Source organism: Ictalurus furcatus, chromosome 2, assembly GCF_023375685.1.
Source record: "Ictalurus furcatus strain D&B chromosome 2, Billie_1.0, whole genome shotgun sequence".
Classification (NCBI taxonomy): domain Eukaryota; kingdom Metazoa; phylum Chordata; class Actinopteri; order Siluriformes; family Ictaluridae; genus Ictalurus; species Ictalurus furcatus.
In genome coordinates this window covers 12744700-12815729 of record NC_071256.1, presented here as the reverse complement: position 1 = coordinate 12815729, position 71030 = coordinate 12744700, and the positions used below count along the sequence as shown (strand labels likewise).

At 39.9% G+C, this 71030-nt stretch overlaps 4 protein-coding genes across 4 annotated transcripts in view; 2 read left to right on the top strand and 2 right to left on the bottom strand.

Annotated features, from left to right (window-relative positions):
* The window catches only part of gna13b (guanine nucleotide binding protein (G protein), alpha 13b), a 29745-nt gene extending 15705 nt beyond the window's left edge, over positions 1 to 14040 (bottom strand). Inside the window, exon 1 of the mRNA XM_053648609.1 lies at positions 13755 to 14040. Within this exon, the coding sequence (XP_053504584.1) occupies positions 13755 to 14037 (283 nt within the window). The 5' untranslated portion in view covers positions 14038 to 14040. The remainder of the gene's footprint in view (positions 1 to 13754) is intronic.
* A 2696-nt stretch (positions 14041 to 16736) lies between these two features.
* Positions 16737 to 42233, top strand: rgs9a (regulator of G protein signaling 9a). Its single transcript, XM_053639569.1, is given in 17 exon segments — positions 16737 to 17056; positions 22651 to 22747; positions 25364 to 25414; positions 25497 to 25603; positions 26161 to 26212; positions 26603 to 26661; positions 26757 to 26833; positions 29063 to 29144; positions 29887 to 29949; positions 34173 to 34202; positions 34288 to 34349; positions 36513 to 36626; positions 38401 to 38516; positions 38607 to 38694; positions 39698 to 39836; positions 40170 to 40252; positions 42023 to 42233. Coding segments are annotated over 17 exon segments (1497 nt in total). The 5' UTR covers positions 16737 to 16990.
* A 1907-nt stretch (positions 42234 to 44140) lies between these two features.
* cog1 (component of oligomeric golgi complex 1) lies at positions 44141 to 63556 on the bottom strand. The gene is made up of 14 exons (XM_053648597.1): positions 62963 to 63556; positions 60666 to 60910; positions 58754 to 58935; positions 57254 to 57412; positions 56685 to 56841; positions 55605 to 55815; positions 54557 to 55273; positions 54127 to 54273; positions 53602 to 53763; positions 53340 to 53464; positions 53091 to 53199; positions 50960 to 51069; positions 50775 to 50856; positions 44141 to 45296 (listed from the first exon to the last, which is right to left on the bottom strand). Exons 1-14 carry the CDS (start codon positions 63266 to 63268, stop codon positions 45159 to 45161), a joined length of 2850 nt encoding a protein of 949 aa, XP_053504572.1. The 5' UTR covers positions 63269 to 63556; the 3' UTR covers positions 44141 to 45158.
* A 141-nt stretch (positions 63557 to 63697) lies between these two features.
* Positions 63698 to 69599, top strand: smim22 (small integral membrane protein 22). Its single transcript, XM_053648634.1, has 5 exons — positions 63698 to 63742; positions 64090 to 64261; positions 66610 to 66744; positions 68460 to 68527; positions 68647 to 69599. The coding sequence occupies exons 3-5, from the start codon at positions 66615 to 66617 to the stop codon at positions 68692 to 68694; spliced, it is 246 nt and encodes an 81-aa protein (XP_053504609.1). The 5' UTR covers positions 63698 to 63742; positions 64090 to 64261; positions 66610 to 66614; the 3' UTR covers positions 68695 to 69599.
* The last annotated feature ends 1431 nt before the right edge of the window (positions 69600 to 71030 follow it).

The window sequence follows — 71030 nt, the reverse complement described above, 5'->3', positions numbered from 1 at the left end:
GTACCACACTGAGAAAAAAAAGTTCCAGACTATTTCTACTCCATACAATCACACACGATAATCCAGTCACACTGTCCGCAGCTGCACTCACTAGGCCTGCGAGATCGTGTGCGATATTCCATCATCCTATCATGCCCACTAACAATTCATGACTGGTGATCGAGTCTCCTGTGGCTTTAGAAGTGTGTAGGCAGCCAGCGTGTGTGAGCAAGGTATTCATGCAGCAATGCCAAGGATGGAAAAAGAAGGGGGCGTGGCCAGACATACATAAAGCGGATACAAAAAAAAAAAAAAAAAAAAAAAAAAAAAAAAAAACACGAAGTAGGTTACTAGTCAGCTGTAGCTGCACTCGCTAGTGTTCGGTTTTATTACGTCACAACAAGAGGAAGAATACTTGCACCTAAGGCCTTATTTGCTGTAACTAAGTTACAACTCATAAGCTATAACTCAATCAAATAAGTTTTATAGAAACTATGCGTGTATGTGCTCTGTGGTAAACAGCAGAGAAACACAATTCTTGTGGTACAAAGTAGCATTGACTCGTTTTCTTAATATCTCAGCAGCTCTCTGATGAACAGTTTCAGAGGTTGAATTGGTTCGGTCACTGAACGTGAATACCCGTGCGCTCTCCTTCGGAAAAGTGATGTGATGTGGTTTCTGGCACCAAGACGTTAGCAGCAAATCCATTAAGACCTGTAAGTTACGAGGTTCTGATCCATGGATCAGACTTGTTTGTCCAGCACATCCCAGGCAGATGCTCGATCGGATTGAGATTTGAGGAATTTGGAGTCCAGGTCAACACCTTGAACTCTTCGTCATGTTCCTCAAGTCCTGAACAATTTTTGCAGTGTGGCCGTGCGCATTATCCTGCTGAAAGAGGCCACTGCAATTAGGGAATACTGTTACCATGAAGGAGTGTACTTGGTCTGCAACAATGTTTAGGTAGGTGCTACGTGTCAAACTAACATCCACATGAATGCCAGGACCCAAGGTTTCCCAGCAGAACATTGACCAGAGTGTTACACTTCCTCCGCTGGCTTGCCTTCTTCCCATAGTGCATCCTGGAGCCATCTCTTCCCCAGGTAAGCAACTCACGCACCCAGATGTCCACATGATGTAAAAGAAAACGTGATTCATCAGACCAGGCCACATTCTTCCATTGGTCCATGGTCCAGATCTGATGCTCACATGGTGGACAGGGGTCAGCATGGGTACTCTGACCGGTCTGCAGCTCTGCAGCCCCATACGCAGCAAGCTGCAATGCACGGTGTGTTCTGACACCTTTCTATCATAGCCAGCATAGCTAGCATTAACCGGTCGTCCTTCATTGGAGCACTTTTTTGGTAGGTACCAACCAATGCATAATAGAAACACTCCAAAAGACCTGCCCTTTTGGAGATGCTCTGACCCAGTCGTCTAGCCATCACAATTTTGGCCCTTGTCAAAGTCCTTATGCTTGCCCATTTTTCCTGCTTCCAACACATCAACTTCAAGAGCTGACTGTTCACTTGCTGCCGAATCCAGTGGATGACGCTGTAAATCCCACTCCTTGACAGGTGCCATTGTAATGTGACAATATTATAAAATGTTATTCCTGCCAAACTGACTGGTGTATACAAGATTATTAGCTGTAATCAGGTACAAGAAGTCATTTGCATCGGTGCCATTAAATAAATACATCCACGGTAATTTTCCTTTACAAACATTTGCCCTGGTTCACATCAACTCGGGAGCTGAATCGGTCAAAACTGCCTGTACCTATTTGCACAAACACACAACACAAAATACCGGTAGTGTTACTTCTATGATGTACCCGTCTGTGACGGTGTCGATTAAAACGTGTGCAAAGAAGCTGCACCAAACTGAAAGGTCGTCTTTTTTTTTTTTTTTTTTTTTTTAGAACAGTAGGAAGTTTCAGCAAACAAGGTGAACACATTAGTAAACAGGAAGTCACAGACATTTGTATGAATAAAACACAAGCATGCTTTGGTGGAGAATACACAGGCGAGTAGGGTTGTCAAAAGTACCGGTACTTCGGTACCAAGTAGGTACTAAAAAGAAAAAAGTTGACGGTACCAGACTTTCATAAGTACCGGTAGTACCGGGTCAACCCGTTACTCACACGCTGCCTGACAGGTGGTCAGTCTGGAACTTTTCATGGGTGCACCGTGCACCAAGAAGAGCCAAAGCAGCAGTAGCTCCACCAGTTACCATGGCTGCGTCCAAAATGGCATACTTACCTACTACATAGTAGGCGAAATACATGTATTTCTCTCGGAAGCTCGTTTTCCGCTTTCGCTACTATTACCGCCAAGTGTGTAAAAGCCACGCGCCTAAAATTTCAGTGCGGAAAGATTAACCGTGCTTTCAGGAGGAGCGGCTGCTTACCTGCAGTATTTATTCAAGCAGGTGAGTTTAAAATGATGGTCGCGGTTGCATTATGAATGTTGTAGCACAGTTTAATTGGAGTGTATTATTGCAAGAAAACATCCGCATTTTTGCTTACTTAATGTTAGCATACGTGCGTTTAATGCTAATACGGTCAGGAGTCCTTATTAACCATTTATTGCTTTAACTTTTATTGGGGTAAAATGAATGGGAGGACATGATGGGGTTTAGTAATTACACACACCAGGATTTTTGATGAGCGATATATCTGAAATTGATATATTAGAAAAGAATAGATGTGTGGCTAGCACTGTTTGTCTTTATCAGTCAGAAAAACATTTCTCCTCTTGCCTGGATAACTCTAGTAGCTTTAATAATGATATACATGAAGTACAGTATGTCATTTTTAAAAATACCTTTTATATTAATATTTCACTTTGTTAATAAAATAGTGTGTTGTTTAATTAGCATGTTTTTGTGTTTTGGTACCGAAATTGGTACCAAGCACCGTGGAATTTGCCTCTCGCACAGCGGTGGAGTCGAAACTAACAGCAATTTTGTGCCTCTTCATACGTCACTCCGGGCAAATTGCTGCAGATACGAGTGGCGGTGATTTGAAAGCGGAAGACCGGCCTTCCCGTCCAGAGAGAAGGTCTGATTATGATCTTTTAAATTCCTGGCTACAGACAAGTGTGGAGGAAAGCAAAAAAAAACTGGGTTGAGGACAAAAATATATCAAGAAAAGACTTGTAGAAAACAAGATGCACATCATGAATCTGTTCTCTGGTTACGTGAACGCTGTAGGGACGACACCGTTAATTAACAGGCTTGGTGAAACAAGTCATTTGGGTGAGAGGGTTTTTTAACGAGTTAGTGACCCTTTCCCATTTTTTTTTTTTGATTTTTTTTTTTAACAATGACTGTTCAATTGCAACAGAGAACTTGTACACTTAATTGCATTATTTATTTATTTTTTAATCTTTCTCCAGAGTCCTGTGTGTGCAGGCCTGCTTTGCCCTCAGGAACATTCCCAAATCTTGAACACACACTTGGTTCAAGTGCAAAATCCGCAGTGGGAGGACGAGCCTGTGCGTGTTTACCCATGTGCAAACAAATGTTTAACCCTTTAACATCGTGTTTTGGGGGGGGGGGGGGGGGGGGCCTTAAAGTAACATTTTGTTCCTTTGGGGTGTACATTATAGAAACATTCTCAGCGGCCAAAACCTAAATCATTCTGTATGACTATACACTAGGTAACTAGTACCTGAATGTCTATAGGGTGCAAACCATTCGAGCACGCTTTGTGTTGAACTGAAATGGCTTTGCTTCTGCGGTATAGCTGCTGGCCAAAAATCATAGCGTACTTTAAATTATACCGCTATCAATAAAGAAATCGCAATGTACTTTAAATTATACTGCTATCAGTATAGAAATCACAATGTACTTTAAATTATACCGGTATCAGTCTATAAATCAGTGTACTTTAAATTATACCGGTATCAGTCTATAAATCAGTGTACTTTAAATTATACCGGTATCAGTCTATAAATCAGTGCACTTTAAATTATACCGGTATCAGTACAGAAATCACAGTGCACTTTAAATTATACCGGTATCAGTATAGAAATCACAGTGCACTTTAAATTATACCGGTATCAGTCTATAAGTCACAGTATAATGGGAGGTTCCTTCAACAAAACATGGACCACATTTTAAAAACGTTTAGCCCATTTTCACGCTGCTTCTACCTTCATCTCGGAGGATATGATGCGGATACACACTGCTGAATTTTACCTACAAACGCTCCTCCCTCCAGAATGTTTCGTTTTCGCGACAAGAAAACTGGTTTGTTGTCAAAAGTGGAATGCTAGTCATGCCTTGCACTGATAAATGTTACTATGGCAACCTGCAGTAGAAACACGGACTGGATACTTAGTAGTAGAGCGACTGGCGACTTGCAGAGATAAATCACTGTATGAGTGAGCGAACATTTACCCTCTCTTGAACTCATGGCCACAGACAGCTGCAGAGTCACGATCCCTCAAGAACAGAAAGAACAGCGTTCGGTTCAACCACTTGCGAACACAAAAGGACCACACTTGCTGATAAATTTGGTTTTCTTCGGTTCCCTTTTGAACAAACGTCAAAAACCAAACTTCACCTTTAAGGCGGATTTATACTTACTGTTAACTAAACACTCCCGCAAGATGGCCACCGTGCGTATTCTGTGGTCGTTCAGCACATCACTTGTGTACGTCCAATGTAAACAGTAGTGGCAGTATAGCGCCATGCAACAATGTGTGCTCAACTGAATAAACAAACTAGCATGTCTTAAATTGCATACTAATGTACTAAAAACCAGCAGTGCTATGAGAAACTATTCGCCCCATACTGATTTCTTCTGTTTTTTTGTGTCTCTCATACTAAATATCTTTAGATCTTCAAAACAAAACACAACATAAAAAAGGCAACCTGATGCAGTTTTTATTGAAAAACAAAAACAAACCTATCCAACACCCATCACTCATGTGAAAAACATAACTGCCCCTTAAACTTAAAATCTGGTTGTTCCACTTTTAGCAGCAATAACTGCAACCAAACACTTCCGATAACTGGAGATCAGACTTTCACTTACTTGTAGGACTAGGACTTGCTCCTATGCTTTGGATCATTGTTTTGCTGCATTATCCTGTTGTGCTTCAGTTTGAGCTAACGGACTGAAGACCGGACATTCTCCTTAAGGATTTTCTGGTACAGAGCAGAATTCATGTTTCCCTCAATTATTGCAAGTTGCCCAGACCCTGAAGCAGCAAAGTATCCCACACGATCACACTCCCACCACCATGCTTGACCGTAGGTATGATGTTCTTTTTGTGGAATTCTGTGTTTGGTTTATGCCAGATGCAACAGGATCCCTGTCTTCCAACCAGTTCCACTTTCGACTCCTCAGTCCACAGAACATTCTCCCAAAAGGTTTGAGGATCATCAAGTTGTGTTTTGGCAAAATTCAGATGAGCCTTAATGTAATTCTGGGTTAGCAGTAGTTTTCACCTCACCAATCTTCCATGGACACCATTTTACGCAGTGTCTTTCTGATAGTGGAGTCATGAACAGTGACCTTATTGATGCAAGAGAGGCCTGTAGGTCCTTGGCTCTTTTGTGACTTGCTGGATGAGTCGTTGCTGTGCTCTTGGAGGAATTTTGGAAGGTTGGCCACTCCTGGGAAGGTTCACTACTGTGCCAAGTTTTTTCCATTTGGAGATAATGACTCTCACTGTGGTTCTTTGGAGTCCCAGAACCTTTGAAATAGCTTTATAACCCTTCCCAGACTGATGTATTTCAAATCACCTTCTTCCTCATAATTTCTGGAATCTCTTTCAACTTTGGCATAGTGTGTTACTGGGTAAGACCTTTTAACCAACTTCATGCTGTAGAAAAAGTTCTATTTAAGTGTTGATTTGATTGAACAGTGTTTGCAGTAATCAGGCCTGGTTGTGTCTAGTCCAGCTGAACCCCATTATGAATGCAGTTTCAAAGATTTGGGGAATTAGTACCTACGGGGGCAAATACATTTTCACACAGGCCTAGTTGGTATTGGATAACTTTCTTTCCTTCAACAAATAACATCATTTTGTGTTTACTAGGGTTGCCTTTGTTTTAATTTCTGCAACAAAAAGTATGAGCATTGTATTAAACTTACCCAAAGGTCTGTTTTGAGTACCAGTCTTGTGGATTATCTAGATTAGTAAATATTTTTGAATGTATGACGAGGGCTTTCGTTTTGAGCTCCAGATCATGACAATGATCATGACCACTACAGCTCGACTGCGAAACCCGACGGACAGGATAGACCTGATGATGCTGCTCCGCCGTGTCAAGTGGACACCGCTTTTAATCCTCTAGATGTACATAAGATACACAAGCCAGAACGTGAACAATACCTCTCACGTCGCTTCTCTGTGCGTGCATGAAAGTGAAGTACACTTGCACCTTTATATTGTCTTTACTTCCAGTGTCTAGTAAGTTCTTTTGGAATATGCAAAAAAAAATCACCTATTAAAAAAAAAAGACTAACCAAGAATAATCATGCCTTTATAAAAATAAAAAATAAAAAGGGCACAAACTCCAACATCTGAGCCAATCACAACACAGTGGGCAGCACAAGGCTGGAAAATTCTCATTTCGGAATGAAAAAGAGCATCTTGGCTAAGTTCATAGTTACAGACTTAGGTTTATAAAATAATTAAAATAAAATAAAATAAAATAAAATAAAAATTTAAACACAGATGCTGAAACGTCTTTAGCTTTTCCCATCATAACAGACATTGTGACGATATTTCCGTCTCTAACACACGATTAGTGACCGATAGACGAAAGCAGAAGTGAAAAGTCACTGAAATAGAGATGACTGATCTTTCCGCTGATGTTTGAAGTCGTTCCATGTCCGTTAGCTCGCAACCGAACGTGTCACGTTCTGCACGGATTACATGCAATGTGTTTTGCAAAATCTTACACCACCAAATACAAACTGTAGCTACCTATTAGTCTTCTAGTTTGGGGGTGTGGCCAAACGTAGCCGCTGCTTTGGTGGAATCCGCTGTAACGAACGGGTATCACAGACTTCATTTGAATTTGAAATTGTTGCAAGGAAAGAAGAAGAGGGAAGAAAGAAAAAACACGCACAAGTAAACATTTTCCCACTGCTGTCACATCTGCTGACTATTACTAACACCGTCACATCTGCTGACTATCACGAAGCCATCTCTAGAACCTTATGTTAAAGAGCTTAAACAACAAATTAGAGCATGAATCAACCCGTGTTACCAGGAAGTGTTCACATTAGAATAAACAAACCCATGTTGAACCATGGTGGAGATACAGTACAAACACAGCTAAAGTGACATATACTGTAAATATACCAGTTGTGGGGAGAAATAAACATTATGGAAAACTGAAACTTGCGTCATCTCAGCTTGGACCCAGCGTTCACCAGGCAAGCCGCAGGGACAATCCGTTTTCTGTGTAGCACAAAGACGTGCCAGGAGCGCCTTCAGCATATTTGCATAAAGTTAAAGATTTGAATAATGCTCGTCATTATGGCTGGAATCATGGCTCTGAGTTACAAACGTACACAAGAGGGAGGAAAAAATAAATAGATAGATTAGTCAGGTTGGGAGGCTTCAGCAAAACTCCCAAAAATCAACTAGTCATGATGCTCGCCCAAACAGTTCAGGCACAGGAGTCTTTACCCGCGTGAACTTGGCCCCCCACCCAACACAAAACGTCAGCAAAAGAGTCTCAATCGTTTGTGCCACTAAAAGTTTCGTTTGTGCTGCTTCCGTTTTTTTAATATTAGACATTAAGGTTCTAGGCGATGACGTCACCAGCCCCCCACGCGCTCCAAATTCACCCCAAATTATCTCATTCGTTTGTGCCGATAAAAGCTTCGTTTTTGCGACGGTCTTCTTTTTTAATAATACAGCTGATATAACAAGGTAAAATCCAAAAAGCAAAACAAATCGCATTAAATAGTCGCATTCACTTAATTGTTACCTATCCACTGTGCGTTTTCAAATTTTAAGGGACACAGCGGATCACAGGATAAGAGCTCCAAGGTAAGTGTTTTTACTTCTTACTGTATATGTCATGTGAATAACAGCAGTAATATTAACATTGTCATAAATAAATACACGCACCATAATCTGTTTGCTGTAGCTCTGTGTTTATACATACATAGGCCGTGTGTGTGTGTGTGTGTGTATATACACCACAATTCAAGGTCTAGTATTTTAAAAACGGAAGCAGCACAAGTGAAACTTTTATCGGCACAAACCAGCACAAACTATTGAGCCCATTTGGGGTGAATCTAGAGCATGTGGGGGGGCTGAGTGACCTCAGAATGACCTAAAAATATTCTTTAAATATCTCCAAAACCGAAGCACAAACAAAAATTTTTATGGCACAAACCAGCACAACCGATCGAGACTCTTTTGCTGATGTTTTTGTGTTGGGTGAGGGGCCAAGTTCACGCAGGTGGAGTCTTTTCAGGGAAACAGAATGCGTGTTATACATGGACAGCATCTGTGGACCAGAAATAATACCATGTTTTGTACAAACAAAAGAAATACGCTTTTGTACTATATTGAGCCGTCGCTCCGTATACATATATGTCTTTTATTAAACCAAAGAAAATATTTATTTAAAAAAAATAAATAAAACATTAGTAATTGGCTCATGTCATCAACCTTATCCTAAAGAAGAGTTTCCCAATTTGGGGAAGCCATCACTGCGATGACTCGGTCACATTAGATAGATGGATAAGCTTGCCACGGTGCCTGATTCAGGAGTTGATTTAAACCAGGGGTGTCCAATCTGATCCGGAAAGGGCCGGTGTGGGTGCAGGTTTTCATTCCAACCAAGCAGAAGCCACACCCGAGTCTATTGAAATTCAACCGATTAAACATGTGGAATCAGGTGAGACTCCTGCTTGGTTGGAATGAAAACCTGCACCCACACCGGCCCTTGGACACCCCTGCTTTAAAGTTACGGATATTTGCGTGCTAAACTGATCTAAATGCAGATACCGCCTCTGCAGCCTCGACACCCCCTGATGTTACACACCGACGCTGTGATCCGGCTAACGATAGAGCGGTTTTCAGTAGGCTGCTTAATCAGCATACAAACACAGCTCTTTACAACTGTCCCGCTTAATGCACCGTCACCTCCGAGGCATTTATGATCGAGGTTTTAAAATCGAGACCTCGAAGCGTACCTTTTATGCGAGGGCGCTGAAACGTGCCGAATTGCTCGTCGAGGGTGCGAACGTGACGTGCTGTGGTAAAAACTGACCGTAGAGGATAACTGTCATACGACTGTTCGTTTCTCTTCGTTGGTATTAAAACCACTTAACTAGCTCGTCGTATGTCTTAACGTTATGCTAGCTACCACGCTTAAAAAAATAAAAATCGATGACTCTGGTACTGTGTTACCATGACGACAATAGGCGAAATCGATTCCGACTAGACCTGTATTTACAAATTGGTTTACCTGACAGATAACCTGATACGGCGCATGATGCTGAATGGAACGATTGATCTCGTGCAGACAAACAAGAGCGACAGGGCAAGATCTTGCCCTTGGAGACGTAACCATAGCAACAATCATAACAGTTTCCTGATGAAACCTTTGCCCTTAAGGTATGTTTAGGGGGAGTTTAAAGTTGTGCTAACAACACTAGGCCTGTGCTGATAACACATACATCTTTCGTGGACGCAAGATATGGCGCCTCACGCTCCTTTTGAACCATTTCAATAAAATTGTGACTTCGAGTTTGGATTTGCTTGAAATAAATTCTTTTTTTTTTTGTTGCTGGGGTGGAGCGGTTTGCTATTACCGCAGTGATTTGGTTAACAGTCACCGGGCACATTTTTACTCAAGGCAAACAGATCGATGGGTTAACAACCACCACATTGGTTAGGACGGTAAATTTATCACACTGTTGCATGTCAATCTCGGCAAGAAAATCGTTACAGTAATAAGGTGACTTGGAAATCCCCTAAAAGAGCAGCAACCACAACTACTCATTAGCTGTATGTTGTATAAAAATCACCGCTGATTATTCATCACATCCGCTCTTTGAGGAAACTAATGAGTAAACATGGCCTGAGGATGTATATTTATTACACACCCCGCTGTTGGACGCTTTTAGCATTCTCGATTTAAATACATGGCTCAGCTCTACATATTAACCATCCTCCTACATGCAAGTCGTCGCCAAATCCATCCCCTGAGTGAGTCGTTCTGTAACGTGCTGAAGCACCTGTGCTGAATCTGATCACTCTTCTTTCCCCAGACGCCACGAGAGCGGAGACGGAAAGCGTGGTTGGCCGTGCTCTCCGCGTGGGTGTGGTCGACGTTATACTTTCTCTCCACTGACAAAATCACAGCTAATACCACGGGCGTCTACGAGCTTATGTATTCGGAAGAAGGCAGACAGCGCTGTCCTCTGTATTCCTTCTCATGCTTATCGTTACAATCATCGATAACATCGTCAAACGTCTCCAACTTTCACTGGAAACCAGCACACACACACACACACTATAGAAGCTCTAAAAACAGCTGGTCATCAGAACCCTACTCTACAGAGAAGTGTGCTGTGCTAAGAATACTGGTTTCTATGCGGGGGGGGGGGACGACATAGATTCCTGGTTTTCGGTAGGGTCCCGATTGACGTTAACAGTGATTTACACGCTGTGTTTCTGTAATCGATTCTGATTTTATGTTGAAGTGCGTTATCTATGGCCAAGTCTGAACCTCCTGGCAGAGGCAGACAGGTTTTGGGCTGAAATATCCTGGTACTTAGTAGAACTCATGATGACAATGATCTTCACACCCCTGCTGGGAAAAAAAAAAGCAACAGAAACCATCACGATTTCAGAAACCGAAACAGAAACCATCACGATTATATATTTAAACCAGGTATTGAGCTTCTTATTCTCCATTTAAATTAACTAAAAAGAACTGGATGTAGCTGCTTATATTCCTTATGAGTGAAGTAACTGTCCAATCGACAGGGAGGCATTCGAGACTGAGCCTGCTACTCATTATACCATATGAAATCATTACAACACTATGTAATAATGGACTATAGGTCCAACAGGGAACAATCTGACATCCATATCCCTACTCTGTCAGTGCAGTATCTACAGCATAACAGGTTCTACAGTCTACGAAGTCAACCATATGGTGAATAGGAAGTCATTTGTAATTATATGCGCTGCAATAACGGGTTCAGCAACCTAGTCTGTTCAATAAGGACCCATTTAGGATAGAAATACTGCCTATCCTATTATCTGAGCACAAATTCATACTCCATTAATTTCCACCCACTGTGGTGCATTATATGGCCAACAGGGAGCCATTTGTGACCAAGAGCCGTACTCTCTACATCATCTGTAATGTAAAAATCTATAAAGCGTGCTATATTTCCAATAAGTGAACAAATAACTTGCATTCATCCACAAATAAGGGTAAAATGAATGTTTCAGTGTAACGCATGACGTGGAAAAAAACAGCATATGGCAGTGGTGTTTTTACATTATTAAAAGTACCGAAATCACGTACTTACCTGATATATAGTAGGAGAAATACATGTATACATGGTAAGTATGTGGTTTGGGACGCAGCCCACGGCTTCAAGCAGTCATCTATTTGTACGTACAGCATGACAAATAATTAACTGCACTTGAAGCTTTCGTAAAATTAAAAATGAAAACACCCAAAACTGCATACGGTCCCATAACGAAGACGAACTGAATGTCGATACGTGAAGTTCTGGAGGAACATCGGACGGCGTGGCGGCGTAATGACGTGTGCCGTTAATCGATCTGTGTTCTATAACGTGTAAAACAGGACCATGAAAGGAATAATCTAAAAGCGACTCATGTAAACACCTTAATCACAACATTGTCTTAATCAGAGTAAGCTCAATAATTACATTACTGCTGTCCATGTAAACGTAATCAATGATCTAATTATGGACCTTTTTCTGAATAAGACGATATTCTGCCTGAAGCCACAGGCCACTCCCGAAACCACTATATATTAGCCGAAATACGTATATTTCTCCTGCTATACAGTAGGTAAATACGCGATTTCGGACGCAGCCGTGCTCTCTTGTTCACCGTCAAACGGTTGAGCTCTGCTGTGTGTACGTGTCCTGTTGCAAAATGCGGTGAAAACTCCCACACGACGTTAATAGTGTGATTAAGGTGTGTACATGTCTGTAATACACGTCTATAATGCGACTAAAACAGGAATACTCCACATGTCTTAATTCGATTTGTGTTTACTTCGAGTATGACTTTAATCCGATTAAGGTCATCAATAATTGCTGTTTACATGCTAGTATTAATATCGGATAATTGTCGTCCGTGTAAACGTACTGCCCGACATGGTGACGTTTTCCACGAGGAGACGCTCCAAAAAAAAATTTATGATGAAGTTTTCCAAAATGATAAACAGTCTTCATGGCGGTTTCTGTGTAACATAAAAATCTGCCGCCCTTCTGCCTGCCCCCCCCCACAACCCCGTTAACTTCAAGACACCGGTACAGGAAGGGCTGTTAACATAAGCAATAAAAGGAATGAGGGTTGTTTAGACATGCGCCACGAGATTAAACGCAACAATTGGATGCTTTTAAGTATGAAATCATTTGTTAATTGTATAAGAGCGTTAATCTACGCCTAAGAATGATAATCTGATTAAGACAATGTGTTTGTTATTAATTAATAAATTGAATCGTACAACCATTCAGATGGTGAAGTAAAAAGACCTAGGCTAAATTGCTGTAGTATACGTGGAATAGACAGACAGACAGATAGACAGATAAAAGAAAATGACAGGAAAATAATCCCCACTGGGAAACCAAGATATGACCTGACCAAGGTGTGGATTATTTTCAGTCAGAAGTGTGTTATAACTCTTACACAGTGAAATTATCTGATAATTCAAGGCTTCATCACGCACAAATGAATGATGTTATAAATATTGAAGTGAATTCCATGTAGCTGGTTAATTTACTCCCAGACAAACATTAGTTATGAGTGGATGTGAGGAGTTTCAGGCCTGACTTTCTCTGACCAAACATACTTTTCCTTTTTTTTTTTTTTCTCCCCCACGACGTGTTCATTTGTCAGGTGATGTTTAGTAACGGGAACACTTAGTCATTTGAAATGAAATTAAATAAATAAGTATAGAGATTTTTTTAAAGTATATAAAGAATAAACTAACCAAAATGGCAAGAAAAAATCAAGTTGGTGTAAAATAAATATCTTAATTTGAGCTGTTTGGGTTGTTAGCATTTCACACGCTAGCCGAACCAGACTCCGTGTTACTTCTCAAAAATATATATATGTGAGTGTGTATGTTTTTATCGAGATAAATATTCTTTTCACGTTTAATTCACATGCCAATTATGTGAAAGCCGAATAATAATTGTTTATCTCTTATTTTGTTGTTTGTTCAAGTCGCAACGGTTCAAAATAAACATGGGCGTTTCTTCCACTTTTCGTTTGGGACACACCAAAATGAGCCAGTTAGCTTAGCTAGCTTTGGTACAAGACTAAACCGCTTAGCGTTGAGCGAGTAAGTGCACTAGGTAGTGCGCGCGATGCGTTAAAGCACAACACACTACGCGACAGTTATGTAGGGAACAGGGCGGCGTTTGGAATACGGACTAGAACAACTTCCACGACACTAATACACAACTCAAGAGGGTTAGAAACGAAACAAAGGCTAATTGTAAAAAATAAAATATTAATAATAATGATGATAAAAAGGCTCAGCGAGTGCTAACTCGCACCCACCTTTGATAACGTTGCTGTAGATGGTCGCTCGGAACTCCTCTCTTGCTAGCTGGTCGAAATCCTGCCCGTGGATGATGCGCATCTGCTTGAGGAAAGTGGACTTGCCGCTCTCGCCGGCGCCGAGCAAAAGTATCTTCACTAGCCGCTTCACGTATGTTTTGTCTTTCGAAATACATCTGTCGATCTCTTTAGATATCCTCAGCTGTTCTGCCTCGCTGGTGTTGAGTAGACATTTAGGAAAACAGATGGATAGAAAGGACCGGGACGGCAGGAAATCCGCCATCTTTGTAACACAAACTTTCATCGATACAAGTAAGGAGGGGTTAAGCCGAGCCGAGCTGAGCCGAGCTCCCCCGCGCGCGCGCACACACACGCAGCAAAAAGTATGGAACGCCAAATGGGTCATTATTCTCCTGCATCGTGTTTTCTAAGTTAGCGTCACACGCCACACATCACTTAATAGGCGCATCAATTTACTCATTACAAAGCAAAGAGAAGGAACTTTGTTTTACACATTTGTTTTACCTCGCTATTATTGGTGTTTTGAATGTGTTGTGTGTTGAATGAACGAATCTATGGCAAATCGGATCATTCAATCGACAAAACAGCAACAGCGGATTAAATAGGTACGGATTTTGTCCATGAATATTAATCATTATTAATAATGAGCGAAGGGCATCAGGTCTGGGATTATCAGACAACAGAAGTCTGGTGCAGTCGTTTATTGTCTGTTTGCATTGTAAAACAAAGTTCCTTCTCGCCATTGTTGATGTTTTGCCGATTGAATGATTTGACTAGCCGTAGATTTGTTAAACACAGTAGATGAGGAGCTTTGTAATGAGTAAATTAATGTGCCTATTAAGCGATGTGTGACATTAACGTTATGCCGATCAGCGTGTGATGCTAATTCACGCCTGGAGGCGCTCGGCGTTTATTTAACACCTATCGGCATTATCTTAATGCCTGGCGGCGATTAGAAAACAGCATTTTTAAACTTAAATCCTCTGGTATTCTTTGTTTTTTTTTTTTTTTTTACACGTATGCTAGCGTATGCACACAGTCGTACGCATAGCTTTTTAAAGTATGCTCCATTTGACATGTACGCGTACACAGACAGTCGATGCATGCACATTACAACAACTTGCACTACCCTTCCTGGCCTAGAGTCAGTACAGAGCAGTAAAGCAGGTCTTCTGGTGTGAAGGACGACAACGAAGAAGAATCACAACAACACAAAGAACAATGGTTGCGCAATCTCTGGCCACAATTAGCACCCATATACAAATCCTTATACTCTTTAAGGCTAGAATTATACAAATGCGGGTACTTTCTAACCTGCAATCGTTTCCGTTTATTCCGTTTTTTCTTCGACTACCTTGAGAATCAACGGCCCTGGGTCACTGTTGCCACCTTGTGGAAGGACTAAATAGAGCAAAAGAATAAAATGTGCATTTGCGACCTGAAAAATTAGAACAATCTAGTGGTGCGCGTACAGTACACGCGTACTCTGCTGATGCTGAAATTTGCGTCACGCATACTGTACGCTGTTTCTAGCATGCGTGTAAAAAGTGAAGCATACATTCCGATGCAAGTGAATAATGACTCATTTGGCTTTCCACTTCTGCTGGAACGCGGGCGGGGCGCCAAAGCCTGATGAAAAAGCGCATGCACAACTTTGATTACATTCACACTAGGTGTGACACTAGAGTGCCTTTTCAAACAAGGACATGGAGTCCAATTGACATTAGTGGCAATAATAATAATAATAATAATAATAAAAATTATTATTATTATTATTATTATTATTATTATTATTATTATCGTTTTATTATCAATAATAAAATTCAACGTGTACTATGTCTAACTATGTCTAGGAGAAGCCAGCTTGTATGGGCTTTGGAGACAGAAAGTGAAGAGGAGTGGAGAAGAGGTGTGGTCACTCATGGGCTACAGAAGATTGCATCAGTTCCATCTCCTCTCAGCCAAAAACAGGAAGATCAGAAAGATTGAGTCGAAGATGAGAAAAACGTTGCCTGCGCTAACAAATCTTGATGCAGATGTTGGGGGCAGAATTTAGCATCAGCAGCATGAATCCATGGATCGAACCTGCCTTGTCTGAACAGTTCAGGCTGGTATTGATGTTGGTGGTAATGATGTGGGGAATGTTTTCATGGCACACATTGGGTCCCTTAATACCAATTGAGCATCCTTTGTATGCCAAAGCTTATCTGAGTATTGTTGACCACTTTGATACCTTTATGGTACCCATCTTACAATATCTACCTACTTTTAGCATAACACTGTCACAAAGCACGAGCCATCTCGGACTGCTTCCACGAACATGACAATGAGTTAAGTGTATTTCAGTCGCCTCGTCGGTCACCAGATCTGAATCCAGATCAGAGCACTTTGGGGATGTGATTCGCAGCATGAATTGTGCAGTAGTTATTATTATATGACGCAATCATGTCAGCATGGACCATAATCTCAAAGGAAAGTTTTCAACACCTTGTGCAAACCATGCCAGTACGCTATTCCTAATCAAGTGGTACATTACTTAAGGTTCAGGTTTAGACTATGATCAAAACGCAATGCATTTTCATGAAGTCTCTGATTTGGCATGTCTTACAACATCAGGTCATTTCGTTTTAGGCTTTCACTTCTTCAAACCTTTCCACCAGCAGTGAAACAGTTTTCACATGATCCCATTGTTGACCACTAGAGGCCTCTTGTGGACGATTGAAGCTTCGAGAAATTAACCATATTTTCAACACCCGTGACTGGAAAGCTTTAACACTTCACGAAGCTTTGTCACTATTTATTTATTTATTTGTTTGTTTGTTTCACACGTTATATCCGTAACTTTCATGACAGTCACGTGATTAATTACACACATGATCCTTGTATTTTTGCTTTTTGAGTGAAATAAAAGTTTTATTTATTTATTATTCACACGTTTAAATTATTACAAACGGTCGAAAAGAAGAACACGAACACAACTTGTGTAGATTTTAAAGCAAATACATCGAAATATTGTCTGTGGGATATCTTTACACTGTTGAAGGTAGATGACGTATACAGGTTGGCTGTGGAGATTTAAATGCTGCGCTGTGATTGGTGGACAAAGCTTTGCTTTTCACGCGCACAGCTCAGGGTCTTTGCACGTCTGGTGAGAGCTGCAGCTCTGCTTGTACGAGTTCATTCTTTAGGGCCTGCAGAAAAGAAAGAAAGAAAAAATGACGATTAAATTAATCCGTGACCATGGACAGCATTATAGACCTCGAATGGCCTGTCTGAAGAAGGTAGGTGTACATTCACTCCTAACCAGTTTTGGTGGTTGTTAAACATGATTATTATTATTTTAATATATATATATATATATATATATATATATATATATATATATATATATATATATATATATTATTGTAATGAATATTAATTATTACAATTTCCATTTTAATATTTCAAGCATCATGCATTAAGTATAAGATTATAAATCTGTTGCTATGCTGTGCACATCAGGTGAACATCAGAACCTCCAGTAGGGGTCAATCAAGCAGGCTTTTATTATCATGGGTGCTCCAGAATTATGGTGGCACAATTAACATGGGACAATGTGTCAGATAAGAGTGACAGACAGTGCAACCCTGCTGGAAAAACAAACAAACAATACCATCCATCACAGAAATTCTAATGGTTAAAACCATTACAGGTCCTCAAAGGTATCCACTAGACATAACATGCCACCAATAGAAGGCAACAAATTACCAGTAGAGCCCCACAGGGACCATTACAATTTCCATTAAAGCCAATGCAAATCATATTGTTTGTTTCAGCAGGGGAAAGGCAATAGACTATAGCCTACGTCACAGGATCCTAACCTTGGGCTCTGGAGTGACCCCTGTCCTGCACGTTATATTTTTTTGTGCCCCGCTCCCAACGTACCTGACTCAACTAATCATCTAATTAACAGCCCTTCCTGAATTGAATTGGGTGTGTTTGAGCAGGGTTGGGACAGGGAACAGGGTTGGGAATCTGTGGCCACATTATACAGTAGACAACACGGTAAACAAACTATACGGTAAACATTAAGCACTAAAGATCTAAGGGTCACGCTTAGTTTACCAATGGGGTCGCTTCTTTTTGTTTTATTTATTTACTTTACAAATGAATATAAGAATTATCACGCTGACTGAAGACGGATTTTGTGTGGTACTTATTTTGTTTTGGTAATGTTACTGGGAGACCGGTTCGGACGAGTCGCATTTAAATTAAAAGCGTACTGCACATTAGTCTTTTTACTGTACTGACACGTACAGTAGCACTAGCATAGTTCAGCAAAAAATAATTGACATTTTTGGCAAAAATCTCTCTCTGCTAAACAAACTAACGTTGCACCTCATCACATACTTCACTACTAGTCTAGACCATTATTGAGTGCTAACACACACTAACAATTTTTTTTCTATTATAGTTAGTGTGTAAATTTAAAAAACCTTACATGTGGCCTTCAAACCTACCAAAAGCTTTGTTTTCTGAACCAGTCTTTTGGACATTCTAGGTGAGTAAATACTTTTGAATGTAAGGTCAGAGTTTTAGATTTGATAATAAACTCATTATAATAGCCCCAATCATGTTGACGGCAGAAAATAGGTTTGAGAGAAGCTCGTCAGTGCATTTGGTAGAACCCATTGCTGTACATGAAATTGCTAAACATTTTACAGTTTGACTTGGAAACCTGACAGACAGGGATGATTTGGCTCTGACGTGCCAGCTATAGTGAAGGTCACTTTCAGCTATAGTGGATATCTCATTGTATACATAGGGAACGTGTTAACAATGGCGCTCGCTTTGCCGTTGCTTCTGCACACACACACACACACAAAATCATGTAACAGTAACATTTTGAATAACCTTACATGAATGAATTATACTTGCACAACTAAAGTAGTACGCCAGGATAGACAGGGTATTTTTTAAAAACATTTTGTTTTTACACTTTTAGCTCTTCTTTGCTGGTATCTTGGTTGTTATTTTTGTAGTGTCAATCTCACGATTTTCCACTTCCTTTCAACTTTCTAAGTGGGGGAAAAAAAACACCTTTTGATCCACATGGAGACTTGGTCTACAGCCTTAAGTGGTTAGAAAAAATGTGTTCTTTTGAATGCCACTTTGCTACATAGGATCGCAAAAAGTAATCAGGCTAAATAATATAAGAATTACTGCATATTTGACTGACTCCACGTTTAGGAGAGGCCACAGGGGCTTTGACCCCTTCCCAGAACCACCTGTGCCAAATAACCAACAACAATTGTGAACAAAAGTCAGCCTAAAGAGAAGTGCACCAGTGTACTAGGTGTACACTAGTTAACCAATAGAACCTTTATGTCATGGCTTCCCAGGGGTAGTTGGACCACCAGAGTTCCCCGTGTCGAACTTCTTCCTCTGTTATCCCTCTCATTTTTTCGTGTAACCATGTTCATGTATTTGTTATTTTCCCTGATTGATTAGTCTCCTATTTAAGTTGCTTGTATTTCTTCCTTAGTCTTCGGAGCATTAATTCAATTCCAGTCATATTTGTGTTTGGTTCTATTATATTTGTTATAGCTTTTGCTTATGTGCTGTGTTTTGATAATTCAGTACTTTTTCTTAGGGTTTATTTTTTAGTCTTACTAAGTTTCCGATAGTCCTCGTACCTAGTGTTTTTTTATTCCTCGTGTTTGTTCCCTGAGCTTGATTCCTTGAGTCTGTTCCCTGTGTCTGTCTGTAATAAAGAAAGTTCTGCATGTGCATCTGCCTTTCTGAGTTCTCCCCTTGTGGCACTTTAAGCCCTTAGTGACTTTTAAATCACCTGATGGAAGACATATCACCCATCCCCACCCCCATCTTCTTTCTTATTTAGTCTTGGCCCACCAATCAGCTCTCCTCTATCATACACCAGCTACTACTCACGTGAACCCAGCCAACCACATCTTTTCGAAATGCCACTAATCCTGGGATGTCATAAAACACTTGAAGGAAAATGCTTTCTGCCTCTTTCTGTGTGCATGAGCTCACAGACACCCATGATTGGCTAGTGTCCCTGTGATTGATCGGAGTGAGGGGGTATGCCATCCCTCCAACCCAGACAGCATGGCCAATTTTGCTGTCTTGAACTCCTGGCCATGGCTGGCCCTGGCATTGCCGTAACTCTGTCCATGTCCATATCCAGACAATAGGGCAAATGCTTTTCTGTTTTGCCACTTGGGAACCCCAGATTAGACATGTCTTTTTGGATAATGCATGTTTCCCAAACCTGCTAGCTCTCTACAAAATTGCCAAAAACAATGGATTATCTTTCAAATTACCCAAAGATAAGACGATATTTCACAAGGGGAAAAAGTTTCACTTGAATATAAAGTAGTTATGCATTAATTATAATAAAAAAGTAAGTTGTAACCATGAAGTAGATTTATTTAACTTTTATTGACTACTTTTAAAAGGTGGAAGGAATGAGCCGGAGTGAAGCAATTACCTTAAGGTTTCACTGGTTGTCCTTCTAGAGGACCCCTTAAAGGTTCTATGTATAAACCCACCAACACTGTTCCCCAGTCTTCAGAAGGTGTTCCACCCTAGAACCCTTCAAGGGAGCTATAAAAACCCTGAACTATGCAAAGAAACCTAATGAAGAACCATATTTGCAAGAGTGTACCTGATAATGGGGACAATATTTGTAGCTAAATTCATATGTATCTAATAATTAACCAGTATCGCACTCACAAGAATACTGATACTGAATTTCGGCATGGCTGTAATTCCGCCTAGGTACGAAGACGCAGGGCAAGTGCGGTAGCTAATCACAGCTGTGATCATATTTTAAGTCAAAAGTTATATAAAGTAATAATGAAACTGTATTGTTTGCCATGTCTACTGATGATGTTGCTAACCGTACTGTATAAATCGTTTTAAACTAGGAAGTGGGATTTTACGTGGCGAACACAGACAAGGGGAGTGATACGAACAGTGAAACGTCCCAGTTATACTAAATATAAGCACTCTTGGAATGCCGCTCGACCAATCAAATTAGTAGATCAGAACTAACTCTTGCATGTTTGCTACAATTCAACATTATGTATAATTACAAACAAGGAAAATCACACACCCCCAGCCACCATTTTGGAAATCAAGCTCTGTATTTCCTTAGAAACCACATTTATGGCTTTAGATCAATATACAGTGGGGGAAATAAATATTGAACATTTTTTTCAGTAAATATATTTCCAATGAGGTTATTCACATGAAATCTTCAGCAGAGTTTGGAACTCAAGAAATCCACACATTAAAGTCCATAAATAAAGTTATGTGTAATAAAGTGGAATGACACAGGAAAAAAGTATTGAACACACTAACTGAAATTTATTTAATACTTAGTGGAGAAGCCTTTGTTTGTAATGACAGCTTCAAGACACTTCCTATATGAAGAAATGCATCGGCAGCAGTATTCAGGTGTGATTTTGGCCAATTCTTCTAAACATATTGTCTTTAAATCTTCTTCAATTGGATTCAACTCAGGTGATTGACTGGGCCATTCTAACACCTTGATTTTTTTTCCCTCTGAAACCAATTGAGAGTTTCCTTTGCTATATGCTTTGGATCGTTGTCCTGCTGGAAGGTCCACCCACGCCTCATCTTCATCATCCTGGTGGATGGCAGCAGATTCTTCTTAAGGATCTCCTGGTAAAGGGCTCCATTCATTGTTCCTTCAATTATATGAAATCTGCCACTACCATGTGATGAAAAACATCCCCACACCATGATGCTTCATCCTCCAAACTTCACTGTTGGTATAGTGTTTTTAGGGAGATGTGCAGTGCCATTTCTTCTCCAAACATGGTGTGTAGTATGACAGCCAAAAAGTTCAATTTTGCTCTCGTCTGACCAGACTACACTCTCCCAGTATTTCATAGGCTTGTCCAAATGAGTTGTAGCAAACTTTAAACGAGCTCCGACATGCCTTTTCTTTAGTAATGGAGTCTTGTGGGGTGAGCGTGCATAGAGTCCAAGGCAATGGAGTGCATTGTTTTCTCTGTGACGATGATACCTGCTGCCTCCAAGTGTTTCTGGAGCTCTTTCCGAGTGGTCCTTGGCTCTTGGACTACTCTTCTGACTATTCCTCTGACTCCCTGGTCAGAAATCTTGCAAGGAACTCCTGTGCCTGTCCGGTTGATGACAGAGTGATGTTGCTTCCACTTGCAGATAATGGCCCCAATGGTGCTTACTGGAGGATTCAGAAGTTTTGAAATACGTCTGTATCCGATTCCATCAATATGTTTTACAACAATAAGGTTCTGAAGGTCTTGGGAGAGTTCTTTGCTTTTACTCATCATGGGATGTTTCTTGTGTGACATCTTGGTAACAAAAAGCCTTTTTATAGACCATCAATTTACTAATCCAGCTGATATTAATTTGCACAGATGGGGGTATAATTACTTAGGGATTTCAGCTGGTTCCTTGCCTTACCTTGCCTTGGAGAACTGCTGTTTCTTGGCATGTTCAATACTTTTTTCCCGTGTCATTCCACTTTATTACACATAACTTTATTTATGGACTTTAATGTTGTGAGTTCTTTATATTTCCGGATTTCTTGAGTTAATACTGATGTCTGGTGAAAATTTCATGTGAATAGCCTCATTGAAAATATATTTACTGAAAAAAAATGTTGCCGCGTTCAATATTTCCCCCACTATATCTTTAATATCATGGAAGACAAATGAGTGATGTCTTAATATATGCTTTTGAGATCTGCATGGTTCCTTTGATCAATTCACAAACACCCTATGATGCAGTCTGTATGCGTTTATAGATGTGTTCGTTAGTGCGTGCAAACCCTCTGCTAATGTTAACCCTCTCTCAGCTCGAGGCCTTGGTGCTGGCAATGCAGGACACAAAATCCGGGGTAAAATCATCTGAGCAAAAACTGAACACCACTTCCATTCCACATGTCATCGCAGGTGAGCTGAAAAGAAATAGCACAAATCTCTGTATTATTAATACATTGACATGACTGTCTCTTGTCCCCATACTCACATCTCTCTTACTCAGCGGTCAGTTGGACTCCTGGAACTGACAGTACCACTTAAAATGTTTATTTCTAATTTCCTCTTTGTTTGCATTGTTGACTCCAATTATATTTCCACAAAATTAACGTTTTCATTCAAATTATCGGGGTTACTCTTTCATGCAGTGACATGCATTTTTTTCAGTCAAATTCAGTCAACATGCAGGGTTCCACACTATTTTTGGACATATGTCTGATAAATAAACTTTCTGTCTGACTGTATTGAGCAAGGTTAATCTGGTACTCTGATCACAGAGCAGAGGCGAAGCTGCATTTGCAAGAGCGCAAGCAGAAATCAAACAGGCCTCCAACGCATGATTTTATCTAGATTAAATTCTCAATTGGATCAATGCCAGAAGAAATCTGGGTTCTCATGCAGGAATAAAAAGAGCCAGATGATGGACTATATTTGCCGAACAAATGAAGTGTGGTGTGAAGGATATTTTGTGCACTAATCCGTCACATCATGCACCATGTGCACAACAGAATAAAATAGATGTTGGCAGATAATGCACCGAACTGGAGAAAAAACCCATCTCAAAACCAACTGACTCATCGCGTAGCAAATAAAAAAGCACACATAGCGTAGCAAAGACTGTTGGTTAAGTTATTGAGCTAACATCTGGTGGCACTGAAAGCAGTCGCCGCTGTCATTTACATCGCACACACTTTTTTTTAATGTCATTTCCATTTAGTGGAAAATGGTTAGTTCTTGAGTTTAACTGGCCTCGACATTATGAACGACTTACAAACTAGTTCTAGGTTACTGCTAAAAGTAATAAATACTTTGTTTCCCCAAACCATTCACCGTATAATCAGGAGATTTTGAGTTTGAATCTTGACAATGCCACGTCCCATCCTTATAAACAAAGGAGCAACATTGGCCGTGCTCTCTGGGTAGGAGGGAAAGCATACACTCTGTTAATCACTGGCACTTGCAAGTGAAGTTTATAAAAGACTCTGTTAATCAGGCTTGGCCAAGTATAGCAACAGATGAGGTGTGTCTGCTGATTTGTGCTGTAAAGTCATCCTTTAATCCACATTAAGACTACAGATAATCTCCATGACTAAACCTCCAACACATGTTTTTGCTTTCATATTATTAATTAATATTTCTACCATGTATTCGTTCTTTGAGACATGTTGTATATATCTGTATTATATAGTCTAAAATGTATTGCTGTGATCCAGGTTGCAGTGTTAGCTGAAAAACCCCTACGCTACTATTATTTATCATTTGTTTCTGCACTTTAATTTTAGTGACAATTAAATGTGTTATGTAGACCGATCAGCCACAACATTAAAACCACCTGCCTAATACTGTGTAGGTCCCCTAGTGCCACCGAAACAGCTTTGACCTGTCAAGGCATGGACTCCACAAGACCTTTAATTAAATTTCCTTTAAGTCCTGTAAGTTACGAGGTGGGGCATCCATGGATCGGACTTGTTTGTCCAGCACGTCCCACACAGTTGCTCGATCGGATTGAGATCTGGGGAATTTGGAGTCCAGGTCAACACCTTGAACTCTTTGTCATGTTCCTCAAACCATTCCTGAACAATTTTTGCAGTGTGGCCATGCGCATTATCCTGCTGAAAGAGGCCACTGCTATTAGGGAATACTGTTACCATGAAGGAGTGTACTTGGTCTGCAACAATGTTTAGGTAGGTGCTACGTGTCAAACTAACATCCACATGAATGCCAGGACCCAAGGTTTCCCAGCAGAACATTGCCCAGAGTGTCACGCTGCCTCTGCTGGCTTGCCTTCTTCCCGTAGTGCATCCTGGTGCCATCTCTTCCCCAGGTAAGCAACTCACGCACCCAGACGTCCACATGATGTAAAAGAAAACGTGATTCATCAGACCAGGCCACCTTCTTCCATTGCTCCATGGTCCAGATCTGATGCTCACATGGTGGACAGGGGTCAGCATGGGTACTCTGTCCGGTCTGCAGCTCTGCAGCCCCGTACGCAGCAAGCTGCAATGCACAGTGTGTTCTGACACCTTTCTATCATAGCCAGCATAGCTAGCATTAACCGGTCGTCCTTCCTTGGAGCACTTTTTTGGTAGGTACCAACCAATGCATAATAGAAACACTCCAAAAGACCTGCTGTTTTGGAGATGCTCTGACCTAGTTGTCTAGACATCACAATTTTGGCCCTTGTCAAAGTCCTTACAGTCCTTACGCTTGCCAATTTTTCCTGCTTCCAACACATCAACTTCGAGAGCTGACTGTTCACTTGCTGCCTAATATATCCGACCTCTTGACAGGTGCCACTGTAACGAAATAATCAGTGTTATTCACCTGTCAGAGGTTTTAATGTTGTGGCTTTTAGGTGTTAATGCCTAACTAATTATTATTAATTGGTTAATTAGTTAATTACTGAACCATCCTCCGTCTCTATTCTCTTATTATAATCAAATAATATTACAATAACATTTATAAATGGTATTTCTTATATACAGTATGTCTTATATACACTATGTTTTTGCATATGTATCTGTGGCACAGGACGGGACATTCTTGAGTGGATTGCCAGTCATATGAAGATAGATAATCAAGGTAATTGGTTATCCATTGAGTATTGACCTATTATGGTTGCATCTGTATATTAATCACATTGTGGTTTATAACTGTTTGTTAGAGGCTTGGACAATTGGTACCATGTTAGTTGCTTTTGGCTTCATCTACCCACTGCAAGACCACAAAAGACTCATCCTGAAGCCAGATGGCAGTCTCTATCGCTTTCAGGTAAAAGCTGTTTTTTTTTATGCATCTTTTAGATAATAAGAATGATGCAAATTCTCCATCCAAAAAACTCCATCCACTTAGAGAAAAGCTATCCAAGTCTCATTAATATAGCTGATGTTTTTAATTCCCTTAATGTTTGTACAGCCATAACTACAGAACTTTAGCACCTGTGGTGTGGTGTGGTGTAGTGTGGTTTATCTCTCTCAGGCCTGGAAAAATATCTGTCTGAAAGTCCAGTTTGACCAAGAAACAACATTGCATAATACTTGTGTAATACAAATGATGAAACCTCCTTATTTGTTTGTCCATGTTTTTGCTAGCATGTCTATGGGATTAAAAAATTTGTATTACCATTCAGCTAATAGTTCTACACTACACTTACCCAGACTGGTTTGATACGTATGGTAGCTTAACTTACAGGCTTATGATATGTTCTTTATTTGTATGCTACAGTTTTACAGGGAATCTTTTAATATGGATTTCAACAGACAGCTAGTTTCTCACTGAACTCTGCTGTAAACCAATTTATCGTTATAAATGTTTACACTCTTTAATAGACACCGTACTTCTGGCCTGTGCAGAAATGGAAGGCAGAAGACACCGATTATGGTACTTTTAACTTATTGTATTATGGTACTGGTAGAATTTCTTATATTATACAGTATTTCCAGTTTTAAATGAAGTATGAATGTACAAATGGTATTCCTGTGCCAAACAATTGTGTAGACCCTGGTGTGCTAAGTTTATAAGACCCCAGCAAGACACCATCCCTGGTGCTGTGACATTGCAATGGCTGCTATGTACACCCTTTTTAGTGTAGATGTAGACTGTCTAGAAGTCCCTGCAAGAAGACTAGTGGTCTAGCAACCAGGCAGTTGACTGGACCCAACTGTTCACAGAGCGTAGATGAGTAGATGGTAGATGGTCGATAGATTGATAGAAATGAACTGAAAATGAGTTTGTACACTGTTTAACCCGCTGTGTTTGTTTGCACTAAAGCAATTTATCTGGCAAAGAGAAACATTCGAAAGAAGGGGACACTTGATAACTATGAACAGGTTCTGCTTTCTCTACACAAAGCATCTACAGTGTCATGTAATATCCTGTTTTGTGAGGAAAAGCAATAACAGCATTTTGTCAATGCACTGAACAGGAGAACTACAACAACCTTCAGAAATGGCTCAACTACAAATGGGATTTTATTGTGATGCAAGCCAAAGAGCAATACAGGTCAGTCTTCAGTCTCACGATCATAAAAGGTTAAAGTCCCAGAGAATGTAGTTAATACCAATCTGAAGTGTTCAATCCTACATGCTCACTAGATAGATAACTTTTTGCTAATTGGTTTACTTACTTGGTTGGCTGTTGCTTGCTAGTTTGCTTTTCTTCACTAGGTTAGCATTCATTCACAAAGTTAGATAAAATTGTGCTCACTAAATTTAAAGGTCGCTCAGACTCAGAGACCTTTAATGTACTAATACAGGGGTTCCCAAACTTTTCCAGGGCAAGGCCCCCCAAATGTCATTAACATTTGACCGAGGCCCCCCTTTTGCAAGATGACTTTAAAGCACATTAAAAATACAGACTTCTGAATATATCCCCTTTTTTTTAAATTAATAATTATACCTTACATCTTTACATTACATTAGGAATTGACTGTGTGTGTGTGGGGGGGGGGGTTGTCTGAGAGTGAGAAAGAGGAAACATACTAGTGGGAGGGATGGGCTTGGTGGCTCCGACCAAATTGTTAAGGCCCCCCGGGCGCCCCCTGGCGGCCCCCAAAGGGGCCCCCACTTTGAAAACCACTGCACTAATATATATATATATACACAACTTTGGTCAAATCTGTGGGGGTCAGATGACCAGCATGAGTTTTGTAATTTGCTTTTGCATTTGCTCTAAATTAGCTCTAAATTATATAAAAGGGGAATGAAATTCTTGTCAAGTAAAATTCACAAATTATACAGACATTGTACAACCCCAATTCCAAAAAAGTTGGGATGCTGTGTCAAAATGTAAATAAAAACAGCAGGCAATGATTTGCAAATCTCATAAAGCCATATGTTATTCACAATAGAACATAGAAAACATATCAAATGTTTAAATTGAGTAAATGTACCATTTTAAGAAAAAAGTAAGGTAATTTTTAATTTGATGGCCGCAACACATCTCAAAGTTGGGACGGGGCAACAAAAGGCTGGAAAAGTAAGTGTTACTTAAAAGAAACAGCGGGAGGTTAATTGGCAACAGGTCAGTAACATGATTGGGTATACAAAGAGTATCTTAGAGAGTCAGAGTCTTTCAGAAGTAAAGATGGGCAGATGTTCACAAATCTGCGAAAAACTGCGTCTACAATTTGTGAAACAATTTCAGACTAATGTTCCTCAGTGTAAAATTGCAAAGACTATGAATATCTCATCACCGTACATAATATCATCAAAAGATTCAGAGAATCCGGAGAAATCTCAATGTGCAAGAGACAAGGGTGAAAATCAATATTGCATGCCCGTGATCTTTCGGGCCCTCAGGCGGCACTGCATTAAAAACAGGCATGATTCTATAATGGAAATCACTGCATGGACTCAGAAACACCTCCAGTACTCATTGTCTGTGAACACAGTTCACCGTGCCATCCACACATCCTGGTTAAAGCTCCATCATGCAAAGAAGAAGCCATATGAGAACATGATCCAGAAACGCTGCTGTCTTCTCTGGGCCAAAGATCATTTAAAATGGACTGAGGCAAAGTGGAAAACTGTTCTGTGGTCTGATGAATTGAAATTTGAAATTCTTTTTGGAAACCATGGGCACCATGTCCTCTACACTAAAGAGGACTAAAGAGGAGAGGGACCATCCAGCTTTTTATCAGCACTCAGTTCAAAAGCCTGCAGTACCTATGGTGCCTATGGAATGGGCAGCTTGCACATCTGGAAAGGCATTACTGCTGAAAGGTATATACAGGTTTTAGAGCAACATATGCTTCCATCCAGATTCCATCCCATCTTTACTTCTGAAAGACTCTGCCTCTCTAAGATACTCTTTTTATACCCAATCATGTTACTGACCTGTTGCCAATTAACCTCCAGCTGCTTCTTTTTAGTAACACTCACTTTTCCAGCATTTTGTTTCCCCCGTCCCAACGTTTTTGAGACATGTTGCGGCCATCAAATTGAAATTTACCTTTATTTTTTCCTTAAAATGGTACATTTCCTCACTTTAAACATTTGATATGTTTTCTATGTTCTATTGTGAATAACATATGGGTTTATGAGAGTTGCAAATCATTGCATTCTGTTTTTTTTTTTTTTTTTAATGTTTTACACAGCGTCCCAACTGTTTTGGACTTGGGGTTGTACTTTACTTACTTGCTGCAAGACCAACCTAAACCTCATTAGAAAGCAGCAAGAAAGTTTAGCTTCCCAGTAATGGTTTGCTTACAAGTCTGTTTACATTCTGCAGAACGGGAAAGGAGAGGAACAAATCAGACCGGGTTGTGTTTGATTGTCAGGAAAGGGCCTACTGGATAGTTCACAGGCCTCCAGTGAGTACTTTTTTTTGTGTGTATCTGTTTTTGGTCACTTGTAGTTATCTACTGTATATAATTTTAGTCACCCTTTAAAAGAATGGGCAAAAATAATTATATAGTATAAACCCATAGTTCTCAAAGTAGGGTCTGTGAATTATAGACAAAATTGATCTATGATTTTATTAAATTTTTTTCCTTCTATTACCAAATGTATTATATTTATTTTTGGGTTCTTGTACTTTGTCCCGGATTTGCTTGAGTAGCTCTTTGCTTTTCATGAGGCTGTTTGTTTAGGTGTGTTCTCTAACAAACTCTGGGGCCTTCCAGGAACAGGTGTATTTATATTGCGATCATGTGACACTTTAATTACACACGCAGACTCTATTCAACTAATTATGTGACTACTGATGGCAAATAGTTGCAATCTAGAATGAATTTAGGGGTTTCACACCAATGAGAGTGAATACGTACATGTCATCACAACTTTTACGTTTTCTATTTGTGAATGATTGTGCAAGCTGTATTGATTTTTTTTTCTTCCCCGACTAAAATATTATGGGCTATTTTGTGTAGCTTCACGACCTATCATCCCAGTTAAGTCCATTTCACTTCCAACACTATAAAATGTGCGAAGTGAATACTTATGTAAGGCAGTGTATGTATTACATTATATACGTAATATATTGTATGTAATCTAATCTGCATGTTGAAGTTTTATGTAGGGGTTAATATTCTGTGGATCTCTCTGTCTTCATAGCCTCAAACTCACAGCGCCATGGACTACGGCATGGATCGGCTCATCGATCCTAACACAGAAGAGGTGAAAGGTGAGGATGCGCCAGCAGGTTAACAATCCCCTACTGTTTTAATGCTCCCTCATCTACTTCCTGCCTCTGTTTCCCTCAGATAAACTCTTGTCGCCTTAATAAGAGCTGTTCCAATACTTTATCAGCTCTATTGAAGTGTGTTAGATGCTTCATCTGGACAGGACAGCTGATGGAACTCTGTTGATTTATATGTTCAGTGAGCGTAGCTACAAGATAGCAGTTCTTATAATGGCATCTGAGTGTAGACCTTAATGCTAAGAGGGCTAATCATTAGATCAGCTTATCTGTGTTTCTTTGGCCTTAGTACTGCAATGGCCAAGGACGATTTTCTGCCAACGTGCTTAAGAGGATTTCTGGCCTCTGATCTTCCAAAGAATACCCCCGTCCATTCACTACATTGTGTGGCGTGATTATTTCGTACAAGTCTTATGAGTAGAAAAATGAAGAATCCAGTATTAACTATAACTCATCGCTGCCTGTCTGATGACTGAAAGTCTTCATAAAGTTTCCGAATATTCATTCATTTAAAAGTAAGTAATAAGTATTGAGTCTGTATTGAATCATTAAATGTACTGGTATAGGTGTTATCATATAAAAACTAAAAATGACCTAACATCGACCACTACATTCAAGTTTGCCCAACCTTAAAGCTAAGCTCTACAAACGGACACAACTTCCCTGCCCTTAATGCCACTGGCTCAAAATAACCTCAGCCAACGCCCCTTTTACAATAATCTGTCTTTGAGCGGATTAAATAGTTTACTAGAGTCTTCTCGGAGCTAATACGGACAAAACTCGAGGTCCAGATGACCGTTTGTGTTTTCCATTTATTATGCGTGTTTACGTTCCTACCTCACTTGTGATATTTGAATGTTTACTATGTTCCTGGGTGTTGACTGGTTCCAATAAACTCTTTTTCATTTTCTCTGTTCTTTCCAGGCAGTTTGTGTTTCTCTTTAGTCTGCATGGGTTTTCAAGAACGAGTCTGGTTACCAACCCAAGAATAGAAACTAAGCATATACTCCCTTCTCACAAACCACGAATTTCTCATACACTGCCCATATATTATACGCAACACTTTGCTGTTAACATATTAATCATAATATGTCCCCTCCAAAAGTATTGAAACAGTAAGGCCAATTCTTTTGTTTTTGCTATACCCTGAAGACGTTTGGGTTTGAGATCAAAAGATGAATGAGATGATTGATCAGAATTTCAGCTTTCATTTCCTGGTATTTACATCTAGATGTGTTAAACACGTGTTGAACATGCCACCTTTAATGTCAGACCAGCCAATTTTCAGGCGAGCAAAAGTATTGAAACAGATAGTATATAGTAGTAAAGTAAATGAAAGTAAGTAACACTTAATGTTTGGTTGCATATCCCTTGTTTGCAATAATTGCATCAAGCCTGCAACTCACTGACATCACCAAATTGTTGCTTACTTCTTTTGTGATGCTTTTCCAGAATCTTTCAGTTGTTGTTTGTTTTGGGGAGTTTCTCCCTTCAGTCTCCTCTTCAGGAGGTGAAATGCTGCTCATTTGGGTTAAAGTCTGGTGATTGACTTGGTCAGACTAAAACTTTCTACTTTTCCCTCTGATGAAGTCCTTTGTTGTGTTTGCAGTGTGCTTTGGGTCATTGTCTTACTGCATGACGACATTCCTCCCAATTAGATTAGATTAGATACACTTCTCTGTAAATTGGCAGACAGAATGTTCCTGTAAATGTCCGAATTCATTCTGCTGCTACCATCATGAGTTACATCATCAATAAAGATTAGTGATCCTGTTCCAGATGCAGCCACGCAAGCCCAAGCCATGACACTACCTCCATCATGCTTGACTAATGAGCTTGAATGCTTTGGATCATGAGCAGATCCATTCTTTCTCCACACTTTGGCCTTTCCATCACTTTGGTAGAGGTTAATCTTAGTTCCTGAACTTTTGTGGCTCATCTCTGTATTTCATTGTGAATTCCAATCCGGCCTTCCAGATTCTCGCTGCTGATGAGTGGTTTGCATCTTGTGGTTTGGCCTTTATATTTCTGCTCTCAAAGTCCTCTTCGAACAGTGGATTGTGACACCGTCACCCTTGCCCTGTGGAGGTTGCTAGTGATATCATTTAATGTTGGTTTTGGGGGTTATTTTTTCAAAGCTCTCACAATGTTTCTGTCATCAATATCTCTCTGGTTCGTTTATCCTTTTGTAACAACTAATGCAGTCATCACAGGTGACATCCAGAGCTCAATGCAAAAGTAAACATTCAGAGCCATTAATTGTTTAAACAGTCAGTCTATGAGGGCACACCTGCACAACAAGAAACACCTGTCAGTCACATGTTCTAAGTTGTTTAACACATCTAGGTGAAAATATCAGGAAATGAAAGCTGAATTCTGATCTAATATGTCTCATGTTTTGATTTCAGTGATTAGCAAAAACAAATTAATTGGCCTTGACATTCCAATACTTTAAGAGGGGACTTTTTAAACGCACACACAAACTAACTAACTGGTGTGTGTGATATATACACACACACACACATGGTGCCCTCTAATAATATTGGCACCCTTGGTAAATATGAGCAAAGAAGGCTGTGAAAAATTGTCTTTATTGTTTAATCTTTTGATCTTTTGTTTAAAAAAAGCTCCGCTCTCAGGTGTTTCAAACAATTGCAAAGACAACAAAGGTTTATAAAAAAAAACTTTGTTAAATATATATATTATTGGCACCCTTTTAGTCAATAATTTGTGTTACCTCCCATTGCCAAGATAACCACTTTGAGTCTCCTATAATGCCTGATGAGGTTGGAGAATACATGGCAAGGGATCTGAGACCATTCCTCCATACAGAATCTCTCCAGATCCTTCAAATTTCAAGGTTCATGCTGGTGAATTCTCCTCTTCAGTTCACCCCACAGGTTTTATATGGGTTTCAAGTCAGGAGAATGGGATGGCCATAGCAGGATCTTGATTTTGATATATGATTTGGATCATTGTCCTGCTGGAAGATCCAACCATGGCCCATTTTAATCTTTCTGGCAGAGATAGTCAGGGTTTCATTTAATATCTGTTGAGATTTGATAGAGTCCATGATGCCATGTATCCTAACAAAATGTCCAGGTCCTCTTGCAGAAAAACAGCTCCAAAACATTAAAGAGCCACCACCATATTTAATTGTGGGCATGAGGTGCTTTTCCATATGGCTACCTCTCTGTGTGCGCCAAAACCACCTCTGGTGTTTATTACCAAAAAGCTCTATTTTGGTTTCATCTGACCATAGAACCCGATCCCATTTGAAGTTCCAGTAGTGTCTGGCGAACTGAAGACGCTTGAGTTTGTTTTTGGATGAGAGTAGAGGCTTTTTTCTTGAAACCCTTCCAAACAACTTGTGGTGATGTAGGTGACTTCGGATTGTAGTTTTGGAGACTTTCTGACCCCAAGACACAACTAACTTCTGCAATTCTCCAGCTGTGATCCTTGGAGATTTTTTGACCACTCGAACCATCCTCTTCACAGTGCATTGAGACAGTATAGACACACGTCCAATTCCAGGTTGATTCATAACATTTCCAGTTGACTGGAACTTCTTAATTATTGCTCTGATGGTGGAAATGGGTATTTTCAATGTTTGTGCTATTTTCTTATAGCCACTTCCCTTTTTGTGAAGCTCAACAACCTTTTGCCGCACATCACAGCTATATTCCTTGCTCTTACACATTGTTATGAATGACTAAGGGAATTTGGCCAATGTGTTAGCGAAGTATTTTTGTGAATTTTTTAAACAAAATATTGAAAGGTTAAACAGTAAAGACAATTTGTCACAGCCTCCTTTGCTCATATTTACCAAGGGTGCCAATATTAGTGGAGGGCACTGTATATAGAATATCTCAAACTTCTACCATTTGGCACATTTTATAAAAATGTGACTTTTATAAATTGTACTGTTTGAAAAATGTGTTTTTAATGCGTTAATGATTTTTTTTTTTTTTTGAGGGATCACATTCCTTTATGCTTGTTACTGTTAAAGTTTGTGGCTTTGAGTATCGTTTAAATGAGATGTCCAGATTAGCTGTAACTCTCGTGTGTTAAATGGTGACTGTAATTGTGTTAGGTTTGTATTTTGTGGGTTAGTAAAGTGTATGTTTGTTGTGTTTGCGCCACAAAAACTAGTGGCCTGCTGTAAAAATACTAACGTTGAAATCTGTTTTTTCTTTTATAGAAAAAAACCTTTGACTACTATAGAAGAATTGTAAGTGGAATCTGTTTAAGTGTGCTTTGTGTTTTGAACAGGCTTAGCTTGTTTTCGCCTGCTCTAACCACTCTTGTCGTTTTAGATCATCTACATTCAGCAAGTAATCATGAGACCAAGGGTCAAGTCCTCAGTGTCCCTGGGAGCGTAAGTACAATAGAGATAATCACACAATGTTTATTCATTCCCAATTAAGTAGCCAAATCATAATACAAGAGGTTGTACATTAATCTGAACGCCCCAATAAGTCATTTATGCCAGCGACTGACAAATTAAAGGAAAAACCGGTGGCTCTGTAATGCTGTAGTCATGTTTTTTTTTCCTCCATGATGCTTACTTCACAGTTTTTTTTATAGAATTTTTTTTTTCCCTTAGAGGGAAGCGTCATTGCAAATCAGTTCTTCTGATTGATCACCTTAATATGGGAGTCCCTTCCGGAATAACTCCGCCATCATCCACAGGGTCCATACAGGATTTTTGTGTGATTGTTGCAGCCAAAAATGCTTGATTTTGCTGCGTTTTTTTTCTTCAAAAATTTGTGAATTTTTTGTGCTTCTTCTTTTTTGCAGAAAACTACTTGAATTGGCGAACTTGCAAATGCACAAAATTGTTTCGCAGTGATGTCGGTTGGTAAATGAGACCTTTTAGCTGTACTCATGTCCGGTGCACGTGAGGACTTTGGCCGAACGTGTGTTGCGGTGATATCACATGACGCGTCTTGACTCAAATCTGCAAATATTGCAGAGTTTGCTTGATTTTTGCGTTTGTTTCTGCAATCGCATAATCGCAAAATCCTGGAAGTAGTGGGAAAAATCTGAAAAAACATCAGGTGGTCTGTTTCCAATCTTCTTCTTCTATTGTCTGTAGCCACAGATTCCTGATTTGGCTGACAAAGAGTGGAAGCTGATGTTAGCCCAAGGTTTGATGTGTTGTGCATTCTGAGATGCTTTTCTTCTCACCACGGTTGTAAAGAGTTATTCGAGTTAACATAGGCTTCCTGTCAGCTCCAAACAGTCTGACCATTCTGATCTGATCTCTCTCATGAACAAGGTGTTGTTCCCATGAGATCAGCAGTTTCTGGAATTCAATCCAAATGTGTTTAATGGGGTTGCGGTCAGGGCTTACTGCAGGCTCATTGAGTTCTTCCACATCAGCCTTGGCAAACCATGTCTTTATGGGCCAAACTTTGAGCACAGGGGCAATGTCATGCCGGAACTAGGTCTAGTGAAGGGAAGTCTTCATGCTACAGCATACAAGACATTCTTGACAATCGTGTGCTTCCACCCACATGTGGGTATGAAGGTCAGGTGTTAATAGTTGTTATTAATATTTAGTAATACTGTATGTAGCATGCTCCTTTTTTGTTGTTACTACAGTGCCCTCCACTAATATCGGCACCCTTGGTAAATATGAGCAAAGAAGGCTGTGAAAAATTGTCTTTATTGTTTAACCTTTTGATTTTTTGTTTAAAAAATTCACAAAAATACTCCGCTCTCATGAATATCAAACAATTACAAACACAACACAGGTTTATCCACACACAAAAAAAACTTTGTTAAATATATGTGTGGCACAATTATTGGCACCCCATACGAATTCATATTTCATATGAAAAAAATATATTTGAAGTACAACCCCAATTCATTTGAAAAGTCATGTTACATACATGTTTGTTAATATATATATAATGTGTATTTTAAATATTTATTTCATTTAAAAACGTACAGTACATTTTCATGGTACAGTCAGTACTGTTTGTTTACTTTTGTAATAAAGCTCTGTGAGTGTTATGTTTTCATTCAGGATGAATTTGAACAACTATTGGTTGATTAATCGGTTATCGTGCTGCCCAACTTGGTGATCAGTATCTGTAAAATCCACTATTGGTCGACCTCTATTTCTAACAGAGAAATATCAGGCTAATTGAGTGAAATGTATTAGTGTTTGATAATTGCAGACTTTTGGACTTGACTTTGTAAAATGTCTGAGTAACAAACTTCACAGACGGGCAAGGAGAAGGCAGGGACCAGCTGAAAATAAACAGACTTTAATAGCTAATTACCATAACTCAAACATAACATAAACCACAAACATAAAGCGCACAGGCGTCTGTCTCTCCCTCACTGGTGCGTCCAGCCGCTCCTTTATCTCTCTCTCTCTCTCTCTCTCTCTCCCACTGATTAGCCAAACCAGTGCCGGGTGTGCTTCCTCATCTCAACCTGGCTTCACCCTCCTCCTCGTCACAGTCTGTCTCTTGGGCTTTGTTTTACACAAATATGTTTGTGTACTTTTGTCTTCCCACTCATTTAGCCTTGTGAAACACATGACAACATATCACGACCACGATCCGTTTCTCAACCCGTGTATTCCCAGCAACCCGTGGCAGAGTGATGATGTCACATACTGGGATCTGAACATGAGAAAGTGAGTTTTTGACTCATACTACTACTACTACTACTACTACTACTACTAATACTAATAATAAATAATAATAATAATGTGAATGCATGTTATGTTAATTGACTTGACCAGTCTTGGAAATAAACACTAGGACTGGGCACGAATACTCACAAGTGACAGCGGTGATTGAACGTGAAAAACACAATGAAAGCATAAATGCACATTTTACATACATTTTACATTGACTGGAGTACAGTTGCATATTCTTAATGAGCACAGGACACAAACTGCCTTAAAGCACCTCACCATCACATCTCCGATGTTTGGTGTAACTTGGCGGCAAGTTACGCCAGGATGTCCGTCTTGGGTCTGTTTTGGGTATTGACACACATTCAGTGCGCTCAGACAGTGGCATTGTATTAAAAATGGGAGAAAAGGGAGAAGGCTATATGTAAATACAGTCCCCTTGAAGTACGGAACGGCAAGTCCAGTTTTTTTGTTTTTGCTGTAAACCGAAGACTTTTGGTTTGAGGTCAAAAGATGAATATGACAAGATCGATCGGAATTTCAGTTTATATTTCCTGATATTTACATCTAGAACACGGCACCTTTTATTTAAACCCACCCATTTTTCAAGTGATCAGAAATATTGGAACACGTGACTGACAGGTGGTTCTCGTTGCCCAGGCGTGTCCTGTTAGATTGATTGATTGATTATACAATACAAGTTTTGAACATCTACTCTTGGTTTGAGCTCTAGTTTTCACCTGTGAAGGCAGCATTTGTTGTTCAAAAGGACAAACCAGCATGAAGATCAGAGAGCTGTCTATGGGAGAAAAGCAAGCCATTTGGAAGCTTGGAAAAGAGGCAAAATCCATTTGGAATGCCCTGAAAAAGAAATACACCACTGGTGTACTCTAACAACCAGCCATGCTCTAAGCTGTTTAACACATCTAGATGTAAATATCAGGAAATGAAAGCTGAAAGCTGATCTCAAACCCAAATGTCTTCAGTGTGTAGCAAAAACAAAAGAATTGGCCTTGCCGTTCCAATACATTCGGAAGGGGCTGTCTTCCTTTTCAATTGCGCCACATTATGGAGCTTAGAAGCTGGCAAATGAATATGAATATCATATGTTTATATGATTCATATGATATTGTATTTTGAAATTAAGATTTTAAATGATGAGTCAAAACGTTTTATGTTCTAATCAGATAGCTAGTTTTCAATACTAGCTAACACTCAGTGCTTAGTATATAGTATACAATAGTTATATACTATGTTAATGTTAGCTTGCTTGCTAACAACCAAATTTAGCTGCTTAATAGCAATTTAGCTATTTCACAATAACATACTTTTTACTGGACCTCATTATGGTTTGTATCTTTTGGTTTTGACTCTATTTTCCTCCACGTCTCTTCACTTTCAATTTATTGGACGCGAGTGACTTTACTTTTTCCCTGGGAGTCTACGATGATTCACTTTTGCTTCATTGTATTTTTGAAATGAGAGTTTTTGTCATTTGTAATTACAACCATAAATCATTTGTAATTAATGTCATGTGTTAAACTTTTTATAAGCTTGTTCCATTCAGGGTCATTCTCCTTCACCTTCAATAACGACATGATTGTAAATCTGGTCCATATCACGCCGTAGATGCAGTCTCGTTAAAATTCCGGAGTTACGGACGTTTAACCTGTGTCATTTCAGAAGGTGTAGCAGTGCCAGTCGTGTTGCTAACTGATCAATGATGACGGTTATCTGTAACGATGTTTTTGCACGTGGTTTTGTCGCGCAGTGTCGAAACGCCTACAAAGATGAGAGTTGAGCGCTGGTCCTTCGGTTTTTACGAGTTACTCAAAGATCCACGCGGCCGCGCCGACTTCAGACTCTTCCTGAAGAAGGAATTCAGCGGTGTGTGTGGCGACTCTTACAGATGATTCTGGACTATGGATCTATGCTTTAAATGACCGCTCATTGATTTATTGATTTTATACTTTGCAGGTGAGAATTTGGCTTTTTGGGAGGCTGCTGAGGAGATGAAGTGGGGAGCGGCAGCGACCATATCTGAGAAAGCTGAGACCACTTTTAAGTGAGACTTTTATTAGTAAAATGTGCGAAATTTCCTCACTTGGCCTTTTCTCAACGAGGCAATGAGCAATAATCCATTTACTTTTGGAATAATTATTATTAATAATAATCCATATTAAATAAATATCCAGTGAAATTGTATATATTGAACCATTGCAGTTTTTTCAAGACATCATTCATTTGCATTTATTCAGCATGCTCTTGAATATTCTTGTCACTTTTCAGAGAAAATACATACATGTATTTGTTTATTTATGCGCATATAATTGTGCCCAAAATTTTGCATACCCCTTGCAGAATCTGCTAAATCTTAATACTGTTAAGAAAATAAGATTGATCATAAAAATCCAATGTTGTTGTTTATTTAATTATGTCCTGAATCAGGTATTTCACATAACAGATGTTTACATATAGTCCACAAGACAAGATAATAGATGAATTTATAAAAATTACCCCGTTCAAAAGTTTACATACGCTTGATTATTAATACTGAGTGTCGTTACCTGGATGATCAGTGACTGTTTTTATGTTTTGTGATAGTTGTTCATGAGTCCCTTGTTTGTTCTGAGCAGTTAAACTGCCCACTGTTCTTCAGATAAATCCTCCAGGTCCTGCACATTCTTTACTTCAGCTAGTATCTTGACTTTTGGACAATATATAAACTTCTGTTATGTGAAATAGCTTATTCAGGACAGAACTAAATAAAAAACATGGGATTTTTTTTTTAATGATTCCTCTTATTTTGTTAACAGTATTAAGATTTAGCAGATTCTGCAAAGGGTATGCAAACTTTTGGGCACAATGGTATGTATTTCATATTGGCAGACATAAGCGTCCATTACTGGACGTCCATTTCCATTTGCTGTGCCTGTAAAACAAAACGAAACAAAATCCCAAAGAAGAGCCATGAGATATGTTCCTGATGGGAAAACAAGCAAGATGTCATTAACAAACTCTGAACTTTGTGTGTGTGTGTGTGTGTGTGTGTGTGTGTGTGTGCGCAGGACGTTTTTAGCTCCAGGAGCTCCACGTTGGATTAACATTGACGGTCGGACGATGGGACTGACAGTGAAGGGTTTAGAACATCCACACCGCTACGTCCTGGATGCAGCTCAAACGCACATCTTCATGCTGATGAAAAAGGTTTGGAACGTATCTTGAGAACCACCGAATAAACCTCCCTGAGTAGAAAGATCTGGAATCAGATGCTACCAATGTCGCTAACAAACCATCCTTTTTTTGTTTTTTTTTGTTTTTTTTAATGAACACTTCTATTTTACCTTGATCCTCTCAGCTGTGACCTGAACATCGTGTCTACAATAGAAATAGAACTGTAAAACGAACGGAGAACTTTTAAGCTCATGTTGGAAAAAAAAAAAAACGATTACTATTGTTCAGCTTGCAGTAAAAATTCTAAATGGGGAAAAAATGATTACTGCTTAACGATCGCTCTGTAATTGTGCACGTCACCCGCAGGACACCTTTTATCGCTATCTGAAGTCACCAGTTTACAAGGACATGCAGAAAAACGCGATCTCACCCGTGCCGCATAGCTTCACGTAAGTGATAATGAGTCTTTATTGTTCACATATACAGTAGAGCACAGTGAAATTGTTTTTTTTCACATACCCCAGTCTGTCAGGAAGCTGGGGTCAGAGTGCAGGGTCAGCCATGATACGGCGCCCCCTGGAGCAGAGAGGGTTAAGGGCCTTGCTCAAGGGCCCATCAGTAACCCAGAGCCTTAACTACTAAGCTACCACTGCCCCCAGTGTGTTATGACATATCCAGTTTACGTTTGTGTTAAAGTGCACCTATTATGGTTTTTCAGATATTACCTTTCATGTAGTGTGTTATAGAGATATTTGTGAATGTAAAAACATCTGCAAAGTTGTTTTTTGCAAAACGGCGTTACTGACTCCTAAAAGAAGGAACCGTTTCTGAACAGCTGAAATGAGTTGTTAGTGATTCTAGATTTTACTTCCTGTATTAACCTACGTGGGTTTGTAACAAAAACCCCACCTCTGGTCTTCATCGGCTGCTCGCTGACAGACGGAACCGAAACTCATTACGGTAGTGGGCGTTTCCTTTTCAACACACGCTGACAGCACTAGACCAATCACAACAGACTGGGACATCTGACCAATCAGAGCAGAGTATGCTCTCTGAAAGGAGTTTAGAATGAATCCTTTAGAACGGATCATTGAACGAGTCGTTTGTAACATGGGGGGGGGTTGGGAGGTAATGCTGCAGTTTAAATTATGAGCACATTAAAGTGTGTTTTGACCTTGGATGCATGCAAATCTATTGTATGAGACCTCGAAAACAAAATTAGGCACGTTTCAAAACTATAATAGATGCACTTTAAGGGAAATGAAGTTGTTTGGGTCAGAGGTGGCGACATCCAGGGTTTAGTCATAGCATTTATGAGAGACTTGAAGACTACGCTTTTTCTGTTTTCTCAGCTGAAGCAGTTTTCTCAGGCCAAAAATGAATGAATGAATATAATTCACTGGGAGGAAAAGTCAGTTAACTGAAGGGGAAAGGACACGGGGCGTTAAAAATGGATTTGTTTCTGTTAGTGGTTACTTTTGGCTTCATGCCGAATTTCTTTAGGTGAACTTTGCCTTGTCTTGTGAGACAAGAGAATCCAAGTCATTGGGATTGTGACGTTTTGGGTTATTAAAAAAAAAAAAAATGGAGCAGCCGTCACACCAGACATTTGCCTCGCTGTTTTCTTAGTGTTGTTTGGCATACAACAGAAAAAAAAACGCCACTGATGTATGGTCTGCACTTGTATAGCGCTTTGTTAACCTTAGCGGTTCTACAAAGTGCTTTACACTGTGTCTCATTCACCCATTCACACACACACCAATGGTAGCAGAGCTGCCATACAAGGCGCTAGCCATTGGGAGCAACTTGGGGTTCAGTGTCTTGCCCAAGGACACTTCGGTATGTGGAGTCACGTGGGCCGGGAATCGAACTGCCAACCCTATGATTAGTGGACAACTCGCTCTACCACCTGAACCACAGACACCCCAGCTGTATGCTAGGATTTATTGAGGCAATTTTTTTTCTCCACCTGTTCAGATTTTCTTGTAAGCAAAGTCTGTTAAATAAGTATCCTTATCCATTTGGTGGTGATCAGTCACATGATATACGGTGATTTTAACCGTGGATGATATTGTTGTTTGATTCGCTTGAGTCTGAGGTTATGTTCACTAACTCTTCAGTGTACACTAAATGTATCGTTATTGTTCATCTCAACCGGTATTTTTGTGACTGTTGGGTGTTTGTGATCCAGACTAGTAGTTTTTCTCTCCCCTCTGCAGTGATGCTCAACTGGAGCAAAAGGCTAGAAACCGTAAGCCCAGCATCGACCCTATCATCCTGTGGAAGCAGGAACAGGAGGAAAAAGCCAAAGCGGAAGCTGCGGCCAGACCGATCGATATTAAACAACTGATGGCCAGCAAACTGGACCGCAAGTGACAGAGTTTAATGGAATGGATTTTGATTGACTTTGAGATGAGGCATTATATATGAATGTCATTATGTTGTATGCTCATCTCTGTTCGATCTAACTAGTGAAAATGTGTTTGTGCTATTTAGAGAAAGTACAGAATGACTCATACTGACTGCAGTTTTGCTTAGAGTATTGATTTCTTTAAAGCATGTGCCCATATTTGGTTAAGTGATGTATCCTGATATTCAGATTGCTAGCCTGGAAACCGAGAACTTTGCTTTTTAAACAGCATCACGATAGCATAGAATGCCCAGAAGTAGTCCAGCAGAGGTCGTGAACAAGCTTTTTCACTCGTATCGTCTTTTTGGTATTACATTTGTGTACATTGATGAGGAGTATTGCTAGCATTACTATTACTTACTATTCATACGCAAGAAAATCCTCACCATGTCTGTATCAAGCCGCAGAATCATTGGTGACTTTCCACAACCTTAAAATAACAGTATTTATAGTTTTATTTTTACTATTATTATTATTATTATTACTATTATATTTTCAATTATTTGCATTATCTGGAAGCTGTTTTAGCCTTTGACCAAATATGCTGTACAAAATCTGGATTCAAGATTCAATTCCATTGTATTTAGATAGCACTTTGAACAATGAAATATTGCCACGAAGCAACTTTTTGTTGTGCTTGCTGGTGTTGATGGCAGTAGAGATGCTTTCTGCAGCTTCCTTAAGGTCATGACGCTAGCAGTAGCGACCATCTCCCAGGACTCTTGGGCGGTTGCTGAGGACATGATTTTTGCCTCATTCTGGCCCTAAACGTGGAGATTTGATGGATTTGGCGGAGATCGTAGACGGCCTGGATCAAAAGCTCAGTGCGCTGGGGTCTGTCTGCCACATGTCTGTCAAGGTGATCTTCGGTTTTAGCACATTCTCCCATCTTGTCTTCCTCTTCTGAGCTAGGCTCCACTTATGCTTGCTCTGGGTCTTGTTGTATTGGGCATAGGCGTGCTTCCTAGCCCCTGCTCATCCGTTAGCCACCATCCCGTACTATTGCCCTGTCCCTCAGCCATGCCTCTGTTGACTCAGACTTGTTTGGGCCCTGACTTTCGGCCTGTCAGGAACTCTATGCCTGCCATCGTGACTTTACGGTCTCAATTGATCAGCAGTGTTTGGTCACAGCTAATTGAGGCAATAAATGAGCCTTTAATGCTGCTATACCTAGTAACCAACTCCAGAATGAAGTTCATGGTTTTGAGGAGGGGATGTTAATGTTTCCAGTCCTGGCAAAATTTTCATCAGAGTTCTGACTTTTTAAAAAAATTATGGCACTGATCCAAATTGACTCTGAGTTCAGGTTATTATGTGGAATTCTGCAAGTTCTCCCCATGCCCCCACGTGTGGGTTTCCTCCAGGTTATCCAGTACTCTTCTAATTCTCTGGTTTCCTTCCAAAAAACAGACGGGTAGATGGATTGGCGAAACTAAATTGCCCTTAGGTGTGAATGTGTGCATGCATGGTGCTCTGTGATGGACTGGTATCCCACAGCGGCTTAGTGATTAACACTGTTGCCTCGCACCTCCGGGATTGGGGGGTTCGGATCTGCCCTGGGTGCGGCGGTGTTTGCATGTTCTCTCATGTTTCCTCTCCCAGACCAAAGACATACGTTGTAGGCTGATTGGCATTTCCAAATTGTCCATAGTGTGCGATTGGGCCCTGGGATGGCTTGGCACCCTGTCCAGGCTCCAGGCTCTCTGCGTAGGATTAGCGGTATGGAAAATGTCTAGATGGATGGGTGTATTCCCGCCTTGTGCCAAGCATTTCCTGGAAAGGCGACAGATCCGCAATGACCCTGACCAGGATAAAGGGCGGTACGCACAGTCAGGATTTGATACTGAAAATGCACTCATCATGGCATTTTATCCATAGCAGAATTCTGCAGGTGAACATGTCTAGCGTTGACCCTCTTTTGTTATCCACAGTGAAGGATGATGAGGGGCTTTTATTCTGTCAACTAGGTATAGCTGAAATCAGACCACCCATGTCTTCTGTATAGACGGAGTGTTCTAGATGGGGTTAAAGTGCTAACTTCAGCATATAGTAGTTTATACATAGCTTAGTACAGTGATTGTAGTAGGTCCCTTCTCCTATTCATTATTTTCTATTTCGATGACTTTTTCTTGACGTCTCATTCATTACTGCCCGTGTATGAGATGAGAGTGAAATAAAGTACTGCGAAGCTGTAGTAAAATGCATTAAATTGTTATCCGATTGCCTGCCTTTTCATTTTCTACATTATTTCTTTACATCCATTTCCATACATACATTTGTGTACTTCTCAAAGAGGTCAATTAATTATGAATTAAGTGAGGTGGCAAGAAAATTATACTTTATTTATTTTTTCCATATTCTTTAATCAGTGCCAATACTTCTTTTCCCCCCCCCCTCGATGGCATTCTTAGTCCTCGACCTAGTGAACTAGCATGAGGATGTGTTTTTGACAGAGATGCCAAAGCACTTCTGTAAGTCGCTCTGGATAAAGGAGTCTGTTAAACGCTATAAACGTAATAAAAATAAGCAATTTACACTCCGTGTTAGATTCCAGATACAAAAGCGCATTAATCCATGCAAATCATATGATTTGAAGTCGATCAAAGGGGTCTGGGGTTTACATTAGTAAGTCTTCTTATGCATAAATGCATATACACTCAAGAGCATGAGTAGGATACAAACGTTTTTTTTCAGAAATTATGGGATTTTCATGAATACCACATTTGATGTGCAAACACTTGTACAGACAAATAAAATCTGTTCATATTCAGCTTGATCAATGGGGCCCATTATGAGGTCATTTTATACATATACACACACATCTTTATTTCTAGTATAAGAAATGCAAGCACACCATTTTATCCCAAACCATATTTATAAGTATATATTATTTATACAGAATGTGAATAACGCATTAAAAACCTTACACTTCAACCAAGAATAAGTTATTTGGCCATGCCAGAAAGCCAGCCTAACTTGAAGAGGGAGGGGCCAACAGCTTCCTCTTCCTGATTGGCTAACTGCCGGAAGAGGTTTCCTGGGCGGAAGCTGTCTTCTGGAATCGGATTGGATGAAGGTGCAACCTGAAAAGAACGAGACAGACGAGTGAGGAAAAACTCCTATGCGCACCAATGTATGGTTGTGTTGTGGATTTTTTTAATTTGTTTTTGTGTATGAAAACTTTTGTGTAGGTTTTTTTTTTTTTAATCACATAATATTGTCTCTGTAGATTCACCAGTAAATTTTTTGCTTGATCAGTGATAATAAAAATAAATAATAATAATTATTTCAGATTAGATGAAGCTAAGGGATTAAAAATCATTCATTTGAATAGGGAGGGTTGCCATAGGTTTGGTATCAGAGCTAGTTATACCAGCAGTTGATCCTATATATTGTGAATGTGTTTTTGTAAAGGTAACGTTTTATTTAAATATATTTATAACTATTAGAAGCATTTATAGGCCACCCTCTGCACCTGTAGAGTCCTTTAACCACCTGATTTCTACTATTCGGGCTGTTTCATGTAGAAATGAATAGATCCTATTAGAGGATTTCAGTACAAATTGGTTAGACAAGTCATCTGATAAAGGAAAAAAAACAAACAAACAAAAAAAAACACGAACATTCTTCCCTATGTTACTCAACTTTTAAATGAGCCTACTAGTGTTACTTTTAAAACCCAATCATTACTTGATTGGATACTTGGTTCACATCCCAATAGATTTATAACGGCAGGAATTATGTCAGATCGCGTTAGCGATCACTCAACTGTATACTGTGTATGGAAAATTAAATTATCCAAATTGCCACCAAAAGGATTTAACATTAAACAATATAAAAAGTTGAATACGGATTTATTCAGAAATGACTTGACCGCTATCAATTAGGACAGGTATCGATTAAACCTAATGTATAGGATCCCTGGGATTTTTTTTCTATACTGAACATATAAATATTTTGGATAAACACGCCCCTTTAAAAACCATCTCCTGTGGATCAGCTCGGAGTTGATTAACTTTTTTTAAATTTTTTTTTTTTTTTTTTAGGGAAAGAGACAAAGCGAGGCTTAAATTGTGCCAGACAAGGCAAAATGCCGATTGGGAAGTTTATAGGCAGATGAGAAATGTGTGTAAGACAATGACCCATAATGCAAAATCTAGTTATTATAATAAATGTTTGACTTTTAACTTCAAGAAACCCAAGAATTTTTGTAATAAAATTAAAACCATTACTAATACATCAGATAAATATATTATTAATCAAATATAAAGTTGCTAATTCAACAGTACACGATCCTTTTCCTATCGCCCAGGCATTTAATCAGCATTTCTCCTCTGTCGGTTCCATTTTAGGAACAGATTCTTATTTAGCTTCTGGCTTTAATGAAACTTTATCTTGTCCTAGATATTTTTCCACTTAGAAATATTTTACCAACACAAGTTCAAAAAGCCGTTAATTATTTAAGTGTGGAAAGCGGTATTGGCCTTGACAGTATTATGGTAAATAGGTTTATTAAATTAGCTTCCCATATTTTAATGCATCCTCTTGCTGATAATCTTTTTTCTCCCTCTCTCCTTTCGCCGAGCCCCACACGAATTTATGGAGATACTAGAGATCCAGATCCTTTCTGCCTCTGGATGGAGCTCAAATCTTCTCCAATTCCAGACTGCTGGGACTACGGCTGCTCCTAAGGCCATACAGACTTCATATAAATCCATAATGAACTTTTTCACACTATCTGTTGTTACCCAGATGAGGATGGGTTCCCTTCTGAGTCGGGTTCCTCTCAAGGTTTCTTCCTCTTAAAACATCTTAGGGAGTTTTTCCTTGCCACCGTCGCCACTCAGTGGCTTGCTCAGTTGGGATAAATTCACACCTTTAATATCTGTATACCGTGTTGATATTTCTGTAAAGCTGCTTTGAGACAATGTCTATTGTAAAAAGCGCTATACAAATCAAATTGAATTGAATTGAATTTGTTTAATCTCTGTGTCTACATGTGAGCTACCAACTATTTGAAAGCTATCTTCATTAAGGAGGTGATGTACTTGATCTGAACAATTATAGTCCGATATCCGTTACATGTTCTATATCTAAAGTGTTTGAAAAATTCATTTCTAAAATCAACTTTCACATTACCTTATAATTAACCAAATCTTGTCACCCTTTCAATCTGGTTTTAGGTCTAAATCATTCCACAACCACTTTGTTGCTTAAACTTACCAAACGACGTGTTCTCTGCTACTGATGATGGGTCGCTAAAGGGTGCAATTATCATTGACTTAACTAAAGCTTTTGATCATTATTTGCTATTGGACAAACTATATGTTATAGGTCCTTCTGAAAAAGCTGTTTTATGGTTCAGTTCATTCTTGCAAATAGGAAACAATGTGTAGTAGTAAAAGGAGTTAAATCAGATTTTTTTGATTCAACAAAAGAGTACCACAGGGTTGAATATTGGGTCCACTTTTTCCCCCCCTATCTATGTAAATCACTTACCATGAATTCTTACTAACTGTTCCACTCAACTTTATGCTGATGATACGGTCATATAGACACCTAAACCAACATTCTTACGCCAAAAACTAGTGCTCAACAAAAAAAAAAAAAAAAAAAGTCTTTTATTATGAATTTTGGCACTATGCAGAAATGTAAAGTAAATAAACACTGCATGTGAAATAATATGTTATGATGCAACTCCTTTACATAAAATTTATAACATTAAATATCTTGGCATATTACCAGACTCCGAACTTTCATTCAAGCATCACACTGTGTATGTGGTACGCGACGTTCATTTTGGAATTAATGTTTTAATTTATCGATCTCGACATTGTTTTACACACCGATCGTAAAAAAAAAAAAATTTTTTTAAAAACTTTTGCCTTAAAGTCAGACCTTACTTCACAGAATATAGTTGATAACAGACGTTGTAGATTTGTCTTGGGGTGTTCCTTCTTTACTCGTCACTGTACAATGTATAATGCCTTGAACTGGCCATCTTTAAAATTTTAGAAGACATATTCATTAGTTAAATTTATATTTAAATGTATTTATTTTGATTACCCTATTTATTTAAAACAGTATCTTCTACCTTTTGTCTCAAAATATCAAGCCAGGCGTTCTGTTAAACCCAATCTAGTTGTTTCTCATGTCAAGAAAGCTATTGGTAAAAGAGCATTTCTGTTTAAAGCACTCGGAGACTGGAATAATTTACCTAATAAAATTAGATCTAGTGCAACACTTGGTGTATTTAAAAGGAGTCATAACATGACTTTGAATGTTTTCCTTCTGTTTGTGCATGTATAAGCTCTGCAAAGTCCGGAAACTCAGGGATTTATTCTATCTAACAGAGAACACTCCTCCAGACCTGCCCAAACCGCGTCGTTCAAAGTCCAGATTTACTTCCGTAATTTCTCTACGTCATGGAGTGCACTATCACTATAATCCCGCCCAAAGGCGGCCACAAACAAAGAAGGCGAGGCTTCAGTGAATTGTTTGGTGTGAAGGCAAAATCCCTTTGACCTTCCGAAAACGGACGAAATCATGAATCAGTGGTTACTGTTTATTTATAACGCTGTTCCTGAGCAGTACAACCCAAGTGTATGCTTGTGCACAGCGGATTTTACGGAGGACAGCTTCCTGAACCTGGGCGAGTACGACGCAGACTATACACAAAGGCTACTCCTGAAAAGTCGTGCGACTCCCACTTTGCTCGGACAATCTTGCGCTTCTGAATCAGAACCTGAATGTGTGTTTGATTATTTTATCTGCTACTGACTGTTCAAAAGCGGAGTTTTGTGTTGTGGCTCAGATGTAGACTTCTGCTAAGGTGCTAGCTAAAGTTTGCTAAGTTGCCTCAGTTTTGTAAATGTTTGTTTGTATGTTGGTGGTCTGACAGAGATGTTGATTGTAGCTGCTGTTGTGATTGTATGGTGAAACAGTTTATAATCAATCGAATCACAAGAATCCTAGCTTTCCAAAGATATATTGCATGAGTACCTACATACACGCAGAAGCGGTGTACAGCATAGTTAGTCCTGCCGACGGGGTCAGGAAGGGGAGAGTTACAAAATAAAATAAAATAAATAAATAAAAAAGTTACTACTGTGAAACGTTCTGCTCAAGTCGTGTTTGCAAACTTGCTTCTGCTTGATCATCCGCATTTTCTGAATTGGACTCGAACTGATACGGTAAAACCGACGACGTGTTGCTTAGGAGCTCAAAATTGCTTTAGAAGCTTTGGAGGCTAAAGTTAACCCAAGGGGCGTTACATTTCCGACTCACTTGTGAGGCTTTCGGCCAATCTTAACGCAACGGGTCAACTGGCCAATCAGAACTCTGGGCTTTTCGGAAGGACGGGCTTTGGAGAAATCGGAGCGTTTCAGGCAGGCTGGGGATAGAGGCACTGCAATAAATGTACATTATTTGACAAATAAAAGCTTCAATTTTTTTTTATTATTATTTATTTTATTTTTTTTAAACATTAAAGCATGTTAACCTATTCTATTACACCCAATGAAATATAATATAATATATAATAATTAACGTTTAAAAATCATATGACTCCTTTAAGCAGGTGTTGTCCACTTTTTTAAAGAATGATTGTCCGGGTCATCATTGATTAGGTTTATCGTTTATACAAATTTAAAATTTTTTCATTTACTGTTTCTTATAAAGCCTTTATTGCTTTGTTGGATCCTTTATAATTATTAATGCTATAATTATTATTATTACTACTATTATTACTACTACTACTATTGTTATTTTTTATTTTTTTTGGATGTTGTAATGTATTATTTTATTTATTTCTTGGTTTATTCTGTTTTTTTTTTTGTTTTGTTTTTCTAAGTGTTTTTAGAAGTTTCTATACTGATATATTTATTGGTGTATTTGGTTGAATAGTAGGACCCCCTTGAAGAAGAGATGCTACAAGGGGGTCAAGGGGTTTATATCCTAATAATAAAGAATTTATCATCATCCATATTATGGTCAAGGCAAACTGTGATTATTTACTTCAAAACATGCTGTTTCAAACCGCTGAAGCTGTGCCGTAGTGACTCGAGTTAATCGGTTGGATTTAAAGTGGCCCTGGCTTGTTCCAACCCTGTTGTGTCTTATACATTTGGAGTGTGACATTTCCAGCCAAAATGTAAGCACACTTGGGAATTCACCTGCCCATAGGACTAACTAATAAAACGTAGAATTTCTCCTGGTTAGCGTTCGTGCGAGTGTCTGACAGAAGGAGTCTGATAATCGTGCAGCTCAAGCCGTTCCACTCGTTTCTAACTAACACCACAAACATGCAAAACACACAGCACCATCACGCCTTATTGTTACTTCACCGAGTGCTTCGAGATCTGGAAAGCCGTCTCTCTAGAACATTGTAACGCGAGACTGAAAGTGTAAAGCAAACAAATTGCGCGTTAATAGAGGAAAACGAAAGAATGAAAAACCTTCAAAGCTGAACTTTTCACCCATATTGCAGCTATCCTGAATCAGCAAGCAGTATATTCTGTCTCACACACACACACACACAATGATTCGTGATATACACTCACGAGCGGTCTGGTGATGTCTGTCGCTCTAGAAGATGATTTGGCTTTCCGGGAATTGGTCATACTCAGCGGCAGCAAGCCGAACCTGCCGAAAACAAACAAAAAAACAAACATTGCATCAAGTTCATAACTTCGTAGTAAAATGCCACTACTAACGAGAAAAGAAACGAGTGCGTAATGCGCCATACCGGATCTGACTGCTGGCCAATGGAAGGATTTTGTACGGCTCCTGTGAGCTCACGTTACTGCTTCTGGGAGTGAACTGCTTCTCTGCACCAGTTAAAAGTCCTAAGAGCACCTGAAAATGATGATAAACAGTCACTATGGGCAAGAGGGACAACTGGCCTAATAAGAGTTATGAACTGAACCCACCCAGTCCCGTCCAATATTAAACTCCACATTGTTTACTGAACAAGGAATTAAGTAGCCTCATATTCTAAAGCAGGAGTGTCCGATCTCAACAGCATAGAGGTGGTGTGAGTGCAGGCTTTCATACCAACCAAGCAGAATCCGCACCTGAGTCTACCGAAAGCCAAGCTCGACTGATTAAACAGGTGGAATCGGGTGCTTGATTGGAACGAAAACCTTCACCTGCACCGTCCCTTTACGGATAAGATTGGACGCCACTGATTTAAAGTCTTATCTAATCGTTTTAAATGTCAATATTTCTCATGCACATTCAAGGGTCTCCACAGTTCAGTAGACAACAGTGTCAGGAGGCGTGTCCATGTTTAGTTAAATGAAATGACCTGCCTTGATGGCAGTGTGGTTCTCTTTACTTCGAAACAAAATTTCGGAATAATCTTGCAACAACTAATCGATAAAATCAATAATAATCGATTATGAAAATCATTGTTAACGAATCTCATTATCGATTAGAAGGTCTGCGCGCGGCACGGGGTGTGTTTACTCATTACGCTACTTCTGTTCCGAAAACATGCTTCGGAGAGTAAACACTAAAGTTGCGTCCCAAATGACGTCCTATACACTTACACTATGCACTATATACTCTACTGTCTAGTGTATGAATTTTAGAAAGGTAATATCGCCTCAAATGGAACACGAACATTTTTTTACTAACCGGAAGTATAAACCACTTCCTAGTCGACGGCGCATGATGTCATACGCACGTAATGTGATGCCGCTAGCTTTAGCAGATACCCAGAGTCACCGATAATGACTTTCTACAGTTTACTGTTTATATACTTAGTTTATAAGTATTTATGCATTATTTTTATTGATGCACAAAAAGCACTGCATTAAACTACAGTCCTAAATGAATAATATATATTCTGGTGTGTGTGTGTGTGTGTGTGTGTGTGTGTGTGTGTGTGTAGTGGGTTCTTTTCAGTCTTATATAACTGGACAGTTGTGTAAAGTTTTAGTCTTAAGTTTATATTTGTAACACTCAGTTTGTGGATTTTATTTTAAATAAAAAGGTTTGTCTGTTAAAAAAATGGTACCAAAAGTTTGCCCCCCCAATCCGATTAATCGGAAAAAAAAATAAATAAAAAAATAAAAATAATAATAATAATAATAATTCAGCCAACTAATCGATTATGAAAATAACTGTTAGTTGCAGCCCTAATTTATACTAAGAAGTAAAAGGAAGGAAGGAAAAAAAAGGTTTGTTTCCTGTGTAAGTTTGAGACTTGGGGGGCCAAGATGCTCCTATCAGAAGCGTACAAATTTAAATTTTTCTCTATTTTACGTCGATTGCTTGTGACAGAGTGATGAAAGATGATTTACTTGCTTGCTAGTGGGTAGTTAGTTTTTTTGCTCCAAAAACTTCCAATATGTTATACATAAATATATGCATGTCAAAGGAATTGTACAATTTCATGCCTTGGCATAGATTCTACAAGTCCGTGGAACAGTATTCGCGGGATCGACGCCATTCTTCTAAAAGATATTTTCTCAGTTTGTGTTTTGGTGAACGTGGTGGAACGCGCTGTGGAACAGATCTGGAGGCTGAAGGACACAGTTTACGATTTATATTATTTTCATACGGATGTGGGTGGAGTCAACGTGAACAGACCACTCCCATTAGAAACGGAATTGGAAATAACCATAGGATAAACGTGATCGCTCAAAAGAGTTCTAGATTTTCTTTAATGTGTTTAATCGACCTCGCTCAGCGTTTGTCTAACGTCCGGTGAGCCTGCGCTCGCTACAGGCTCAGATTCCTGCACCTGGCCGACAGAAGTTCAACGTGGTGCGCGTTTCCGAGATGCTTTTCTGAGTGGTCGTTTGAGTTACTCTGGACTTCCTGTCGACTCGAACCAGCTAACGGTTATGTCGGTTGTGCGGTGCACTTACCGAAGTCCTCTGAGTCAGCCGGTTCAGGTTGCTGTTCAGATGAGGAGTGAAGACGTCCAGGTCAAACGGATCAATGTGGCTCTCAAGAGCATCACAGATCTGCTGGATCCTGAAATACAGTCGACAGACACGACATAGGAGATGCGGTCGAAGAGAAACAGTGAAGTCCACGCAAGATTCAGTCAAATCTCACACGTACTGGTAACGAAAGGCTACGAGCCTCAGTAACAATGCTGTATGTTCTGTTACCTGGGCTGGACGTACGAGCGCGAGCTCCTGGTGTCCTCTAGCCGGGCTGTTAAAGCAGCACTGAGGTAGCGCACGTCAAACAGTAGCTGCAGGCCTCGATTCTGAGTGATGGGAGGAGCTGCGTGCTACACCACAGAGAGAGAGAGAGAGAGAGAGAGAGAGAGAGAGAGAGAGAGAGAGAAGCAGAAGGGTGAGGGGGGGTCAAATAAAAACGAGAGACAATGGGACACAACGCGAAAGAGAGAAACAGACAGACAGTCACCTTGCTTTGCGTAGGCTGAGTGAGCTTATCGTATTCTGTGAGCACCTGATCCAGACAGGCTCGCAGCAGCTCGGTCAGCGTGACCCTCGGCACAGTGTGACCACCAACCTTATTCACCTCCAGGCACAGGTGAAAGAGCAGAGACTGAACGTACCATGAGGGCTGTAGAGACAAGATGAGATGCCATAGCATTCGTGGATCTTACTAAAAAACGTTGCTGCATAAAGTCACTACTACTAATAATAATAATAATAATAATAACTGTTATTTCCATCCATTTTCTATACTGTTTATCCTACAGGGTCATGGGGAACCTGGAGCCTATCCCAGGGAGCATGGGGTACAAGGCGGGGTACACCCTGGACAGAGTGCCAATCCATTGCAGGGCACAATCACATACACATTCACACACTACAGACACTTTGGACACGCCAATCAGCCTACCATGCATGTCTTTGGACTGGGGGAGGAAACCGGAGTACCCAGAGGAAACCCCCGCAGCACAGGGAGAACATGCAAACTCACCTGGACTGGAAGATGGATTTTAGACATGACCGTGTTGCCTGACTCCGCCTCTTCCTGGATCTCCAGCTCCTCCCAGTTTGTGGCAGTGATTAGGACAGAACCGGCTGTTGCAGCGTGCAGAGAACTAGCGAAGTTCCTCACCAAAGTCTAGTGCGCGTGCACATGCGTGCGTGCGCGCACACACACACACACACACACACACACACACACACAGAGAGAGAGAGAGAGAGAGAGAGAGAGAGAGAGAGAGAGAGAGAGTGAGGGCTGTACTTTTGCTATACTATTTCGTTTCATTAGGTATCTTGTCTTATTTATTAGGTCAGAGATCATATGTGCACGGATAAATACCACTTTTTCTGAAAAATTGGATGGAATTCGAACCTTGAAGTGAAACACACCCTGTGTGTGTGTGTGTGTGGGCGTGCTTTACCTGGGACACAGCAGAGCTCCAGATGCGATATGCGTCCATGCTGCAGGCAAGCAGCTCGTCCTTTATTCGGGCCCATGTGACCTGAGCTGGGCTGAGGTCCACACCTTTACTCACACCTGCTTTTCCCAACTTCCGGCTTTGGACACGGGGGCTTCCCGTGCTTCTATTCTCCCCCTGCCGGCCCAGAATGCACTGTTTTAAGCTGGGGCAGAGCTCCCCCAGAGACTGACACAGTCTGGCCAGGAAAAGGACAGAGCTCATTTGACCCGAAGAAGCTGCTAGTTCGGTGCGGACGCTGCTCACGACGTCCGCGAGACAGGTTGTGCAGCGCTCGCTCAGCGCCTGCTCCACCGCTGGGCCGTCCGCATAGTGATTCACACACGAAGCGGGAGTGTCCAAGGGCAGGAAGTGCCCCAGGTCCTCAAGCTGGGCCTTGAGTTTGGAATCGAGGGTGGCGCAGAAGTTCTGGACGCGCGGTGTGAGGGCACGAGTCTTCATGGACAGGCCACTTTCGGGCCGTGTGCCGCGCTGAGACACGCTCACCCACGCGGCGTCGCTCGGAAGGTCAGATTGAGACTCGCACCAAAGAAATGACGACACGTCGCTGTCAAACCGCAAACCGTGGCTCGACGCCTCGCCTTCCAGTTCCTGCAGCGTGGAGGACAACAGCTGTTTACAGCTGCCGGAGATCGACTCCATGCCCTCCTGAGTGATCACCTGCACATACACAGCAACGGATAAACACCATAAAGAAAACAATAAAGAAACTGGATCAGGTTTGGTTTTTTTTTTTTTTTTTTTTTAGAAAACAGTTTAGAAAGGAAATTAAAAGAATAAAACACTACTATTTTGTATACCGATTTAATACGTCTTGAAACATGAATTAAATGTCTCGAGCAAATGTGGTTATCAGCTGATGATACGCAAAGCTTCCGAGACATTTTCGGCTCTATTTGCACCGACCTACTGGAGAAGAATGAGGATATTCAGGCACCTGATTGCTCCGATGCGAGAAACTGCGAATGGCATCGTGTTAGCGACACTATACCTGCAGTCTGTGGAGGAAAAGTGGCTGCAGCAGGTCATGCCACAGGTCAAGCGGTTTATCCAGCAGGCGCGCACACACACCACTCCAGTGCTGGCTGATGGAGTCGCTGCTCAGCAGGTCACACACCGCGTCCCTGATGGAGGCCAAACCCTTCACACTCTTCACATATATGAGCAGGCTGCTCACGCCGCTGCGCATGTCCTCTTTACACCTGACACACAAACACACACACACACACACACATAAATAAGCCAGTGCGAGTGGATTATTGTATAAATCAGTTGGAATCTGTCAGGGATTGGTGCATCCTTACAAAAAATAGCTCAACAAGCCCAAAAATAAACCTACTTTATAGACAATAGTCAGTTCAAAGGCTTTTGAAAGCATGACACTCAAAGTAAAATATTGCTGAACTTTATTACAATAATAAACAGTACTGACTGCAACGTGAAAATGTACTGTACTTTTTTTGAATGGAATAAATCTGTAAGTATTAACATATATGAACTATTAATAAATATTAAAGTAAATAAAAAGAAATGCATCCAAACTGAACCAGAAAGCAAACACTCCAAATAAAAATAAAGACGTCCCGAAGGAATTGGGAAAAAAAAAACAACAAAATTGGTCAGCGATCGTTTTTTATTTCGCCTCTAGAGGCCGCTCTCGTCCTATATAACGACAGCCGACCCTTCTTGTCCGCTCCCACGACGGACGCAAGCGTGGAAAACCAAAATCGGTGTGGATTTCAGTTCCAGCAATCGTTTATCGTGCCGATTTATCTGCAAAACCGATCAATCGGTCGACCTCTACTATAGTATAAACTGATAAAACATGACAATTCGATGATTAGTAAAAAAAAAATAAATTAATTTAATTGCTAGCAAACTGCTGTGGCAGAAATAAAAGGAATAAATCACTTCAGGACGTGCTATTACTGGAAAATCGTCTCCAGTGCACCCCCTCTGTCGATTCGTTTCCTAGAACGGAATGCCCTGAAGCCTTTTATTTTCCTTTCTTACTTCCTGAGAGTTTTTGGATTAGCACATTCAGAACGGATCAGTGAGGCGGGACACTCACGTGTCGATCCAGTGCTGCAGTGTATCCCGGAGCTGTTCGCTCTGGATGGGCTGAGCCAGCGTGCGCAGCGCAGGCTGGAAGTCCGTCACTGATGGCGGCAGATACTTAAACCAGCTGCCTGTACTCACCTCGCCGTGCAACACCTTCCTGCCTTTACCTACGACACAGAAAGACGAAATACACAAACATCAGCTGGACTTCATCTGTACCATCACACACACACACACACACACACACACACATCACACTCCTACAGTCGGAACAGGTTCAGGTTTAGTCCTCAAACCCTACTCTGACCCACTCCTTAATACTACACATTATCTTTAGCGCTGTTCTTATGACTGCACAACACTATTAATAACCAGATGATCTAGAAGAACTACTTGGAGTAAACACTTTAGCGTGGAAGAAATCAAGTGAAGAAATCTTGAATAAAAGGAAACGTTATCTAATATTTCTCATCATATTGTATATCTTATATACAAATAACAATCGGTTTTCTTAAAACGCTTCAATTAAGCGAAACGATCCGACGGCTGAATAAGGCAACAAGGCGGCTACTTCCCTACCGGACGTCACGTTCTCCAGCGTGGTGAAGAGTAACCCATAGCCGAGGCCCGGTTCCGCTGCACGGCCCTCTGGAGGCAGGTAGAACACGGCGTGGGCCTGATAAAGCGTCGTGACTAATAACTCCACCAGAGAGCAGACCTGAGCTTTTATCCCAGCTCCTGAAGCAAACAACAATATTTCAGCACAAACCTGACAGAATATCAGAAGTGAGTCTTTATACAGTAATAAATTCACTAATAACAATAATAATAATAATAATAATAACAATAATAATATGTAAATGCAGCTGTGTATGTACATCATAAGATTCGCCAAAATTTATCATGCTTTATGATCATACCGTATTACATGTAGAAAGATGAACGTAAAGTTTGCATCTCTCACTCTCTCTTGCTTTCTGAACGTGAAAGACATTCCCTTAACATTCTTTAACCCGCACCTTCTTTCATATGAAGTATATATTTTCCCCCAATATAAGAAAGAATTTGGAATAGAATATATAAATGCAATATAAAACATAAGCAAAATTCTAAGTGAAAGATGTGACTTGATCGATGGGGGAGGGAGTTCACTTTATGAAACGCAGCCCGAGAGCACTCCTGGTTACGGACGGCTGCGGATTCGTCGGGATCCGAACTCACGATACCCAGACAACGCTTTTCAGCCACTCGCCACTTAAAAAAGTCCCTGTGAAGTGCCTTGAAACGCGCAGCATCATTGACTTAACTAACTTCGACCGAAACAGGAAGTCAGGGCGGGACATAGAGTAGCCCTGCCCGCTTTTTCAAAACTAGCCAATAGCGCTTAGCTCAGCAACGGCAAGTTCGGCAAGGTGATTTTTAATAACGTCAGGAACGGGACGCTTCAGATTCTTGAGAGCGCGTTTGATTGGACAGAAAATCTGACGTGTGGAACGACGTCATGGGAACTGCGATCCGTATCGGTGGTAAAGAGAGAGACTGTACGTTCTCAATGTGAATTTTGTCATCGTTTCGGTGCAGACCAGCTTATAGATACCCTTAAGGCCGACATATTCGTACTAAACGCCACAAAACTTTTTTGATTTCATGGGGACTTTAAAAACTAGAATTTTAAATCGAGTTTGTTTCTCAGCGTTAATGTGAAATTCAGAAAAATTCTTTATTTACTTACTTTTTTTTTTTTTTTTTAGAATTTTCATAAATTGGCTGATGCTATTATCCAAAGCGACTTACAATTGATACAGGACACAACTGAAGAGTCGAGAGTTAAGGTGACAGCTTGGTGGTGCTGGGTTTTGAACTCACGACCTTCCAATTGGTTGCACAATAAGCTACCACTGGCCAAGAAATATTGATGAGATTGTTGTGTTTCACAAAAGATCAATGGTGTGTTTTTAGAGAATCATGACTATTCAGTGGCTCTGAGAATAACCAATAGTGAACAGTGTGTGTGTGTGTGTGTGTGTGTGTGTGTGTGTGTGTGTGTGTGTGTGTGTGTGTGTGTGTGGGCAAGTGTACCGTGCTGAGGCTGCTTGAGAAGCTGCTGTATGGATGCTGTTCTGGCCAGCAGGAAGTCAGCGAGGGCCTGGCGAGGTGAGCTGTCTTCCAGCAGCATAGTGGACACCAGCGCTTCAGCGATCGCCTGATCCGATACGGCTCTGCCCCGCAACACCGACTTACTGTCCAACAGGATTGTTGACCTGAGCAAGGGGGCCGAGAGGTTTATTTATTTATTTATTTATTTTTTTAAATAAATGGAACACAACACACTTCGAGTGCTGCCGACACAAACTGATAACCAGTTTCTGTTTTAGACTGGGAAGACTTCGTTTTCTAGAAGCGCACGGCTCTGAAAGTAGTTCCGGTTTATATTAGGGCTGCTACTAACGATTATTTTGATAATCTATTAATCAAACATTGTGCAAAATCAAGGCTATGGAAAAAAGGTATTAAATGTATCTATGTGGGCTATGCTATACACTATGCACAGGATTTTTTAAATATATATTATATTTTGACAAAAAAAAATAATAATAACCCAACTGATTGTCCACGAGCTTTAAAGTAGAAGTTAAATCACTATATTAAAAATGCAATATTATATATATATATATATATATATATATATATATATATATATATATATATATATATATATATATATATATAAAAACCACAGACTAAGTGTTGAATGTTGTAAGAGGTTGAATGTTGTGCAGTAACACACACATTCTGAACACAGTAACGTTACTTTATTCTGTAAATGTATGACACTTCCAATTACACGTTATAACCCCAATACAGTTACTGCTCTCATAAAAACAATTACTTTTGTTTCTAAATATAACTAAATAGCACCAAACAACATATTTGATCAAAATGAATATTTCAGTCAGTTATTGTGCTTCCTTTCTCTCGTGTGCTGTTTGATTGACGCGCATGCGTGGACTCGCGCCCATTCAGTGACGTTTAATGGACACTCGCTTTCTGTCAGAACGAGCCTTTTATGTAAAATGGAAATCCTGGCAGAAGTTTCTAGCATTTACAGATAAGGATATAAAGGTGAAAATGTCTTTTCTGCTCTGAAACACATTAAACAGCAGACGCATCTGTCGCAGTGTCTGACACGACAAGCCACGTTAATACACTTACGAGTTTGTTTGAAGCGCTTAATATAAAACATTGTCGTGTTATGTACGACCTGGATCGTGCACTTTTCCCCCAGCAGCTCACACTGTGACCTCCGCTGTTTTTCACGTGTTTTATTCATGGGAATGCGTTTTTCACCGTTGTGAAGTGACATCACTGACGGGGTTATCCACAGTGACGTCACAGACCCGACTAATCCATAATGAAACTCGCTGTCCGTTATTTTAATTATCGATTAGTTGTTGCAGCCCTAGTTTATATTAATGTGTGCTAGTTAATATGGTGTTGTTTCTATAGTAACAACACACACAGCGACTTGCATGGCCGACACTCCACATAAACAGATTAAAAACGAGTGTAAACTGTTTCTGTAAAAGACGGGGGTTTTTTTCGCATTCCAGTATCGGTCAGAAGCCGAGAGCGATACGGTTTCTCTGTAACGACGAGAAGAGAAAGAAAACAAAATGAGAGACTGGTGTGGGAACGACTTTTTATAGCTGCTACAACGCAAGTAATGACAGGAACCTACCTGCTTCACGACATTAAATGTGACTGTAAATGGATTGAAAATATGCCATCCTTTAATAAATGGAAAAAAAATGATCGCTGACTAATTTTTGTTGCGAGAGAGAGAGAGAGAGGGAGAGCGAGCGAGCGAGCGCAAGAGCGAGCGAGAGAGAGAGAGAGAGAGAGCGCAAGAGTGAGCGAGAGAGGGAGAGCGCAAGAGCGAGCGAGCGAGAGCGCGTGCAAGAGCGAGAGAGAGAGAAGGGCTTGGCTTTACCTGAAGTGTCCTGCGGCGGCCACCTGCTGTATGAGGATGGGAAAGCGGCTCAGAACAGGGCTGTATGAGGCAGCGGGCGTGTCCAGGTGGAGCAGCCGGTGCAGGTGAGCACAGAGGAGGTGTAGCTGCGTGGCCTGCAGGTACTGAGCTCCCTCCAGCGCACTCCACATCCGCTCAGGCATCTCCAGCAGCAGTTTTATCTGAGCCGCCATGGCGTAGAACTTCTCCTGTGACTGCTTTTCACCCTTACACACAGAAAAGACACACACTTCATTTGTTTCCCCACATGCTCATAGCCACACTAGTGAAAATAGCTATTATAGTAAAGATTTGACATTCCATCCATTTCCTGTACCACTTATCCTACTCAGGTAATGCTGGAGCCTGTCCCAGGGGACTCGAGGCACGAGGCGGGGGACACTCTGGACGGGGTGGCAACCCATCACAGGGCACAATCGCATACACTACAAACAATTTGGAAATTCCAAATCAGCCTACAACGCATGTCTTTGACCAAGGGAGGAAACTGGAGTACGCGGAGGAAAACCCCAAACAAAGGGCAGAGGCGGTAATCAGACCCCAAACCTCCAGAGGTGCGAGGCAACAGTGCTAACCACTAAGCCACCATGCCCGGTTTGACATTCCACAAGTCTAAATGCAACTATAAATGGATTTTTTTTTTTTAAAAAACACCACAACACATCCTTCTTTAATAAGTAAAAAATGGTTAGCGTTTGGAATAAAATGACTTCAAAGTGTGCTGTTACTGGAAAATAATGAACTTTGCGGCAACAGCAGTAACTCTGCTTTGCGGGGAGTACTTACTTTGTGCATCTTCCTATAAAAGCACTATTACGTCATGTTTAATTCCTTACATATATTGTAACCAGAGACGGTGAGTACATAAGTAATCGTACTAGCTTACTCTACGCAAGTATCGTTTTAGATTCATTCTACAGAGTACGCCAATCCGATCCAAACTATGAACCAAACACCAACAGAGTACGCCAATCCGATCCAAACTATGAACCAAAAACCAACCGAGTTCGCCATTCCGATCCAAACTATGACCTAAAGCTTAGTATATTTCCATACAAATTAAGTTCTAAGGGAAATTTAAAGGAAAGCTCTGCCCTGAAACACATTAAATGTGTTTCTATTGGGAAAAAAATAATGAATAAAAAATACAAGAGTAGACGTAGTGGAGACAGCCAACAATTCCCAGAACGCAACGCAGCTATGACAGTTGTGCTGCGTTACGGCAAAGACTCGGCTCAGCTAGTTAGAGATCTACGAGATTATTTAGTTACGAGTATCGTTACAAAATATATCTTGGACACTAATATATCTGAAGATCACATTATTATTATTATTATTCTGCATGTAAGCTGTTCAATACGGAGGTTTTAAATGTGGGCACTTTCTTTTTCGCAGACAACCCCTCATACTACTCTCGTAGACTTTTCACCCATCTTGCTACCTGGAAGAAAGTAGCAGAGCACCCGTACTACTTCCACCAGGTTCCGCAGCAGCTTCTTCCCTGAGGCAGTCGGATTACTCACCACCCTGCTGCCTCTCAGCACTCACCTGGGCTCGTCAAAACCCTCCCAACAGCTTCCACTGCACAACTGCCCTTTATAACGAGGCAGTGGTGACTCAGTAGTTAAAGGCTCTGGGTTCTATTCAGAAGGTCAGGAGTTCAAGCCCCAGCACTGCCAAGCTCCCACTGTTGGGCCCTTGAGCAAGGCCCTTAACCCTCAACTGCTTAGTTGTTTAAAATGAGATAAAAGTAAGTCGCTCTGAATAAGGGCGTCTGCCAAACGCCACAAAGGCAAAATGGTCAATAGTGCTGGACACTTCTACTGTTTTGACAGCAGTCAATAGTTTAGGGACGACTGTTGCAATAGGTTTTCCGCTCAACAGTGTTCGGGTGTATTTGTTGCAACGTTCGCACTCATCTCACACTCGTGGTCCTGTGCACTGTGGGTTAGTGTATTGTGTGTTACAGCATGGTCCTGGGAAACCAACATTTCATTCCAGCGTGTACAATAACAACCACTTGACCTGACCTGTTTTTTTTTTAACTGGCACTCAAGTATAAATGTGACTAGCTAAGATTTCACAGTGTATAAATGAATTATTATTATTATTATTATTATTATTACCATGTTAGTCTGAATCCTACACACTAAACTTTCAGGTTGTGACGTGTGTGTGTGTGTGTGTGTGTGTGTGTGTGTGTGTGTGTGTGTTATTCCAGTACAATCCACACAAGGTGAGCGTGTAGTGATCCTTACCTCTGCCCTGCTGCTCTGAGGAGTGTGTTTGCTGTGTTTCAGTGTGTGACAGTACTTCTGCATGTCCTGGATGGACTGAACCACTTTCTCTGAGCACTCCCTCATCTCCCCGATGGTGTCTGCAGCCTCGATCAGGTCTCTGTACCTCTCCCCTACCATCTGCCGCAGCTCCTCTTTCTTCTGCTCGATCTCCCCGCGGACTTTCCGCTCCACCGCGCGAATTTCATCGGTGCCGTATCGCTCAAACAACACCGTCGGGTCTTTAATATCCGACACCCGAAGTGACTGAACCGGAACCGCGGCCATTGCTGTTTCCCTGCGCTGCCAACTGGAGAAACCGGAAGTGCGGGTTTCTTCGACTGCGTCATATTTATTCCGCCCGTTTTGCTCTAAGCCCGCCCTCCTAGCTAGGAGATACACGTATAACTAAAAATACGTGCTAGCGTATTTTTCCTTTTTAAATATTTTTTTTTTTCAACAAGCAAAGTTTTACACATATAGACAAGGGTGCATTAGGAGAGCGAGAAAAAAAAGAATTAAATACAAAAGATAGAAATAAACACAAGAAAGGTTCAATTAAAAATAAAAAGTAAAAAAATAAATAAATAAAGCCTCCAAATGTTTACATTAACACATCTTACAGCTTTCTTATTTTTTAAATTTTATTCTGTTTCAGTTATTGCTGCACTTCTGTCTTCAAAAGAAGCGGCCTGCTAAAGTGAGCGCGAGCTACAGTAATAGCCAATCCTGGCGCAGAAGGCGGGCTTTTGTGAAATACGGGTAGGAAAATAAATTAGACTCTCCAAACTCCACGTAAACAAAAGGGTGAGTGGTTGTGTTGGGAAAAGAGGGAGTTGGAGTCATTCTAGACACCGCCACCTGGTGTTTAGTGCGAGTATCGGTCCGAGCTTTCTTCTACTTATCCCTGGCTTAAATGTATCACAATTTAAAATTCGGGGGAGAAAAAAGTGTCAGATATGATTAACACGGACACTTAACAATAAAAAAGTGTGTGAAATTATTTTAATTCCGCTGTGACGTGTTTTGTTAAACGCATTCTCACACGGTTTTTTTTTTATTATTGAGCATATACAAAGGTAAATGCACATGTTTACAACTCCCAACAGATATTAACAACAAAAACATACCTAGTAAACAAAGAACCAACAAACAAACCTCCCACGGGTTTGGTTGCTACTTTGTTACGCGTCAGAGCATGATGCGCATGCGCAGCGTAGGCAGGTGAGCTGAGACAGGTGTATCCCGGAAGTTATAGAGAGAAATCAACAAAAATCGCAGGTGAGTTCGAATCTTTTTATTTAGTGTTTCAACACTACTCGGCTATATTTAAACATACAAAAAGAAAAAATAAATAAAGCTGAAAGAAATCCTGTTTCACGTTTGTGACAGAGTATATCGTGTATACTGAAGATGACGCGTTAGGATCACGATTAGGGCTGAATAGTAAACAGAGACCTGTTATTGAATTATTCACAATTCTATAACATGATTTATGACCTTCATTTATAAACATATGAGCTTTGATGAAGTGTTCAAAAAAAGCAACAACAAAAAAAAGTAAAAATGTTATTTATTGTCACTTTACTATAATAGACAGTGTTTCTGTTTATAGTTATTTTATATATACACAACTGTATACAAAATGTAACATAGTATCAGGCAGAGAATAACTGATTTATTAGACAGAGGATAGAGAAATGATTCTTGGGATACTTGTTAAGTGTAATTTAGTGTTTTTAACTCCGCAGTAAAAAGTGTGTACTTCCTTGTTCGTTGTAAATGTTTCCTTAAGCCAGTCTATTCTGAAATAGGATGGAAGATCCCAAACCTTAATAATGAAATGAAAGTGCAGAAGTGTATATTCATTTTAATTTTTTAAAGTAATCTAAATAGAAAATGAATATTTAAAAAATATTTCTTACTGTGTTATGATTCTGTTCATATGACTTGTATGAACAAAACATTACAATACAGTGCAATAAGCGGTATTATTGAGCTTATAGTTTTATCTCAGCAGTCCATTTTTTTTCAGTAAAAAGTGCCTACTAGTTATCATCGCTCCACCACCGAGCTTCACTCTGTAACTCAGAAGATCTCTGACCCTCCTCCGTCCAGAACATCAAACTTCTCTAACATGTTTTTCTTTCCAATTTGTCATTCTGGACTCTTTCATTGAGATCAACCTCTTCATCAGGGTTCAGATCCAGAGAACGAGAGGATTTTTCTTCTTCTTCTATTTCTTCTTCTTCTCCTTCTCCAAAACACTGATTCTCAAGAATGAACGAAACAGCTCAGATTGAGTTTTTCTTTTCTCTCTGTTTATTATCCAACTGTCCAAAAGTCTTTTTCAGAGTTTGGAGACTCTTTAAAAAAATAAAAAATTGAATTGTCCTGTGGTAAATTTGAACTGCGTATGTCTTTAACATGACGTCTGCAGGTTAAGGATCGTCTGCGTTTATTGTGCTGCAAGCACACAATGAGGTTTTTCCTCATTGTGATGGTTGTTAAAAGGGATTCAGTGGAAACTTGATCAAAGGCGGTAATACAGTATCTAGAGAATGAAAGACTAGATGTTTCTCAATATATATATTTTTTACTAATTTATTTATTATTTATATATATATACATATATATATATATATAAGTATTCTTTGCGTAAAAGTGTCAACAGTTTTTGCCATATATTGAGAGAAATCTTCTTTTTTTTTGCCCATTCTTCTGAAAGGTGCCAATAATTCTTGAGTTGAGTGTAAAAAAAAATTATAATAAAAAAATAGAGGATGTTGTACTATATGGTGAAAAGTTTGTGGACACCTGACCATCACATCCATATATGCTTGTTGAACATCCCATTCAAGATTTAGTCCCTCCATTCTTCTGGGAAGGCTTTCCACTAGATTTTGGAGCGTGGCTGTGGGGATTTGTGCTCATTTAACCATAAGAGCATTAGTAAGGTCAGGTGCTGATGTTGGGCCAAGGAGGGCTGGGGTGCAGTCGGCGTTCCAGTTCATCCCAAAGGTGTTCAGTGGGGTTGAGGACAGGGATCTGTGCAGGAAATTCCAGTTCTTAAACTACACCAACCTTGGGAAATCATGTCTTCATGGAGCTCGCTTTGTGCACAGGGGCATTGTCATTCTGGAACAGGTTTGGGCCTCTTAGATCCAGCGAAGGGAAATTGTACTGCTACAGCACATAAAGACATCCTCTACCAGTGGTTTTCAAAGTGGGGGCCGCAACAATTTGGTGTGAAAAGTAAATTCTCACTCTCAGACAACCACATACACACAATCAATTCCTAATGTAATGTAAAGATGAAAGAGGTAATTATTAATAATAAAAAAAGGGGGGATATATTCACAAGTCTGTATTTTTAATGTGTTTTAAAGACATCTTGCAAAAGGGGGGCCTCGGTCAAATTTTAATGCCATTTGGGGGGCCTTGCCCTGGAAAAGTTTGGGAACCACTGTCCTATACGATTGTGTGCTTCCAACTCCGTGACAACAGATTTGGGGAAGACCCACAGATGGCTGTGATGGTCAGGTGTCCACAAGCTTTTGGCCTTATAAGTGTATCATGAGAAATACATCAGCTAATTTTCAGTTTTATTTCTTTTCGTTCAAACACAGCCACGATGTCTCAGGGCAACCTCCAGCAGGATTTTCAGAACCAGGTCAGTGATGTTTTCAGCCGGCTGCAGAACAAGCAGATGTTTCAGTCTGACTGGGACATCGCCTCCTTCGCCATTTTCTTCATATTCATCGGTGAGTCAGTGTGACTGCGAGTGGCTTCACACACCAGCTAAACATCAAACTGGATTGGGGGAAAGAAACTCTTTTTTTTTTTTTTTTGAAAGAGGTGTACGTATAGTATAGTATGTATGTCTGGGTCAAACTGGAATAAACCATTTATGAACAGAAGGGGGGAGGATCTGATACTCTAGTCCAGTGATCGCAACTCTGTTGCATTTTTGCTGCTACTGTATTATAAAAATATAGTATTTAACTTATTGTCACTATTGTACACTTTACCTAGCTGCTACCACAATAATTGCTATGTACATATTTGGTATAAGCTAATCTGCTGAATACTCAGTCATAGCATATTATATTTACATTTATACCATTTTTAAAGGATATTTTTACTCTTTGGCACCTATCTTCTGCACTACCTGTTATATCAGACACTTCCACATTAGAACTGTGTACTGTTCGGCACTACATTGATACTTCCTGTACCTATTGTCCTGTTTTAGTAGTACAGTACTGTCCTGTGTTTTAGCATACGTCTGCACATGCACTTTATGTGAAAATGTGTAGATCTTATTTAGTTCTGTGTCTCATGTGGTTAGTGTGTTGTTTTATGTAGCACCATGGTCCTGGAGGAACATTGTTTCTTTTCACTGTGAACAGTACCAGCTGTATATGGTTGAAATGAAAATAAAACCACTTGAACTTGAACCTGAACTTGAGATCTACCTTCCTGAAGAATTTAGCTCCAACCATAATCGTGCCCACCTGACCGTCTAATTATCACCTTCAGAAGTTCTTGATCAGCAAAAACAGGTGTGTTAGATTTTGGTTGGAGATGAAACCTGCAGGAAGGCAGATCTCAAGGGTTGGAGACCACTGCTCTAGTCAGTCTGTCTATCTAACACAGCTAGAACAAATCATTTCTCTACATGACATGGAGGATTTAATACACCGGTTATTAACAGGTTTCGATGTCAGATCTGTAAAGTGTCTTCAGGTTTTGTGTATTTAAGATGATTCAAGCTCACTATAGATCTTATTGGTTGAAAGTTGTCAGCATGACTGCATGGCTCTGACTGGAGTGTAAAATCACATCAACGCAATATCGTTTCTATAGTAAAGGTAAATTTACAGGGACTTGTACGTGTATGGTGGACACGTTACACAATCCAAGGCAATAATAAATAGATTAACAATGTGTTATTACTTAAAGAATAAAATGTGTAATTGTGGTGGACATGGCGAGTTTTTTTTTTATTTCTCTGAGGAGACGTTTACTTAAAATCGATTTAACGTTTTGCAATTGGATTGTGACGCGTTCAACACCGAGGAGTTTGTGCTTTAGGTTTTTCTTGGTTTTCGGCATTTTGCCTTGTCAACTTTAAAAGAGAGTCTGGTGAAGGAATGACTTGTTTATAACTGCTATAATGTAAGTGAAACAGGAAGTAACTTGTGGACGTAAATGCCACTATTAATTGGTTTTACATATCTAAAGAAATATAGTATTTAAAATATATAAATCTGACTGGGATTTGAACTCACGACCTTCCAATCAGGAGTCCACTGCCTCAGGATGTACTGTTACAGTTAAAGATGGTGACTCTCTATGACACCACACACATACCCCTTTGTGTTTTATTCCTTCCTCGACAAATTGCGTTTAAAGCCCTGTGTGTGCGTGTAGTAAATGCTGAATGAGTGGTAAACATGTGCTCTCCTTTCCTCAGGTATGGTTCTGCTGCTCGTCATTCTGGTTCTTATACGCTGCTGTTGCTGCTGCTGCTGCGACGAAAAGGTACTGCAGGACACTCGAGATTCATTTTACAGCACTTTAACAACACGTGAAAAATTTGAATGCACTCAAAACGCAGTGTTCTCTTGACTAACAGGAACGATCTTTGTCCCTATTTACAGCCCAGAAGGCAGAAAGTGGGCATCGACAACATGGCACTGGAGCCATAAAGCTCAAGATTAGCGTCCAGCATGTTCATGATCCCTTCAAACATATATATATAAATTATATATATAAATATACAATATATACACACACAAAAGTTTGGAAACACCTCTCATGATCTTAAAAAGCTTTTGATCTGAAGGCGTATGATTAAATGTTTGAAATCGGTGTTGTAGACAAAAATATAATCCTGCCATATTCATTTCCTTCAGTAGAAAAAAAAGATTCTATTTACAAGAAAATATTTTTTTAAACGGGTGACTTGGAGCGGAATATTTCGAAAAGCAGCCAATAAGAGTCCAGCGTCAGTGGGAACTCCTTTAATACTGTTTAAAAAGCATCTCAGGGTGATTCCTCAAGAAATCGGGTGAGAAAACACCAAGAATACATTTCTGGAAATTCTAGGCAAAAATGGGGGTCTACTTTGAAGATGCTAAAATATCAAGTCATTTTGATGTATTTAGGATTTTTTTTTTTTCATCTCAACACAATTCCCATAGTTTCATTTGTGTTATTCCAGAGTTTTGATGACTTTATTATTATTACTATTCTAAAATAAAAATAAAGAATGAGTGTGTATGTGTTTATATATTAGATTTTAATGCTTTTACTGCTGTAATTTTTCACATAATACTTATAAATATACCAAGTGTAAGAAAATGTAGAAGAGGAACTAAACAGAATGTGTTTTTAAAAGCTGAAAGTCGACACCCACACTTGTAAATACGATGGATGAATATTTACCGTAGCTGAATATAATTTATTGTTTACAATGACTGATTTGATTTTTAAATGTAAATGTGCTTTCTGTACTTTCAATAATTGTACTCTACTTCCTGCTTGCTGATGGATATACTTATGCTTCCATGTAAAATAATAAAACTACAATAAACTGTATTGTACTGTGCAATGTGGTTTGTTGATTTATTTGATAACCGCAGATGGATGTCAGCAGCACACGGTATCTCGGTGTACATATCCGTCTAAATCCATCTGAGGTTGTATCTTCAATGCGCCCTTGATTTGGACACGCGTAATGTCAGGGGTGCACTCGTTCTCTGCAGTGAGAACAGCATATTAAAAAACTAATTTGGGCCATTCCGCATCTTAGTTAGAAATCCAGGGGCTTCTGTAACTGCTGAAATGAGTGTAAGGTTTAGAGAAAACCCAAAAATGTTAAACGCCTGCTCAGAGAAAGAAAAAAAGGTCACCAGATCAACAATTATAGACGTTTTTACAATCTGACGCATTTGCCAGACAAGTTCCTGTGAATAAAAGTTACGATACAACGATCCAATATTGGAACTAGCGCAGTAGTATTTTCTGTGATCCACCCTCCTTGCAGTCAGAACTACTGTTATAGAAAATTAATCAACACCTTCTAATCAATCAATATAGAGAATTCAACAGTCCTGTGGTATAAGTTATAAAATATCAAGCTCCTGCTTACACTTAATAGCTTCATCAGCTCCCTCCCTTTTGCAAAAGAAACTGCATTAAGCTGTGCTCCTGAAGTCTACAGCGACGCCAACACAATCTCACCTCTAATGCTTATCTAACACACTATGCCCAAGTTGATAAAGTAACTGATGGCACCATGGCCATGAGCGAAGCATGTAGTGGGGGAAATAAGTGTTGGACACTTATATATGTTTTTCAGTAAATATATTTCCAATGAGGTTATTTACATGAAATGTTCACCAGACTTCAGTATTAACTCAAGAAATCCGGAAATATAAAGAACTCACAACATTAAAGTCCATAAATAAAGTTATGTGTAATAAAGTGGAATAAAAAAAAATGCTGATGAATCCGATATTTAAACGGATGACTCGGAGTATAATATCGTGCCATATTCATATTCATTTCCTTCATTAGAAAACTAACATTTTATTTACAAAAAAAAGATTTTTTTTAAACGGATGACTTGGAGCGAAATATTCCGAAAAGCAGCCGATAAGAGTCCAGCATAGGTGGGAACTCCTTTAATACTGTTTAAAAAGCATCTTAGGGTGATTCCTCAAGAAATCGGCTGAGAAAATGCCAAGAATACATTTCTGGAAATTCTAGGCAAAAAGGGGGTCTACTTTGAAGATGATAAAATATTAAATTATTTTGATTTATTTGGGATTTTAAAATTTAAAAAAAAAATAAAATTCCCATAGTTCCATTTCGGTTTTGATAACTTTATTATCATTATTCAAAAATGTGTGGGAAAAAATTAAAAATAAAGAACGAGTGTGTCTAAACTTGACCGGTAGTAGTAGCAGTAACAGAACTATAGTAACAGTGGTAAGCCACTATAGGTGGCTATCTGCATCGTCAATCAAATGCCACTTCT

Bases quoted from the DNA above. Each gene is read 5' to 3' on its own strand.
- smim22 (XM_053648634.1), top strand. From the start codon at position 66,615: ATGTCTCAGGGCAACCTCCAGCAGGATTTTCAGAACCAGGTCAGTGAT. The intron at 66,745-68,459 runs GTGAGTCAGTGT...TCCTTTCCTCAG, and splicing joins CATTTTCTTCATATTCATCG to GTATGGTTCTGCTGCTCGTC. The intron at 68,528-68,646 runs GTACTGCAGGAC...CCCTATTTACAG, and splicing joins GCTGCTGCTGCGACGAAAAG to CCCAGAAGGCAGAAAGTGGG.
- cog1 (XM_053648597.1), bottom strand. From the start codon at position 63,268: ATGGCCGCGGTTCCGGTTCAGTCACTTCGGGTGTCGGATATTAAAGAC. The intron at 55,274-55,604 runs GTATAGTGTCGC...GTGTATGTGCAG, and splicing joins TTTTCCTCCACAGACTGCAG to GTGATCACTCAGGAGGGCAT. The intron at 53,465-53,601 runs GTGACTGTCTGT...TCTGTGGTGTAG, and splicing joins CTCAGCCTACGCAAAGCAAG to CACGCAGCTCCTCCCATCAC.